The sequence below is a fragment of the Engystomops pustulosus genome, chromosome 2, assembly GCF_040894005.1.
Source record: "Engystomops pustulosus chromosome 2, aEngPut4.maternal, whole genome shotgun sequence".
Classification (NCBI taxonomy): Eukaryota; Metazoa; Chordata; class Amphibia; order Anura; family Leptodactylidae; genus Engystomops; species Engystomops pustulosus.
This window is the reverse complement of record NC_092412.1, coordinates 76811780-76883868: the sequence shown is the minus strand read 5'-3', so window position 1 is coordinate 76883868 and position 72089 is coordinate 76811780. Positions and strand designations below refer to the sequence as shown.

General features: G+C 41.1%; 1 long non-coding RNA gene across 1 annotated transcript; it reads right to left on the bottom strand.

The window, feature by feature from the left end:
- Positions 1–17843: 17843 nt before the first annotated feature.
- Positions 17844–51852, bottom strand: LOC140116538 (uncharacterized). The gene is made up of 2 exons (XR_011852798.1): positions 51766–51852; positions 17844–18283 (listed from the first exon to the last, which is right to left on the bottom strand). It is a non-coding gene; the product is annotated as an uncharacterized lncRNA (long non-coding RNA).
- Between the last annotated feature and the right edge of the window lie 20237 nt (positions 51853–72089).

Sequence of the window (72089 nt, the reverse complement as noted above, 5' to 3'; positions counted from 1 at the left end):
CATAGAGGATAACTTAAGTACTTGGGACAACCACACAGAGCAACTCACTACAGAAAATTAAGTAGGACCTTCAGTTTGGGGCCTACATGTGCCTGAAAGGCTCCCTTTAACTGTGAGGAATTTGTAGAGTTAGTTAGTTAGTTACTGCCACTGTATTCTGCCTTCTGATATTTTACTCTTTGAAAAAAAAACATTTAAAGCCTTATGGAGCCCTTTACGAATATCACAATTAATTTCTTATATTTACTGAACATTATTTCCAGAAACTTTTCATAAACTTGGTGGATTTAAGTGCATTTATTTAAAGGAAACCTACCACTTAGAATGGCAGGGGTAAGCTGTAAGTACCGAGCACCAGCTCAGGGTGAGCTGGTGCCGGTACTTACTTTCGTTAGTGTTATAAACCGCGGTATCGCGGTTTTAACACTTTTAAAACTTTAGAGCAGAAGAGGCTTCGGCGCTGTGTGCGCACGATCGTGCGCCTACATAGGAAATAGCGGAGACGTTGCGCTTGCACGGTCGCGCGCAGCGCCGAAGCCCCTTCTGCTCTAAAGTTTAAAAAATGTTAAAACCGCGATACCGCGGTTTATAACACTAACGAAAGTAAGTTACTGCACCAGCTCACCCTGAGCTGGTGCTCGGTACTTACAGCTTACCCCTGCCATTCTAAATGGTAGGTTTCCTTTAAACAAAGTTGCTACAGGTTGCAAATCTAAATCTAGATTTCAACTGTTTTTGAAAAAAAAAATTAGTTCCATGGCAACAGCAGGAAGACAAGCTATGGATGGCTTAATAGATGCTGAAACTTTAAAACCTTGGGTTCATATGAGAGACAATAACATTATCAATTTTAGATAATATTATTTGATTATGTACTTGATATGACTGTTCTACCTACCTATTATGTTGAAATTCTAAATATGCAGCTAGAAGACATACCTGCTCTCATCCTTTACATATGACATTCAGAAATTTAAACACAACAAAGTTCAATAACAAGTTAAAACATTTTAAGTATTAGTATAAAGTATTCATAAAACAATTCACGTGGAACTTTTAGGTTTGATACACATGTAGAGTAAGGTACTAAGAAATTAAAATCAAGAATCCAAAATTGTGCAGAAACACAAAACTGCCCAAACCATAGTAACCTTAAGACTTTATGATGAGCAGAGCATTGTATGGAACCACAAGCATTGTATAATACAATATTCACATACAGTGTTTGCAGAGATATAAAGCTACATACAAAATATAAAATGCTAAACATGTGTAATAGATATTTCACTATACTACATGTATTTCTCCTCGCCTCACTTTTTAATAAGTGCAATGTTCAGGGTATATGCCCCAGTGCTCTAGACATCCTTATATGGACAGTTACATCAACTGGGACCTCCCCAAGCATATGCACAGTGGAGACTGGGTGAGCTGCAACATGTTCCATCTGCCCCATGTCACGGGTGTCCCCGCGACCCACGTCTCGGTTACACCTGTGTCTCACTCCGGTCCCTGACACCTCTACAGCCCCCATTATCCCCCCATACTGCCTTACTTCTCCATGCTGCCGCACAGGATTCGGCAGCGCGGGGAAGGGGTTGGTGCGTCCCCGCCACTTAGGGTGTGCATGCGGAAATCGCTCAACTATTTAAAGAGCCAGCACACCGCTAATTGGTGCTGGCCACATCCAGGAATTTTAGAAAAGCTGACAACTTTCCCCGCCGGATCTTTGTGCCTCACAGCCTTGGAAAAAGCTTCCTAGCGATTATCCTGCGTTCCTGTCTCTTGTGTACCAGTGCCTCCAGCGGTTCGGTGGCTCCAGCTTTCTTGTGCCTCCAGCATTCCTGTGTGTTCCTGTGTATTCCTGCGTTCCAGTGTGTTCCCGCTCCCGAGTCTTGTGTTGCCGTGCTTCTGATCCTCCGAGTTCCTCTGTTACCAGTGTTCCTCCGAGTTGCTGTGTTCCTGTGTCCGGTGTGCCTTTCCTCCCGTTCCCATCTGCCTGGACCTCCTGTTGCTGACCCCAGATTGGACTTGACCCTGCATCTCTGTTGCCTGCCCTGAGCCTGTACCTGGACCTGACCACAAGACTGTACCTCGACCTCGCCTGCCACCATGGGCTAGTCGCACTTGTGGAACGACCTGGTGGTACCCTACCGCAGCAAGTCCATCCTGCTTTACGGCGGGGTCTGGTGAAGACCAGGTGCCACTTAGACTCCGGTCCAAGGTGTCGGCTAGAACCACCTCCTGCGGTGGTCCAGTGGATCCACACATCCTGAATGCTGACACCCCATAGCCTCTAATGGCCTCTGCTGAGTGAATACGGAGTGATCAGGATGGAAAGATTTAGCTTACTTCCATGCTATTTTTCCCACATTTTGTGACATATGTTGTAAGGACATGTGAGGGGGATTCCCATGCTTGCTTACAACGTATGGCACAAATGTATCCCACTATATGCTTATACAATGCGATGCGTTGCCCCAAGAATGCCTACTCCCCCATGAATGCAGGGAAGAAGTGTACAATGGCCGCAGCTACCGACCGGCTGCTGCCGATGTACGGGGTGTTTCCTCAGTAATGTCACTGTCTTTATATGGGCAGTGAATTCAACAGGACTACCCCTCTCCTGCTGAGTGATGCATTGCTTTTGCTCCCCCATTGCCACCACTGAGCAAATACATCTCTCAGCAGAAGGGGGGCAGTTTGGAAATAGCTTGCTATGTCAGTCCATCCTGGCTTTTTCAGTGGATGCAATGTATACTGGTCAGATGGAGGCAATACCTATGCCTCTGTCTGCCTGTACATGTCAATGTACGCTCAGTATATTTGTATGGAGTTTTCCTGGTATATACACTTAGCATATATTTTTATATATTTTTGGTGGCACATTTTTTTGGTAAGGTTAACAAAAGTTGGAAAGGGTTCTGTAGCTTATTGACTTAGTGTTTATTGTTTGATTTCTATTTATTTTCAAATTGAAACAAACTGTATTTATAGGCTGACAAGTCTCTTTTAAACATCAATTATTCATTTTTCAAATGCAAAGCATATGCAAATCTTAGTATCAGGTTTTTGAAAAAACTACATTATCTATTTGAGCTGGTTTAGTGCTTGTATAGTGTTACTATTTTAAATTGCTAAGTTCTCTTGCTCTTATTCATTTGGATGTAGCTAGATACCTTAATACCTTGTTACAATATTTGCTTATTCATCAACATTTAAAGACCCAACTGATCTGCCAGCTAAATGCAGTTTCCACACACAATAAAGAACCTTCAGTTTGTCTTAGCTCAACCGGCCTTTTTTTGAGGCAACCAATTAACATACACATGTAAATAGTAAAGATAGGAACCTTATTAAAAACAGTGTAGTCCTTTACAATGGTTAGAGAATACAATGCAATGAAGGCAGCCTAAGGCCGGTTCCACACTTGCAAATGTGATGTGATGAACTCGCATCACACTCGCAACGCATGCTGCTCGGATCGCACGGCCCGAACGCTGCACACCGGAACTGAACTGACATCCTGAGCTCACTCCAAGTGTGCAGCGTTCGGGCCGTGCGATCCAAGCAGCATGCATTGTGATTGTGATGCGAGTTCATCACATCACACTTGCAAGTGTGGAACCGGCCTAAGTTGCTAGATTCTGAGATCCCATTACCTTGCCAACAAACTCGGTGAAGCATGTGTTACATAGCCAAACCCATACAACAATATGTTTCAGTAGGCAATCTCTACTCTGAGATAAACCTCCTTTCAAGTCACTTGGTCTTATGGTTCCTGCAACCTTCAACTGAAATCTGCAAAGTGTTCTCCAAGACTCCAACCAAAGAGAACATTATGGCAAAGGGAACAGTTATGCACACATTCAAATATAGACTGGTACTCCAGGAACCCCTTGGAGTTTTCTTCAATAAAGAGTTTTCTTTAGTACAGTTTCATACAGCAGTATTATAGATTCTGGTCAGTATTTGGTAGCCATTATCAGAAACAAATACTAAACACAAATTATGTACATAATTTTCCATGCATAAACACTAGTGTTTGTATTGAACTTTTCGCACTTGGGTCCCTTGGACCAGATATCAGGCATCCTCAGAAGTTTAGAGCCATGGTCAGGTTCTGTGCAACCCATTTGCAGGTTTTAACTCTTTAAATGCTGCTGGCTCATTGGTGGTATTTGAATCGCAGTGGCTGTGTCCGCCAGCGCTGAACTGCTGGTGGAGCAGGGCACCCTTACACAATATGCAGTTTGAGGGTGTTACTGGGTTTTGTACCTAAACATAAAATTCAGGTTCAGCTGAACTTGGCCTAACTTTTTATGGGTTCACTCACCACTACTGAATTTAAATTAGGGAAAGCACACTGGGTAGGTTAATGTCAGATATGCTGAGCTAGATAATGTATTCTTACATACTAAAATTATTATTTTGAATTTTTCATTGATTTCATTTTAATAGTTTTTGAAAATAAATTTCAGAATGGAGAATAAAACATGCTGTATTAGACAAGATCAGTAATCACAACACTGCATCACATGACAAGTTGTTCTAAAGACCACAGCTATGTAACATTACTTTCATTTTAATAAATACTTTTTTGTCACTGCATAAGGATGGATTGTCACTGGGTTGTGATGCGTCCATTGTACATTCTTTACGTTTTGGCTCCGTTTTGTCTTTAAAACCCTTTTTTTTGTTGACCTCTAGACTTCTTTTGCCTTCCATGATCCTCATCCATGAAAAACAACCGACAGGTTCCACCGCCATTTTTTTTCCACGGACAGCCAGTCCGAAAACAGCCATTGAAAACAATGGCTCAGTAAGGCATCCATGAAAATCACTGAACTACGGATGTGAAAAACAACACCAGTGTAAATATAGCCCTGTGTAGGCCTAACAATGGAAATGCTTTTAGCTCTGGTCATTAAAACCCTTGCCAATCTTCATGTTGGTGTGGGGTCTTTGGGATTTTGATAACATGCCATATGTTTCTCAGCTGCAATGTGAGTGGAACTTGTGAATACCACTATGTAGAAACAAGACTGTCAGCTGCTTGCTGCGTAAGTTTAGTTTATTGTGCATTAGGAGCAGCATAAATCAATTATTTGGACTAATAAGAATGAACACTAAAAGTTCAGAGAATGTTCCCATCCATCTTGAGCTTGTTATAATGATAGAATAATTATAGCTTAATGTGATATAATTAATTAGTTTTGCAGGATCTAATGCTGCTAAAAGTGCCTGAGAAAACTAATTTCCTTCCGATTAAAATTAAGACTGTTCACCACTTGGCGAGATCATTGAAGAGCAGTTTGCACTATATTTAGAATTCACAGAATAAATAGTGTGGGTTGGACACAGGTACAGGATAATATATCTTGTTTCAATACAACACAAAGCACATATTATAGACTATTAAAAACAGACAGAATTTCAATATCTTCCCCGAGATACCAAATTGAGTTGTGACCATTCTTTTACACCAAGGCAGTGCTGTTCTGAACATCCAATATTTCCAAACCTTTGACAATCCCTTAATCCAAGCCAATTTTAGACTCGGTTAGGTTGTAGGACAGTTATACAAATTCAAAATTGTCTAGAGAAGTGCAAAACAATAAATCTATATTTACCATACAGGCGGTCCCCTACTTAAGGACACCCGACTTACAGACAACCCATAGTTACAGACGGACCCCTCTGCCCACTGTGACCTCTGGTGAAGCTCTCTGGATGCTTTACTATAGTCCCAGACTGCAATGATCAGCTGTAAGATGTCTGTAATTAAGCTTTATTGATAATTATTGGTCCAATTACACCAAAAATTTTGAAACTCCAATTGTCACTGGGGCAAAAGAAAAAAAATTGTCTAGAACTTCCATTATAAAATATACAGTTTCGACTTACATACAAATTCAACTTAAGAACAAACCTCCAGACCCTATCTTGTATGTAACCCGGGGACTGCCTGTATATACTTGATTATAAGCCTAGCTGAGCGTCAGCCAGGGCACATTATTTTAACCCAATAAACAGGAAGAACATGTAGGGGCACATTTACTAAGGTCCATGCGCCAATTTTCAGGTGGACTTTGCACATTCTTTTAGGTGTAAACTGCTTGCCTGTACCAGGCATCATACAAGCAAATTAGGGGGCATTGCGGTGCTCAGTCGGACCGTGTGCCAAATTTATCATGCAAAGTCTGACACAATTGTGTTGCACATCCTATGTTAAATGTGCACATGAAAAAAGTTGGTGAAATCTGTCAGGACAGTGCAGAGAGCACCAGATTCTTTAAGAATGGGAGCTACAAATCCTGAATCTTGCACATCCTGCACTATACACAAGCAAACTGCATTCAGTATTGACTCCAGTATAGGCCTAAGGTTGGATATGCATTGGTCACAGCCTCCCCTCACTATTAAACAGGCCCAGCATCCTCCCCTCACTAATGCAATGCCCAGCAGCCTCCCCTCACTAATGAAATGGCCAGCAGCCTCACTCTACCTTGAAGCAGTCTCCCACGGAAGGCTTCTATTTATATGATATCTGGAGCTGTATTTTGATACTTATTACCAATACAATATTTTCAAGAAAAAAAAGCATTTTCTGATTTCAAAATGTTTAGGGGGTTGTTATATGGGGAATTTCCATGGGGTTTTGAAATGAAATGCATACATATTTTATATCCTTAATGCATCTCCATATACCAATGCATTGAGGTTCTATAACAGTGTAACTTTATGGAAGCTCTAATAAAGCTTTTAGTTAGATAATACTATTCCATTGACATTATGTAGCTACACAAGCAAGTGGTTAAGATCATTATATTTCTATGGCATGCTAAAGGTTCAAAATCTGTCTGACAAAAAAAAAATAATTGAATAACATTAAATAATTAGACCTTGTGTCAGGGAAAGCCCTCAAGGTTTTTTAAGCACTAAAATCATGTTGAAAAAATTGGCATATATACAGTAGGAGTGAGAGCTTACAATCTATGACAGAACTTACTATCTATGGGGGAGATGTATCATATGATGATAAAGAGACTTAGGCCTCTTGAGGTATCTGTTGGCTGGGAAAATAGGATAAGTTTTCCTGCTGCAGAAAGTGTGTAGTCGAAGGCTAGGAATGCCTAATGCAGGCCAACCCCACCAATGACCACGGCTCATCCATGTCCACTTGATGAGATGACTTGAAAGTGGAAATAGTCACAAATGCTGGGGATTTGCTGGCAATTGCATTTATTTCACGACTGCTGCACCAGTTTACTGCCATTAAAGACCTGATAAATGTCCCACTATGAGAGGTTGTGTCTCAACTCTTATAACACCATTTGGTGCTATACAATGGGGTGGGAGTGACATTTACCTTTCATGTAACGTCTCTTGTTTTATTTCCCAAAGTTGTTTCTGGGAGGGGATATTTTGTGGTTTTTGTTCAGCTCTGTTTGTGAAGTGTTTTGTACTTACCGTATTTTTCGGCCTATAAGGCGCACCAAAAATCCTTTAATTTTCTCAGAAATCAAAGGTGCGCCTTATAGGCCGGTGCGCCTTATATATGAACTTATACAGAAATGTACTACAGACAAGATGCACTGTACATTTGCCAGTGTTCAATAGCTCCATCCCCAGAAATTTCCTGCACCTTCCCACACAGTAAACAGGGTCCCTAGCTCCTGAAGTGCCCTGGCACCACAACGAACATTGTGCCCATCCTGCCCTCCCCTAGCACGGAGAGACCGGAGCCGCCATAGTGCTGACCATGAGGCAATCATCATCATCAGTAAACAATCCCCCATACCTGACAGCCCTGTAACAGGGGAAAGAGAAGGAGCCACAGGGAACCCCACAGGAATAACACCCTGGCTGAGGAGGGAAGGAGAAGGGGCAGAGGGAGACCGCTTAACCCCTGCTGCATCACCCTGCATTAACCCCCAGCAGCCCATACCTCTGAGATCGGAGCTCTGTCACACGCTGAAGACAAGTTTCCCGGGAAGTGTAGCTGGCTTGACCTGTGCACAAGTCTGCCACCTGCTGGTCATTTTTAGGTACTGCATTTGATCCTGCGCCTTATACTCCAGTGCGCCTTATATAAGAACCTAGATGTCTTAGCAGGCATTTATTAGAGGTGCGCCTTATAGTCCGGTGCGCCTTATAGGCCGAAAAATACGGTACTGTTATTGTGGTATATGTTCCTGTACTGTTTGGCATTTCTGAGCTGTATTTTGTGCTGCTCTATTGTTTTTTTTCTTTGATGCTGCTAGGTTACAACAATGCTGTTCTCTGCAACCCTTTTATTACAATATGCTTAACATTTAAGAACATTTTCATAAGTCAGCGGATGAGTAATATTCTTACAGGACTTGTGTCCTAAATTGTCATAAATGTAGAAGGTAAAATATAACTTCATATCAGCATTAAAAAAAACAACATCACTACAATAAGAAATAAAAATCTAAATGTGAACAATTGAAATACTACTGAAATCACTCCAGCAAATGGTACACCCACAACAAAACTTGGCTTGTGACATCTCTGTGGATAAACCACCCCTAAAAGGGCAAACACACTATATGAACCCTTCTAACAGACACAGAGTCATCCTGCCAGAAGGAGTGAATATGCTTTTAGCTGGTTGTTGCTGGAAGATGGAGAGGACAGGTATAAATAGTAACAAAAATCAGATACAATGAGCACTCACAGGGGGAGATGTATCAATCTATCTATGAAAGACAACTGGAATAATTTGCACCTAAAATGTCCTGCACCACATTTACTAAAGGTTTTAGACCATTTTTGTGGCCGGACATAAAATAGGATGTAGGCCAGATTATCCAGCATCAGACTCTGATTAATCTAGCACAGCAGAGAAATGGCTAGTTCTACTCTGCACTGCAATTTTCTCAACATACTAACACATTAATACATCTCCCCCAGTGAGGCCAAAGGTGTGAAAAAAGAAACAAGCGTGACAAAACCATCAGAGCAATCCGAGAACACAGTAAGGAAAATAAGCCATAAGTAAGTTAGCCTTCTATAAAACATCCCTGGAAGTGGATTTCTCTGCCAGAAACTGATAATAATTGAGTGACACCTGAGCAAATCACAGCTCTGATTAGTCACCATACCGTGCACCTGTGTGACGTCACATGACAATAGAGTGGTTAATATCCACAGGAAGAAAACAAGGGAGCCTCCGGTTGAATGTCAGCAAGCAAAGATCTAGAAAACCTTGAGGTCTTGATACAGAAAGTATACCAATACAAACAATATCAATTATTTGCTGAAAATGGACAAACCATTTCCTAAAATATTCTGTAAGAATGTAAGAGTAGATCATAAATCTTCATATCTAACTGAGGTGGACGGAGCTCTGAAGGCTTTGAGATACACTTCTCACTTCAATAGAATGAGAAACCAGGTACAAAAAAGCTTAAGTTTTCCATTATCACCTGCTGTATTCATTTCAGCAATACAATAAAAAAAAATATGCTACCATTTACAATTAAATCTGCCTGAAAGCAGACTGTGTATTTTAATCTGCAGCATAACATTTGTACTGTGGATTTCCAGCAAGATATTGGATCACCACTTTTGTGAATATGTAGCCCTCGGAACATACTTTACATTCTAAACATATGTTTAGAACATAACAATGCTTTTCATTAAGTACTTGTGTTTTATGTATTTTAAGCGGCGGTTTATGATTTTTAAATACATTGTAAAGTAGTGATATTATGTAAATAAATCTAAATAGCTTTGTAGAAAATAATTTCATCTTTAATCATCTGGAAAATGTTAACCAGCAAATTGAAATATGAATAAGCAGATTTAATTTGACAACTTTACAAGCAGATCTTTTATAGCAAATTCATGTCTCTTGTTTCAGAGTAGATAATAAACTAAAATCATTATCAATGGGAAATGCATTCTGGAAACTATCTTATCTGAAATTACTTTGCATTATTAATTGAGCCGACAGCATGCAGCTAAAGACACATCTAGAGGGATCACATTTCCTAATTGAGTTTATTGTTCTGACTCTACAGAAAAGAGACAATTACAAGAAATATAACGAAACAGGTTAAATTACAGAAGAATAAAAACAAGTCCTGACCTGGTTGTTATGCAAACCACTTATGTTTTTATTTAATAAAAAAAATGTTCAACTAATCTGGGACATATGTGTCTATTTCTCCAGTAAATACCCATGCTATCTTACTAATTGCAATGCTAATTCTTTAAACCAACTGCCAAAATTTAAGATTAAAAAACTGAATTCCAGATAAAGTGTATAATCTACTCAGCAAACTAATGAAACCCCCTCAAAGAAAACAAAAAAGAATGGCAATGCTTTGTACTACATCCAATAACAGATTGGTGGGGGAGGGGGGGTGAACCGTCCCAAACTACTCCTTTCCCCTAATTCACTATTTTCAGTGGCCAATAGACAGAGTGGAAAAGAAAATGGTTGTATCTTTTCTAGGTGTTAAGACTAAAACACTTTGTGGTAACAACTTGGAACAGTTGCTTCCTGGAAAATCATGCCTGTGCACAGAAAATGATCTATGTCGGTAAAAAATCTGCTTGGTTGGTATTTAAGATTGCTTGGCGCTACATGCTTGGTATCTAAAAAGGCTTGGTACCACATTGTTACTGTCATTTAAAGGATTTTTCCTGGCTAAAGACAGTGATTATTTATGTTTGCAAAAGATTATCAATGGCTGATTGGTGTGTGTGGAGATGGGAGTGACGATCATCACTTACTACCCCTACCCCATTAGCTGTTTACAGCAGCCAGCACACAGAGAGTAAAACAGGAATTAGCTTTATTAATGGTGTTTGGGCCAAGCCACTTTGTGGAAACAATTAAGAAAGTTGTTCCCAACAAAGGCATGACTGTACCCCTGTGCACAAAACAAAGTCCCTGAAAAGATGATTTATTAGTAGGGGTGAGTGAGCCTGAAATGACAAGTTTGCACCCATGACACTGGAGCTGAACAACAAGCTTGTGGCAAGCTTGCAGCACCTTAGCTACCGCAGCATGTCAACATTTGGTATGGCTGTGATTGGCTAGGTGAGACATGTGACCTATTGTAAAGCAGGTGTTACTACAGACAAGAGACAGAGCTAGGAAGAGGTTTCAGCTCTTTGTAGGGTCAGTCAGACAGACAGGGACTTATCAAAAAGAATGATTGCCCTTTTTAGGGCAGTTAGATAAGAAAGATAAGACTGCTATAATTAGGGACACATGAAAATCTTAAATAATCAAAATGTACAAAGCCTTAAATTTAGTCTTGCTTTAAGGCATTTAAACTGTAACGTTAGTTAAAAACAGCAACCCTCCTTCCTGCATCTTCCTAGTCCTATCGTCCTTCATGGCTGCCATGGCGCCACTGCTGCAAGTGACTTCCTGATCCTCAGCCTATTGCTGCTACTGAGCTCTCAATGTCAGATGGGAACTCCTGCGTTCTCTCATTTTCAGGACCTCCAGTGGAGGAATCACAGATATTATTTTACCTTTATACCACAGATCCAGCAGGGTGGCTATCCAGTAATGGAGATTGGTGGCACTGTAAAAAAATCTGTCCCTCCTTATAACTTCCTTAAAATGTTCAATGCGAAAACCCTGACCCTTCCTCTTACTGCTTTAAAAGTGACAAAGGGAAAAACAAATGGCCCTTGCCTCATGGAGGCTTACTCTTACTGAAGAAGAGATGATGGTAAGTACTTAGACTCGCCAGGGCATTCTTTAACTGGAACTAAACTATTACCTGCTGCTCACACACCCTTTGCAGCATATGCAAAGTGAAATTCCAGCTGGTTGGCACATCACATACTAGGTGGTACACACTTTATGCAGCATGTCCAGCGTGACTGCATAATTGGACTGGAAACCATGCACCAACAAGTCCGTCAAATGCTTCAACCTGGCTACTGGCAGGAAAGCAATGATTATTGTAAATCATTTTTTTTAAACGTTTTCTGTTTTTCCAAAAAGTTTATTTTTCCACAATGTTCCAGTTTTTTCTGAAATGTTTGTGTTTTTCTAAAGTTGGTGTATGTAAACAGTTTCAGTTGATATAAAAAGTTACCCAAGGGGTCTGCAGGGAATTTTTCTCTTCTTTGGGGCGGTGTGAGGTCTTTTGCCCAGACAGATGGGTTACAGTACCGCCTGCTGTTCCCATGACTAACACCAAAAAAGGCACACTTCTATTATGGAGGGTATAAATAAAAATACTATGTACATCATTTGTTGTTCCCACCATGATATAGAACTAAACAATGACTTATCAATACTTTTAACCTATAAAAATACAGACTGTATGTTAAATAAGATAAAAAACTGATCTTTATTTTTAATAATTGTAGTATATAGAGATCAATTGTCTACACATGAAGCAACAAAATACCACACTGCGAGAGCGGGAACACAAACAGGAACATTTATTTCTTGACATGCTGTATGCAAATTAACAAAAATCATGTAGAGATAGTATCCTTCACATGAGTAATGCAATAAACGCATAAAGCAAAGGCTACTCACCCATAGCACAAAGAGCCCACGTCTACCCAAATGACGACACCCCAATCCACCTTTCGCATGCTGCCTTTGTCCTGTCCCATGGCTGTGCTGAAACTGGTGATGCCTGCCTACCCTGCCTTAATGGAGTGGAGTAGGGGAGGAAGCAAATGGAGGAAAAGAGAGATGTCCTGCAATTCTGGATAATGAAAGTATATGAGCCACAGCAAATTTTGCCCTGTGCCAAGCCACCACTATATTAACCCAATGGGCAGTAAAAGAAATATAACGTCCTTGCCCATGCTTACCTATCCATATATCAGTTTTGATGTGCACCTTGCGACTAATAGAATTGCACAGTGCACACTTCAGTGCACACTTTTATTTTCTCTACAAACTTTATTTTCTGTAGGCCTGAGATGGAAAAGTGGTGACTGGGATTGATGTTTTGTGCGACAGCTTCTGCCATAACATTTTTAAAGCTATCAGTGATGGTTGTGTTGGTGTCATGCACTCCATTTATAGGGAGACAGGGGGACTTTACAATCTGCAGGCAATGGAATAGGCTTAGACAACTGAAGAAACAGAGGCTCAGTTGTTTCCATGTTTAATTGGTATATCAACCACTGCAGCTCATATTTTGTTTCCCAGGAGCCTAGTCATACATGTGATGCTCACATGTAGTGCTCACTTCAGGGACTGGCAGCACAGCATACAAATGACACATGTTTTGTCTTCTGAAAAAGTTCCACATCTTTTGCTGACCTAGGGCTTTGTGGCGATCGCTTCTTTCTGCAAACTACCATCGCTTTGATCCATCATCATCACCCCTCAGATCTTCTTACATCAAGACCTCCCTCCCTTCATTGCAGAGAGCCAAAGAATGTCCTGTGATGCCTTGTTCATATCCTCAGCCTCCAACACAAGTTGTGGGGCATCGGAAACTGAAACTGAAGCATATGATTGGCTCACGGAATCCCAGCTTGGAGAGTTATCATATAGCATTAGTGAATGCTCCATGACCTGTGGCTGGAGGTGGAGCAGGTTAAAGACAATCTGATGGAACTTGATCCCTTAACTTTGCCTGACCTCTTCATTCTAAGAATACACATGCAGTACTTTCTACTGCCATGAAAAGGCCAAATATTTAAAATTTCTCGATGTCCCTTAGTGTCATTATAGCTGCTTCCTCTCACAAAAACATTGCTTGTCGGGTCCACTAATCAACACCCATCTTCTATTTTACAATTTGTTTAAATTATATTTTATCTTTGTTTTTTATGTCATGTTATTATTTTAAATACTCTTCCTGGTCCATTTCTCTCAGAGCAATTATCCTGTTATAAGCACCATTTTTCAGCCCTCCACCATACAACTACCTCATTTTTACAGACATTTTTTTGGTGTCCTTGTAGTCATTTTTGTGTGTCAACATGTATGTTTGGTGTCCAGTCCAGGTCCCAAACCCAATTTTTTCACAATGTTCGGAAAAATTCAATGAGCCCAAATTTCAAGTGGCCTGCACAGAGTTCTAGTCCGGCCATCATCAAATACATTCGGAATGTAAAAGTTAATATCTATAAAAAAAAGAATGAACTATTCACAATATACGTCATTGACTACTTCCAATGCTATTCTGCCTATTAGGACCCAACACCAAAGTCTCAACACAATGGGGGAGATTTATCATAGGTCTCTTAGAGCAGAACTGTTCTAGTTGCCTATGGCAACCAATCAGAGCTCAGCTTTCATTTTCCCACAGCTGTTTATAAAATGAAAGCTGAGCTCTGATTGGTTTCCTTGGGCAACTAGACCAGTTTTACCTTAGAAACTTGATGATAAATCTCCCCTAATATATGCTGCACAGACATAAATAGTATACAAAAGAAATCAACTATAGGTGAAGAGCACTGGAATGTATATTGGATATAGGAATAGAAGAAAGGTAAATTCAGTTCACCACTCCCAGCTTGTCCTCCACCTGTCGTACACGGACGATCCCGAGACTCCGGACTTTGTACCAAGGAAGAAAAAATTTTAGTCCAGCATAGGTTCCGGTAGAGTTAAAAACTGATTTTCCTTTATTTAAACAAAGTAAAAAGCTGAATAGGGCATACACAACATGATATCCCAAGTTACACGTGAAAAGAACTACGCGTTTCTGCCTAGACGGCCTTAGACAGACTAAAGTTTTTTCCATATATTGGATATAGGTTTACCCCAAATGGTACCAGACCTAGTGGGACTAACATTATCAAAAACTAGTTACAATAAACACAACAACATATTTACCCCTTCAAAACACTAATAGTCAGAGGCCTAAAACTATCCCAACCAACAGGGATCATGGACCACCAAACACAACACCCCAATGAAAGTTTTGCAATTAGATTCCTCAGTGGGTACTGTGGTAGTCTGGTCAAGTGTGTAATATGTAGGGCCAAGAAAAGACCTTGTACCATTGTACACTCAATAGAAATAAACCAACAAGAATATAACAGATGTTTATTACAGACCATTACCTGATGATCATGTATATAGTGCATGTGAAGTCACTCCGTGTGCGATGTACAGGAGGCTTGAGGCGTCCAGAAGATCTGTGCAGGATTCTTTACAGCTACATCATTCGAAACCTCCGCTGCTTCCTAGTATCACCCACTCATTTGGAATTAAACATTTGGAATGAAATGAAACATGAGTCATGCATGCACGAAATTCCTACTGACACCAAAATCCTGAAAAAATCCTTTCTAGAAGGATCATAGAAGGAGGTCATAACTACAAAAGGCATTCATGCCTTTGGAAGAGGATATACAATTTTATAGGTAGTCGACTTACTAAAGTGAATACTACATCAATAATGTAATATGAAATACTTTATATGTGAAAATACATCTTTCAATAAACTATTGGCAAAAATATACTGTACAATTAAAGGTTTTATCTGGGTGTGGATATTCTCACCTGTTTCAGTGAAGTGAAAGTAGTATCTGTTTATAGACTCATTAAAACAATACACTCATTTAATAATTATATGTGGTTACTTGTGACAGATCTAGCAGGGCCACCAATAATTACTGGATACATACTTATACCTCTACCTATTGCTCACAATTCGCTGCTATAAATAACATTTTAGGTCACATTAAGACATTGCAAAAGTTAGGAACAAGAAATAGAACAGCATGCACACCCTTTTAAAAGAGCGATATAATTAAATGTCAGTGCAGGGTGTCACAATAAATAAGTCATGAAGATGATATTTCTTTTGCAGTTACTATAGAATTAGGCCTTCTTGGATTGTATATAAAATAGACAAATGCCTTGGGGAGGGCAGATTGCAGTAAGATGCAGAAGCTCCAATAATGTATGTCACTGAATGATTTCTATAAAACAAGTTTATCAAGATACCATTTCATGTGCTGATGATCACATGGCAAGTGATTCAAATGTGGCTACTATCCTGGCAATACATTGTGTGTAATCATCCCTAGAGACAAATGAAAATGATCTTAGGCAGGCTATATATGATCCATATTAGATGCTATCAATTTTGTTATAGTGATGCAAACAGGTGGGTAGTGAATCATACAGATGCAGCACGGATAGAAATAGTTGCACAAAACCACTCTACATGTAGTGATCGGCATCAAGGCTTGTCCTGCTGAGAAAGAACCAGGGGCTGCAGCAGAAGGAGGTTCTTTGAGCATAGTAACAGTTTAATACAAATTTGATAGTTTACACTATGAGGCCTCAGCTCCTGTGGCTTACATGTTTGAGCTGAGCATTAAATGCACACACATGATTTTATTGTTTTAAACAAATAGACCCTGATATAGGGTATGAAATGTCCTTTCTAAAATTCCCTTTTTTGAGTTAAATCTTAACTTTTTACCTATAGAAAAATATCCTCCAAAGTTACGTTTAGAGGTTACCGGTGGAGGGTCACTTCAGACCCCCCAGATCTTTGGTTCTATTGTAACTAGAAACCTTTTTAATATCATAATGAAGATAAGAATCTCTTCTTTCAGATCATATCAGACTTGTGGTTCTTGACGCTCATCCCTCCTCCTCTCCAGTGTGCTGATGTGTGCTTGCCCCATCTGTGACCAGGGGGTGAGCACATGTTACTGAGAATGTGGCCTAAGGCCTGGAGACTGGATAGGCTATTTCATGACCTTAAAGTGTCTATTTTTGAGCCACTGTTGCTGGAACACCCAGCCTCTACCCATTTTAAATGTCCTTGGTGGAGGGAAGGAGGTTGTCATTTAGGATTTTATGGTACATGGCTCCATCTTTCCCTCATTGATGTGGTGAAGTAGTCCAGTGTCCTTAGTAGAGAATTGTCCCCAAAACATGTTGGGAGAGAGTTATTAATCTATGATAGAAATCTGTCATAATTTGCACTAAAAAGACTGTTTGCAACACAGCAACACACCTATAAAGGGTTTTAGACAGTTTCCTGGCATTCCTATGACTAGTTTGTCAAAAAAGGGTGTGGCTTATTAAAAGAGGCACCAAAAAAGTTTGTTGTTCAAAAAATGACAGGATACAATTTTGTCCTAGTTTTCTGGCATAAAATAATAGGAGGTGCAAAGTACATGACAACACTTTTCTGCTCCAATGTTCTACCTCCATGCTTGACAGTGGAGATGGTGTTCCTTGAGTCATAGGCAGCATTTCTCTTCCCCTCCAAACAAGGCAAGTTGAGTAAATGCCAAAAAGATAAAATTTTGTCTCAGGAGCAGGGTACTTCTTGAGCAGGTTACCTTGTGTTAGCAATGGTTTTCTTGGTGACTGTGGTACCAGCTGCCTTGAGATCATTAACAAGTTCCCCCATGTAGTTTTAGGCTAATCTTTCACCTTCCTGATGATCAAGGAAAGATTTTGGAGGTTGTGGGCTTGTTTTGTTACATGTGAGTCTAGTTGAATGTTCTGCCAAATTCTCTGCAACTCCTATGGAGACAGCTCATGGTAGAAAAATTTGAACATTCATTTCAAGGGCAACAGCTCTGGTGGACATTTCTGCACCCACTTCATGAGTCCGTTGTTGCACTACAGAGCGCCTTCAGTAAGAAATTTCTCCACCCAAAAGTATGCAGCAAATATTTACAAGAGGTAATTCTTAATGCTTGCCATCAGTATACATAATAGGATTAAGGTCAGTAATGTGTTTGCATTGTATGACAATACATTATGTTTGTCTTATAGTGTTTTTATTTGTATGTTGTTGTTTGTATAAGTTTTTTTTTATGATGCGTTGAGATGTGGTGCAATAAGTTCCCCACAGGGATAAATAAAGATCTTATTATAAAGATTTTATGCACATTTAAGAGTGTCCTTTAATGTTGGCCAGCCTAAGATACATCTAATTAGCATATTGATATGCCACACCTCTGAGGGTGGGTTGATCATTTAGAAAAAGCTCTCACTAACACTAATTTAGGGCCCATGCACATATCAAGGAAATTATGGGGTGTTCTTAATTGCACAAGGCTGTGGATTCCATGGCCCAGAGCATGAGCCGATTGCCCAAATCGCAAAAGATAGAGCAAGTCCTATTCCTGCTCACGTTCGCATCCCCAACAGTCTATTTCGATCGTCACTGGCATATGAGCAGAACCATTTTTTGCATTCTGTGAAACTGTGGCTTCCTGCATCATGTGACTTCCTGCGTCATTAGATAAATTTGTGAACAATCATTGAGAGAAAGAGGCCCTTTGTGCACGTAGAAAAGTCTTTGATCTTTAAGTTCAGCTAGTGAAAAATGAAACAAAAATAATTACTGTTGCATTTTATTGTTACATATAATTTAATTACCTCTAATAATATCCTAAAGGAACAATAAAAGGTCAATACTGGAAAATAAATGCCAAAAGAGAAAACATGTACAAAAGAAAAAGATTATCCTAATTAGTAATGCATAATCACATATTAAAAATGTATTTTCAGCCATGTGTGCTTTACATATGTAGTGTTATTGTCCATTGCTAATAAAATTACTATTTTATGTAGTAAGTAGCAAATGAGCCAGATGTATGTAGGCCTTTAGAGATATCTTAAGTTGTAGTTTGGAAAGTAGTTTCCAGCTAGACTCTAGGAGTCAGTAGTAAGTTAATAATTTATTTATATATTACATCCATTTAAAAACAAGCATAAAGCACAGCATTTGGGAAAAAGAAGGCATAAAGCTAAGCAACCCTCAGCGTTTTGGTTTAGACCTTATTAATGGCTTTTGCGTTTTATCTTGCAAATCAACCTTTTAAACCAATCCACTAGATCACATGATCACTATGGCACATTAACCTAAAATTGTAGGACAAACTTTGGGGATGAGAGTGATCCCTTGCCTTCTGAAAAAAAAGTTAATATTCAAATTGGCTTGATGTCACATTTGATCTGTCTTTAATAATAGCTATAGACAAAATAGCCTATACTGAAAAAAATAAGTAAATTATGTTAAGTTATGTTATGGCAGTTTGAACCATGTAGTTGGGCACCCGGGGTAGTGGACCCACTGGACGGCTTATGCGGATGATGGCGTAAGCCGACACCTGGGAGCAGAGTCTAAGTGCCACCCAGTTTTCTCCAGAACCTGCCAGAAAGCGGGTTGGACTTGGTACCCCCAGGTTGCTCCACAGGCAAACTTTGTCTGTGGTGGCGGCCAAGGCGTATTCGTGCGGCAGAAGCGTGTTCGGGGACAGGCAGAAGGTCAAGACAAGCAGAACAGGATCGGAGTCAGGGATGTAGCTGTAGGTCAGCCAGCACAGGAGCAAAGTCAGGAACGGAATCAAGGTCACAACAGGAAATCAGGATATTCATAAAGGGCAAGGAACAAAGCTTTATCAGGGTAGGCGCTGTCGCTGGGAGAGGTGAGTGATCGTGCAGGCAAGCTCCGGAAGCACAAGAAGGCACACAGTGCACTTCCGACCGGGGATATGGGTTGCAGGGGTACCGGTAATACATGATAAATTATAGTCTATGTTCGGTAGTCTATGCCCTGAAAAGCTGTTTAATCATAATTATATTTATAGAAGCAGCAGAACTGTGATTATTTTTTCTATTTCTAGGATTGTAAATGGACTTTGAAGCCTTTTCATACTGATGTACATTTAGATATCTGTATTAAACTGCTCCACAGCTCCTCCCCATGTGCTGTGAATGACTGTTATAGTATTGATTCAGCCTGTTAAAGTACAGCACTACCCCTGTGCTCCAAGTGCAGCTGTAATCCTGGAATGTAAATCCATTTAAAGTATTGTTGCTAACATTATACACAAAAGTATACACAGCTCTCTAATGCTGTTTGCAGTGTTACTTCTGACAAATTCTCTTTCATCCTGTGGATTATCATTAATTCTTTTATTTGACTAATAATTGCATACATTTTACATTTATTCATCAGGAAAGATGAAGGCATAAAATATAAATAAATGCATAAAAAGTTTGACAAGAACACATAGTTTGATGGCAGCTAATCTACATGATTAAGCAAAATTGAATTAGAACAGGAATTACAGGCTGGCATGCTCGGATTTCCAGCTGAAAAGCTTTGGATTGTTCTTTTTATACTGTGTGACAAATGACCTACCTATCTGTTAGACCATGTAGGCACGAAAAGTGACAGGCATGATACCAGCAATGAGTTGAGAGTTACTAATTTCAGCAAAAGCTATGGAGATGATGCATTCTGTGTCCCATTTTCATGAGTTACTTATCAAAAATATTTTCAGTAGATTTGTTTTAAATTTGGTGTTTTATTTTATTTTTTTAATAAAACTTAAACCATACTGAAGGTACATAAATATATTAAAATGCACATGTAGTAGCATGACCAGCAGTTAAAGGGGTTATCCGGGTATACAAATTTACTTATGGCCGCGCTGGGGTGGGCTATTTAAAAATAACAAACATGTACTTACCTCCTCTGGCGCCGCTAATGTCCTGCGCCGCAGTCTGTTTGATCCATGCCCCTGTTTGTTTACAGGGGCACAGAAGCTGCGCACAGGGAGCTTCCGGTCAGCGATGTGGTCTGCTCCTCCCATTCGTCCCTATCGCTCAGCGTTGTAAGCGCTGGGAGATGGTGTCGGATGGCAGATTCCGGCCGGCCTGAAGCTCCCTGTGCGCCCCTGTAACCAAACAGGTGCACACATAAGACGGACCGCGGCATGGGACATCAACGGGGCCGGAGGAGGTAAGTACACGTTTATTATTTTTAAATAGCCCAGCCCGGCCATAAGTAAATTTGTATACCCTGATAACTAGAGATGAGCGAGCACTAAAATGCTCGGGTACTCGTTATTCAAGACGAACTTTTCCCGATGCTCGAGTGCTCGTTTCGAGTAACGAGCCCCATTGAAGTCAATGGGAGACTCGAGCATTTTTCAAGGGGACCAAGGCTCTGCACAGGGAAGCTTGGCCAAACACCTGGGAACCTCAGAAAAGGATGGAAACACCACGGAAATGGACAGGAAACAGCAGGGGCAGCATGCATGGATGCCTCTGAGGCTGCTTAATCGCACCATTATGCCAAAATTATGGGCAACAGCATGGCCATGACAGAGTGACAGAATGAAGCTAGATAGCATCTAAAACATCCAATAATTGACCCTGACACTATAGGGGACGGCATGCAGAGGCAGCGGCAGCAGCGGAAGGCTAGAGAGTGGCATGGCGACATACCCTAAATGGACTCAGGCTTCAAACCAATGGGTAGCAGAGAGGAACCAAAGAAGGTGAGCAAGAAGCGCTCAAATAATATTGGTACATGATAAAAGTTTGCCAGTATATTTTGTGGATTACACAGCAGGGTGGCGACAAAGTTAACATGGAAGCCATGAAAACAATCCAAAATTCTGCCTGACACAGCTCGTTTGATAAGGTGACGATGTATGGAGGCAGTGAACTAGTAGTAGATTAAAGGTACTGCAGTTAAAACTATGTTAGTTGGTTCTTGGCATGGAGCTGGCGCTCCGCTGCCAGGCGAGCTTTCGCCAATCCAAGCCCCTGTCTCTAGGCTACTCCCCAAACAGCACTTCTAAGAACCTTTCGGATAAGATCAAGTGTAGTAGCGTTCTTATAAGTTTGGGATATGGCGGGTGAGGGGAATGTAAACATCTGCGCAAGAAGCGCTGAAATAATATCCGTAAATGAAAAAAGTTTTCCAGTATATTTTGTGGCTTACACAGCAGGGTGGCGACAAAGTTAACAAGTTTGATGTGGAATGCCCTGCAATAGCTCTTGGGCGGTGTGCCTTTTATCACCTAGGCTCAGCAGTTTGAGCACCGCCTGCTGTCGCTTAGCAACGGCACTGCTGCTGTGCCTAGAGCTACCGACTGATGGCGCCATGCCCACGGATGGTAATTCGGAGGAGGAGGAGGTGGAGGAGGGGTGGGAGGATTTGGAGGTATAGTAGGCCTTTGAGACCTGGACCGAGGTAGGCCCCGCAATCCTCTGCGTCGGCAGTATATGACCAGCCCCAGGGTCAGACTCGGTCCCAGCCTGCACCAAGTTAAGTGTAGTAGCGTTCTTATAAGTTTGGGATATGGCGGATGAGGGGAATGTAAACAGATGCGCAAGAAGCGCATGATGCGCATGGAGCTGGCGCTCCGCTGCTAGGCGAGCTTTCGCCAATCCAAGCCCCTGTCTCTAGGCTACTCCCCAAACAGCACTTCTAAGAACCTTTTGTATAAGATCAAGTGTAGTAGCGTTCTTATAAGTTTAGGATATGGCGGGTGAGGGGAATGTAAACAGATGCGCAAGAAGCGCATGATGCGCATGGAGCTGGCGCTCCGCTGCTAGGCGAGCTTTCGCCAATCCAAGCCCCTGTCTCTAGGCTACTCCCCAAACAGCACTTCTAAGAACCTTTTGTATAAGATCAAGTGTAGTAGCGTTCTTATAAGTTTAGGATATGGCGGGTGAGGGGAATGTAAACAGATGCGCAAGAAGCGCTGAAATAATATCCGTAAATGGTAAAAGTTTGCCAGTGTATTTTGTGGATAACACAGCAGGGTGGCGACAAAGTTAACAACTTTGATGTGGAATCCATGAAAACAACCCAAATTTCGGCCTGACAAACCTCGTTTGATAAAGGGACGATGTATGGAGGCAGCTATATGGACGACTTTTGGAGGTAGCAATGGAGACAACGTGTGGAGGCTGCTATGGAGACAATTCAATTTGGATAGTGCCTGTATGTGGCAGTCCAAAAAATTTTTCAAACCAGAGGAGCAGGTAGGTGGCCCTCCAGAAAAATGGAATAGATTGAGTGCCTGTATGTGGCAGTCCAAAAAATTTTTCAAACCAGAGGAGCAGGTAGGTGGCCCTCCAGAAAAATGGAATAGATTGAGTGCCTGTATGTGGCAGTCCAAAAAAGTTTTTAAACCAGAGGAGCAGGTAGGTGGCCCTCCAGAAAAATGGAATAGATTGAGTGCCTGTATGTGGCAGTCCAATAAATTTTTCAAACCAGAGGAGCAGGTAGGTGGCCCTCCAGAAAAATGGAATAGATTGAGTGCCTGTATGTGGCAGTCCCAAAAAATTGTTTAAAACAGAGGACCGGAAAGGTGGCCCTCCAGAAAAATTGAATAGATTGAGTGCCTGTATGTGGCACTCCCAAAAATTGTTTAAAACAGAGGACCGTGTCGGTGGCCCTCCAGAAAAATTAAATGCATAAAGTACTATACCTAGAGCCAGTGGGCCCTGTCAAAAAACAGCCAGTTTCCTCTGCTTTACTGTAGAAAGAGGAGGAGAAGGAGGAAAATGAGGAGGAGGAGGAGTGGATAAATTATTCAGGTTGAGCTTCCTTCACCTGCTGGAGATTTGAAATTAGGAGAAATCCATGCTTTATTCATCTTGATAAGCGTCAGCCTGTCAGCGCTGTCAGTCGACAGGCGTGTACGCTTATCGGTGATGATGCCACCAGCTGCACTGAAAACCCGCTCTGACAAGACGCTAGCGGCAGGGCAGGCAAGAACCTCCAAGGCGTAGAGCGCCAGTTCGTGCCACATGTCCAGCTTTGAAACCCAGTAGTTGTAGGGAGCTGTGTGATCATTTAGGACGATGGTATGGTCAGCTACGTACTCCCTCACCATCTTTCTGTAAAGATCAGCCCTACTCTGCCGAGACTGGGGACAGGTGACAGTGTCTTGCTGGGGTGACATAAAGCTGGCAAAAGCCTTGTAAAGCGTACCCTTGCCAGTGCTGGACAAGCTGCCTGCTCGCCTACTCTCCCTCGCTACTTGTCCCGCAGAACTACGCACTCTGCCGCTAGCGCTGTCAGAAGGGAAATACTGTTTCAGCTTGTGCACCAGGGCCTGCTGGTATTCATGCATTCTCACACTCCTTTCCTCTCCAGGGATGAGAGTGGAAAGATTTTGCTTGTACCGTGGGTCCAGGAGAGTGAACACCCAGTAATCGGTGCTGGAATAAATTCTTTGAACGCGAGGGTCACGGGATAGGCAGCCTAGCATGAAATCTGCCATATGCGCCAGAGTACCAACGCGTAAGAATTCACTCCCCTCACTGGCCTGACTGTCCATTTCCTCCTCCTCCAACTCCTCCAACTCCTCTTCTTCTGCCCATACACGCTCAACAGTGTAGGACTCAACAATGGTCCCCTCTTGTGTCTCGCCAACATTCTCCTCCTCTTCCTCCTCATCCTCCTCCACCTCCACCTCCTCCGATATGCGCTGAGAAACAGACCTAAGGGTGCTTTGGCTATCAACAAGGGAATCTTCTTCCCCTGTCTCTTGTGAGGAGCGCAAAGCTTCCGACTTCATGCTGACCAGAGAGTTTTTCAACAGGCCAAGCAGCGGGATGGTGAGGCTGATGATGGCGGCATCGCCACTGACCATCTGTGTTGACTCCTCAAAGTTACTCAGCACCTGACAGATATCAGACATCCACGTCCACTCCTCATTGTAGACTTGAGGAAGCTGACTGACCTGACTACCAGTTCTGGTGGAAGTTGACATCTGGCAGTCTACAATCGCTCGGCGCTGCTGGTAAACTCTGGATAACATGGTCAGTGTTGAATTCCACCTCGTGGGCACGTCGCACAACAGTCGGTGAGCGGGCAGTTGGAGGCGGCGCTGCGCTGCCCTGAGAGTGGCAGCATCTGTGCTGGACTTCCTGAAATGCGCACAGATGCGGCGCACCTTCGTGAGCAAATCAGACAGATTGGGGTATGTCTTGAGGAAACGCTGAACTATCAGATTTAACACATGGGCCAGGCATGGCACATGTGTCAGTCTGCCGAGTTGCAGAGCCGCCACCAGGTTACGGCCGTTGTCACACACAACCATGCCTGGCTTCAGGTTCAGCGGTGCCAGCCACAGATCAGTCTGCGCCGTGATGCCCTGTAATAGTTCTTGGGCGGTGTGCCTTTTATCGCCTAGGCTCAGCAGTTTGAGCACCGCCTGCTGTCGCTTAGCGACGGCACTGCTGCTGTGCCTAGAGCTACCGACTGATGGCGCCATGCCCACGGATGGTCGTTCGGAGGAGGAGGTGGAGGAGGGGTGGGAGGAGGAGGAAGCATAGTAGGCCTCAAACACCTGGACCGAGGTAGGCCCCGCAATCCTCGGCGTCGGCAGTATATGACCAGCCGCAGGGTCACACTCGGTCCCAGCCTCCACCAAGTTAACCCAATGTGCCGTCAGAGATATATAGTGGCCCTGCCCGGCAGCACTCGTCCACGTGTCCGTGGTCAGGTGGACCTTGTCAGAAACGGCATTGGTCAGGGCACGGATTATGTTGTCTGACACGTGCTGGTGCAGGGCTGGGACGGTACATCGGGAAAAGTAGTGGCGGCTGGGGACCGAATACCGAGGGGCGGCCGCCGCCATGAGGCTGCGAAAGGCCTCGGTCTCTACTAGCCTATAGGGCAGCATCTCCAGGCTTAGCAATCTGGAGATGTGCACATTAAGGGCTTGGGCGTGCGGGTGGGTTGCACTATATTTGCGTTTCCGCTCCAGCGTCTGGGGTATGGAGAGCTGAACGCTGGTGGATGCTGTGGAGGATCGTGGAGGTGACGATGGGGTTTTTGTGGCAGGGTCCTGGGCAGGGGGCTGACTATCAGCTGACACAGGGGAAGGAGCAGTGGTGTGCACGGCCGGAGGTGAACGCGCTTGTTGCCACTGAGTGGGGTGTTTAGCATTCATATGCCTGCGCATACTGGTGGTAGTTAAGCTAGTAGTGGTGGAACCCCTGCTGATCCTGGTTTGGCAAATGTGGCACACCACAGTCCGTCGGTCATCCGGTGTTTCCTTAAAGAACCTCCAGACTTCTGAAAATCTAGCCCTCGCCGCAGGAGCCCTCGCCACGGGAGCTTCACTAGTTCACACATTTGGCGCTGATGCACCAGCTCTGGCCCTGCCTCTCCGTCTGGCCCCACCACTGCCTCTTCCAACCTGTTCTGGTCGAGGACTCTCCTCCGTCTCAGAAGCACTGTGTTCACCCGGCCTCTCAACCCAGCTTGGGTCTGTCACCTCATCATCCTCCGATCCCTCAGTCTGCTCCCCCCTCGGACTTCCTGCCCTGACAACAACTTCCCCACTGTCTGACAACCGTGTCTCCTCATCGTCGGACACCTCTTTACACACTTCTTCCACTACGTCAACAAGGTCATCATCACCCACAGACTGCGACTGGTGGAAAACCTGGGCATCGGAAAATTGCTCATCAGCAACCGGACAAGTGGTTTGTGACTGTGGGAAGGGTCCAGAAAACAGTTCCTCAGAGTATGCCGGTTCAAATGGCAAATTTTGCTGGGAGGGGGCAGACTGGGGGGGAGGAGGCTGAGGTGCAGGAGCTGGAGGAGTGCCGATTTCGGTGACATGGGTGGACTGCGTGGAAGACTGACTGGTGGACAAATTGCTCGAAGCATTGTCGGCAATCCACGACATCACCTGTTCGCACTGTTCTGGCCTCAACAGTGCTCTACCACGATTCCCAGTAACTTCAGACATGAACCTAGGGAGTGTAGCTCTGCGGCGTTCCCCTGCTCCCTCATAAGCAGGTGGTGTCTCACCCCGCCCAGGACCACGGCCTCTGACCCCTGCAGTAGTTGGATGCCCACGTCCCCGCCCTCGTCCTCTACCCCTAGCCCTCGGGTTAAACATTTTGAAAATGAGAGTTATAACTTGTATTTTTTTTTTAACTTTTTTTTTTTTTTTTGTTTTTTTTTTGTGTTTTTTAGTTTTTAAAACCAAACGATGCTATCCTATTGCTATGGCTATTTTCTAGCCAAGTATTACAGCACACTACTATGCCAGATGAGATGACGCTGAGTTATGAAAAAAATAAACGTAAAATAAAAAAGGAAATGGCAGACTGTGCCTAATTGAAATACAACCCCGGGCCCTAATAAATTTTCCCACTTCGGTCTTTGCGATGGATATGTGCGTCACTAAAACACAGTGGTCGCAAGTCTGACTCCAAATTGCTCCCAATTTGATAGTAGATGCACTGCAGCAAGTACAGCCACCAGCAGATCAACCAGAAATCAAATATATATAACGCTACTGTAGGCGTAATTAAGACGTTTGTATTCTCCTATGGCTATTTTCTAGCCAAGTATTACAGCACACTACTATGCCAGATGAGATGACGCTGAGTTATGAAAAAAATAAACGTAAAATAAAAAGAAACTGGCAGACTGTGCCTAATTGAAATACAACCCCGGGCCCTAATAAATTTTCCCACTTCGGTCTTTGCGATGGATATGTGCGTCACTAAAACACAGTGGTCGCAAGTCTGACTCCAAATTGCTCCCAATTTGATAGTAGATGCACTGCAGCAAGTACAGCCACCAGCAGATCAACCAGAAATCAAATATATATAACGCTACTGTAGGCGTAATTAAGACGTTTGTATTCTCCTATGGCTATTTTCTAGCCAAGTATTACAGCACACTACTATGCCAGATGAGATGACGCTGAGTTATGAAAAAAATAAACGTAAAATAAAAAGAAACTGGCAGACTGTGCCTAATTGAAATACAACCCCGGGCCCTAATAAATTTTCCCACTTCGGTCTTTGCGATGGATATGTGCATCACTAAAACACAGTGGTCGCAAGTCTGACTCCAAATTGCTCCCAATTTGATAGTAGATGCACTGCAGCAAGTACAGCCACCAGCAGATCAACCAGAAATCAAATATATATAACGCTACTGTAGGCGTAATTAAGACGTTTGTATTCTCCTATGGCTATTTTCTAGCCAAGTATTACAGCACACTACTATGCCAGATGAGATGACGCTGAGTTATGAAAAAAATAAACGTAAAATAAAAAGAAACTGGCAGACTGTGCCTAATTGAAATACAACCCCGGGCCCTAATAAATTTTCCCACTTCGGTCTTTGCGATGGATATGTGCGTCACTAAAACACAGTGGTCGCAAGTCTGACTCCAAATTGCTCCCAATTTGATAGTAGATGCACTGCAGCAAGTACAGCCACCAGCAGATCAACCAGAAATCAAATATATATAACGCTACTGTAGGCGTAATTAAGACGTTTGTATTCTCCTATGGCTATTTTCTAGCCAAGTATTACAGCACACTACTATGCCAGATGAGATGACGCTGAGTTATGAAAAAAATAAACGTAAAATAAAAAGAAACTGGCAGACTGTGCCTAATTGAAATACAACCCCGGGCCCTAATAAATTTTCCCACTTCGGTCTTTGCGATGGATATGTGCGTCACTAAAACACAGTGGTCGCAAGTCTGACTCCAAATTGCTCCCAATTTGATAGTAGATGCACTGCAGCAAGTACAGCCACCAGCAGATCAACCAGAAATCAAATATATATAACGCTACTGTAGGCGTAATTAAGACGTTTGTATTTTCCTATGGCTATTTTCTAGCCAAGTATTACAGCACACTACTATGCCAGATGAGATGACGCTGAGTTATGAAAAAAATAAACGTAAAATAAAAAGAAACTGGCAGACTGTGCCTAATTGAAATACAACCCCGGGCCCTAATAAATTTTCCCACTTCGGTCTTTGCGATGGATATGTGCGTCACTAAAACACAGTGGTCGCAAGTCTGACTCCAAATTGCTCCCAATTTGATAGTAGATGCACTGCAGCAAGTACAGCCACCAGCAGATCAACCAGAAATCAAATATATATAACGCTACTGTAGGCGTAATTAAGACGTTTGTATTCTCCTATGGCTATTTTCTAGCCAAGTATTACAGCACACTACTATGCCAGATGAGATGACGCTGAGTTATGAAAAAAATAAACGTAAAATAAAAAGAAACTGGCAGACTGTGCCTAATTCTACTCAAACCCCTAATAAATTTTCCCACTTTGGTGTTTGAGGTGGATATGTGTGTCACTAAGAGCTAAACACAACGGTAGCAAGTCCCCCTGCTAATTCCTCACAATATGGTACTAGCTGCAAATAAAAAAAAAAAAATATATAACGTTATTGTAGCCCTAAGAAGGGCTGTTGGGTTCTTTTAGAATCACTCCTGCCTAACAGTAAGCTAATAGAACACCCTAACGCTTTCCCTGAGCAGCAGCAGCTCTCTCCCTAGCGGCATCCAGACAGAGAATGATCCGAGCAGCGCGGGCAGCGGCTAGTCTATCCCAGGGTCACCTGATCTGGCCAGCCAACCACTGCTATCTACGTGTAAGGGTACCACGTCATGCTGGGTGGAGTGCAGAGTCTCCTGGCTTGTGATTGGCTCTGTTTCTGGCCGCCAAAAAGCAAAACGGCGGGAGCTGCCATTTTCTCGAGCGGGCGAAATACTCGTCCGAGCAACGAGCAGTTACGAGTACGCTAATGCTCGATCGAGCATCAAGCTCGGACGAGTATGTTCGCTCATCTCTACTGATAACCCTTTTAAGCAGATGTGATAACTCAGTCTTTAGGCAATACAAATAACTGCCCCTATGGTCAGTTAACTTAATTTAAATTAATGTACTACAGGTCATGTTAACCAGTGTTACATCTGTATGAGAAAGGCATTTAACTTGTTGACTACCTAGGCTGCAGCAACTAAACAATAGTAGCCAATGGCTCCCAGGCTGGTCACTCAGTAATCTCTGTCATGTTATGCTTAGTTGCAGCCTATAAGAGAAGTAACTTCTTTACTCCAACATGGTAGTATAGCAGTATGTTGTATGATTGATTAGACAGCCGACAGTAGAGTTCAAGCACCCCCAGAAAAAAGGTAAAAAACATATTAAAACAAGACACAACAATTCAAAATCAAAATATGGATAAAAAGTGATAGATATTGTAGAAACTGTATCAATGAAAACTTGAAGTTTACCTCTTATATAGCTTTATATGATGAAATATTAGGTAACATGTTTCAGAATATGGCTTCTTACACTATTCAGATTGAAAAAACTTTACTTTAACAAGTAGCAATAAGAGGCAGTCACAGCATTATCAAATGAAACATGAGGCGTGAGGGCCCTGCTCACAGGAACTTACAGCCTATGAGGATGAAGAGGTGAAGCAGGAGGTTTCAGTGCTTGTATAATGCCCCAGCAATTCTTTGTCAAGGTTGAAATAATTAACTAAATAAATAAATGATGCTGAAAGAGTCGTTCACCATCCTCAATCATTATTTACAGAAATCAGGGTGCGTCAGTCTGCAGAGTAACCAGTTTATAGAGAACCCGTCAGGCAAATTAACCCCCTAAACAAAATATATTTTCATAAACTGCCACTAGAAAGCATTGCCTCTATCCCTTCACTGTCCCTCTACATGCCTGTAAACTTAAGCAATGAGGTCCTAAAGCTGTATGCAAATGACCTGTGAAATGTCTAATGAGTCATTATCATGTTCAAGCTGTCCAGCTTATTCATGAGAGGGAGGTACAGCCACACCCCCAGTGCTTGACTGACAGCCTGTATAATGATGTGAGGTATAATGGAGTAATGGCTCCTCCATGTGCTTCCTGGGGCTGGGGCCCCCTGCAGCTTGTGTATGAGATACTCCTATACACATGACTGACAGCCTGTATAATGATGGGAGGTATAATGGTGTAATGGCTCCTCCATGCGCTTCCTAGGGCTGGGGCCCCCTGCAGCTTGTGTATGAGATACTCTTATACACATGACTGACAGCCTGTATAATGATGGGAGGTATAATGGTGTAATGGCTCCTCCATGTACTTCCTAGGGCTGGGGCCCCCTGCAGCTTGTGTATGAGATACTCCTATACATATGACTGACATCCTGTATAATGATGTGATGTATAATGGTGTAATATCTCCTCCATGTACTTCCTGGTGCTGGCGCCCCCTGCAGCCTGTGTGTATAGGAGATATACAACAGCTCCAGGCACCCATGTTATAGCAAAACATGTCAGGTACTTGTGTAGCTGATGTCTGTGTCTCTTACATGTGTATTAGGAGATAGAGCATGTCAGAAGATACAGCACACACACTAGCAATGCTTTACTATACATTACACACAGACATGAGCAGGGGAAGGAAATGGGAGGGGAAAAACTGCCTCTGACCATGTGACCAGCCTCATTTACATAATAAAGAAAATATGATTTTAGAATGATTAATGTATGAATTGACTAGATAAAGGCTGGGGTGGGATCCCTGTGAGCTGGTCCCACAGGTAGAGGTGACAGAAATAGTGACAGAGACCTGATGACAGGTGTCCTTAATGATATCAAGTGTAAAGGGATTACATGGTGGAAAAATTATTAAGGATTAGTGTGGCACACTGCAGCACAGTGAAGAGCTTTGTGGATAGTTTGAATTTAGCTTCTGATATATGTGTCTGGCTTTATTATATTCACTACTGCCCACTAAAAACAATTGCAAGGAGCATGTGTGTATGAAGGGATGGGAGATATAGGGGCACATTTACTTACCCGGTCCAGTCCCGATCCTGCGGCGCGTTGTCCGACACTGATTCAGGTCTGCCGGGATTCACTAAGGTTGTGCACCCGATATTCAGCAGGTGTCTCTCCTGCGCTGAGGTCCGCCGGAGTTCACCTTCTTCGTCCTGGTGCATGTAAGTGCTGATCTTGCAACACAAATTCTTTTTTGAACTCTGCGTTTTTTCTGAATCCGTCGGGTTGTCCGACGGTCATGCCCCCCCATTTCTGCCGCGTGAAAGCTGGCGCCGATGCGAAACAATCCCATCGCGTGCGCCAAAATACCGGGGCAATTTGGCACAAATCGGAAATATTCGGGAAACCCGATGAAAGTGCAGTGTTCGGACCCATAGTAAATGAGCCCCATAATGTTTGGGCATCAGCTTTGGATGGTCTCTGGCATATGTAGTCAGATGTATAACATCACATTTGACTAATTGGTTTTATTTGTTATGCAGATGCATAAAGCCTCAGTTTGCATTAGTGGCCTTGTGATATCCAAATAACGTTCATAGTTGAGATATACAGTTATAACTTGGGGATATCTGCAATATTAATAGTCACAGGACTAAATCTCAAGATATAGCACTAAAATATAAAAATGAAGAAATATTGGCTCCAACTCTCTACATACAATTATTAAACCAGTTTCAATAAGCGAGCACTAATACATTATTTACCTTAGACCAAGACATTACATAATATATCTAACACATTCAAATAGACCATATATTATGTCTTTTATAAACAACATGGACATTTTATCCTGGTGTTAAAATAGAGTGTGAAAGGCTGAATTTTATAAGCTATTTTTAAATGTAGCGAATCCATGGAACATGTTCTTATTATAGTATGCATCAATGTTAACATTTAGATAAGGTGGATCATAAATAATATGCTATTATGGCTTCATTACCCATTACTGTAGATGGAAACTTCATTGCACAGCACTTTATGATCTAAGCCTAGAATTATGGAATTGAAGACATCATAGTTCCACTTAAAGGAAATATACCATCAAAATCAAGCATAATAATCCAGGGACTCTTTCTCATAGATAAAGACAATACATAGTACTGTGACAGTAAAAATATCACTGGAAAGAGTAGAAAAACTTGAAAAAAAAGTGAGAAAGACTTTTTCTAAGAAAGGTATGTTATAATATTTCTTAAAGGGAACCTGTCACCCCATGTTCCCAAATACAGCTAGTGATAGGAGCTAGAGCCCTATTACTTTCCCTTACATCCCAATAAATCAACTTTATCTTACATTACCTGGCTGCTTGGCCAGCATATATGCAGGACTCATTTAGTGTCATTGGAATCAGGTAAGTTGCAAATAGGTTTATAAACTGATTCTTTAACATAGCAGCCATGGAAAGGAACAATTTAGGGATAAGGACAATACTGTTTAATCATAGTACAGGCAGTCCCCGGGTTACGTACAAGATAGGGTCTGAAGGTTTGTTCTTAAGTTGAATTTGTATGTAAGTCGAAACTGTATATTTTATCATTGTAGATCCGGACAAAAAATTTTTTGGCCCCAGTGACAATTGGAGTTTAAACAATTTTTGCTGCAATGGGACCAAGAATTATCAATATAGCTTCATTACAGACACCTTACAGCTGATTATTTCAATCTGGGACTATAGTAAAGCATTCAGAAAGCTTCACCAGAAGTCAGAGGGGTCTGTCTGTAACTATGGGTTGTCTGTAAGTCGGGTGTCCTTAAGTAGGGGACCGCCTGTATTTAATTAAATATTTATTTTGGGTAGGTTAATTTGTATGGGGTTTGCTTTAATTCATCCAATAATCACATAATATTATTCATCCATGAAACATTTGCTGAAAAGTTGTTTGTATTTTTAAAACATATAACATTCATGAAATGCAGTAGGCTAAAGTAATGTTTTCTCAAATGCCATCCCATATCCTGACATAGCTTTGAAAAATGTTTGTTTTTAAACAGTCGTTATTAGTGGACTTTTACTCGCTTAGATTTTTAACTCATTAGTGTTTTTGATTCTGAAGTGGTAAGGTGTATTCATATCAGATTCCCAAGGATATTTGAAGCAGTTAGTTTTGCTTACAGAATACTTGGATGGTGATTTAATAGATATTACATTTGCAAAACTATATAATTTATTGTCTCTATGGTTACCTAGTTACTGTGCCCGGAATTAATCTACGTTCCATTCAGCAAAAGAAATGGCTATGAAATTGACAAAAATGAATGCAAAGAAAGATTAGACCAGGAAAGGAAAAGCAATCTGATCCCTTCTGTTGTGTATCTACATGGACCCTATCCTTTAATGGGTTCAGGTCAAGGGTAATTTGCCATTTCAGGACCAGACACAATTTTCTGGGTTTTTTTTAATCTTTGTTAGTGTTTTTTAATGGCTTTTTTTGGCTAGTGACAAGTCTTTTTTGCTTAAAGCTAATAAAATAATTTAAAAATATTTTGTAAATCTACAGTAATCAACTCGGAACCAGTTGGGATCCTTTTCCATGAAAGTATATGCTGTAACACACTGTAGTTCTGCTTTGATTTATATATTAATTATATACATATTAACATAACTTCCTTTTTGTCAGACGTAAAAAATTTGCCTTTCAAAAGAACTGTCTAAAAATCTGGTAGTGAATAAGGGCCAATTCACATCTCATTTATCATATGTTGTGTGTGTTGCATGATCTCACTGCAATTTTCCTCTTTCATGTTCCCTTCAGATGGATCAACATATACATATCTCCCATGACAGGCCTTTTTGTGGCAATTAACTTGTTAGCAGAAATGCAGTCTTTCTACCATACCAACCCAAACAAACCATATTTTTAAGCATATGGGGTTCTTGAGAATACTCAAAGCTTTTTGATTCCATAAAACTGTTATACAGGGTTTAATGAGTGTTTTTTAGTTTATGTAAATAGCAATATTTAGTTTAGAGTGTTTGCATTTTACATCTTATCTGTCTCTCCCAGCGCTCACGACAGTTTATCATGAAAATAAAGTAATGTGTGGAGTATTATGTAAGTTATAATATTTTAAATAAATTAAAACATTAGTTGACCAGTGATATTTAACCCCTTAACAGCTGGGACATTTTGCACCTTCCTGACAAGGCCATTTTTTAACATTGTCACTAACATTTGCAGGTGTTTTTCCCTTGACATTTGGATTAGATTTATCTTTTATCTTCCTAGATGTCCTGTTAGTTGAAAAATTTGGGTGATATTTTTTATGTTATTTATGGGGAAAAATTGTAAAAATTTAGAATTTTTACAATGAATTCTACATTTTCTGCTTTTCAGAGACATATGGAGATATTTATCTTTCCTCTTCATAGTTTTCCTATCAGTCAAGATCCTTTTTTGTCTTGTTTTTTAGCCTCATTTGTACTTTCCTCGTGTTAAATTGCACCTGTGCCTATTAGTGTAACATCGCTGCTAGTGCGGAGGATGTGACAAATGTCTATGTAAAATAAAGTTGCAAAGTTAGTTGCCCTGCCCCTTCCTACCAAGTTTGCCACATGAGACCAGTCGAGCTTTTGCACATTTTTTTTTTGTGACAAATGTCTATATTGGAATGTTTTCTTATAAATCCTCTCGTTTTTGTAGGATGTTCTGAGGCTTATAATTTTAGATGCAAAATACTTTTTAGGGACCTGCTCAGCTTTCAAGTGACTTTAAGAGGCCTAGGTAATAGTAAAACCCCAAAAATTACCCCAATATTTAAACTACTCTCCTCAAGTTATGTAAACCCAGTGGTTAAAAAAAAATTGAAGGTAATTTCTTTGGCTAAATTAATGTAATTTTTTAAAATGTACACATCCAAAATGACAAAATTAACAACAAAGATTGATACCCAATTTCTCCAGAGTGTGCCAATACTTCATATTTGGTGGTTAACCACTGTATGGGCACAGAGACAGGCATTGAAGGGAAGGAGCCACATTCAGAGCAGATTATCATTGTTGCTTATTTTTTGTGGGATGAGATGCACTTTATAAATACTTTCTTTTGGGGCATTATTAACTTGTTGACTAGATCATATGTTTTTCTTTTTTAACACACATTTTTATTGGGGTTTTAAACAGAATTATACAGTAGAGGGAGTTAATAATCCTGGTGATCCCCGGGGTAACCGGATTGCACTGCTGCAAATAACAATGCAGTAATACAAATCTCAAGTGGAACGGAGGAAAAGAAAAGTTGGGGGGAAAAGGGGGACAGAAAGAGGAGAGGGATGGGAATGGGAAGGGAAGGAGAAGAGTGTACATATCAGATAAGGGGGTAACAGTATCAATAACCATAATATTAACAGTCAACAATAACCGTAACATAAGACACAAACAGAGCAGGCTTTTCTGAAAAAGTATATAAGCAACACGTCCACGCATCCCTGTATGTAGCATAATACAGAACAGAAGAAAAAAGGTGGAATGAGAACACAGGACTAGACAATAAAACATTGTTTATTAGTACATATTCACAACAAATGACCACAGGACAACAAGAAAAGAATTATAAAAGCACTTAAAAATACACCCGAAAGGTTGTATATAAGGGTGTATATAGCTGCCAAGGGCGAATAAGCCCTACACTCCCTCACACAATCTGACAATGGAACAAATGACCTAATGAATTTATGAGCAATAAGAAAAGCAGGTATTAAATGACTGACTCCATATAGTATATATACATGTGCAAGCTCAGTGCAAAAACCTGATTCACAAGATGCCTGCTTGCTGGATAATACAATACCCAAAACATAAGGTGTAACAATGTCGATGGTCCAAATGTAAGTGGACACAAATAAGGCAGCAGGCAACTTCAGACGGAGAGGGAAATGGAGCAGACCCCACGTGTATCGTCACCAATCCGGTGACTTCCTCAGGGTAAAGAGACCCCTAACAGTAACACGTTCCCTGTATGCTTCCACATATTATCTATGCCGCTGTTGTACTCGTTGATGAGTCTGTCCTAGGGTATGATTCAATAGATAATCTAGCGCACAAAGTACATAAGAAAGTGAGGGTTGTGAAGTTTAAGGTCTGATCTACCTAGGACATGTCCTATCTTTTCCCGTATTACGGCGCCGTGAGCTGTATCTTCCTATGAAGAGGGGCAGGGGTGAGCAGCGGTACGGCGGGCATACATCGTGTGAATGTAGCCTAAGTCAGACTAGGTTTTTAAAATGAATAAATACCTTGTAGAACCACCTTTAGCATCAATAACTTTTTCCTATTGTGCTGCTGTGAGGCCTGATGTACCTGATGTAGCTGTTTGGAATTTGCTTTTTGATATAGTTTTAACACAATCCTGCATGCTCCAGATTAGCTAAATGCCAAACTTCAGCTTTTATAGAGGGTCCCACACTTTCTTATGCCGTTTATTTATTGATCAACAGCTCCTAGCTACTACTTACCATCCTAATTTCAATGAAAGTTGCAAGAGAGTTTTGGGTAAATGTATATTTAATTCATGTGAGTTTGTAATTTTAATACTCTGATATTCAAAACCATATACCTTATATACCCAAGTATAAGCTGACCCGAGTATAAGCCAAGGTACCCAATTTTATAAAACTGTATAAACCTATTGATTCAAGTATAAGCCGAGGGTGGGAAAGCACTAGTCACAGCTTCCAACCAGTATACATATAGCCAGCCTGCCCATCCATGCCCCCAGTATATAGCCATCAAGCCCATGCTCCCTAGTATATAGCTACCCCTCTGACTCCCAGTATATAGACCGCTAGCACATACCCCTGGTATGTAACCAGCCAGCTCATGCCCTCTAGTATATAACCAGTACATAGCCCCCAATATATATAAATATATATATATATATATATATATATATATATTTATTTATATATATATATATATATATATATATATATATATATATATATATATATATATAACCAGCTCAAGATCAAAGCATATAGCCAGCCTGCCCATGATCCACAGTATATAGCTAACAAGTCCCCTGCCCCTGGGATATTCTGATATTTAAAACCAAATAATTCACAAAAAAGGTACTTTCTTTTTCTCATCGCTGTAGTTTACTACAGTTGCTTCAGAAGCAATTATGTGAAAGCAATGTAATTTGAATGCAACTTATTATAAACATCAGACTTATTATTAAGATAAAAAATGTATGTAGAACATGATCTTTGATTAATGATAGTATATTACATGAACTAATGCTTATAATCATACATTTGACTCAATTTAAGAAAATTAGGCATGAATAAAACTGATTACATAACAGTTACTGTATCTAAAAGCCAATTCCATTGTAAAAAAAGAACTTGATGCAGTTGCATAAGACACTTTTTTAATAAAGAAAACTCAACTGTTACTAGTACTGTTATTAGAAATAAGCCATGTATAAGCTTACAATCACTCTTATAAATAAAAAAAAAATTAAAACTTAACATTTACTAGGCGTATCTAAAAAGAGGAAGGTCTTGTATAAGTGACTGTCACCATTAGTGAAAAAGTACACCACCCAATGGGGCTAAGTATGCGCTCTTTTGTCGAACTGTACACCGTTTTTGGGGCTTAAACGGCTTGCACAGGTAATTTATACATGTGCTGGGATTATGGCACCAGCTACCCTTTTTTGGCGCAGCTGCACTGGCTTCCATGCGACACAAATTAGGGCGTGTTCACTAGTCCTAGCACCACTAAAAAGATGGGGAACTCTGTCGGACCTTAGCTGGGAAGCGACACATTCATGATATCGGGCACACAATCTTAGTGAATCGTAGCACAGTACATTAAAGTTAGGCAATGCACTTTATATGAACTCCAGTGACCGGCTAAGTAAATGTGCCTCAATGACCCAATGAGCCAGTTCACATTTTTTATACACATTCCTGACACATCTGAACAAAGGTGTCATACAAAGAAGTATCCTGCAGGTGGAGCACTGGAGTATATCTGGCAACTGGTGAGATTCAGCTGTATCTTCGTTTATTGGGTAATAGCCAGAGTCTCTTTCCTGCAGTCTAAGATATCAAAAACACATAGATGCATCAGCTGTTATTTGCATTGCATCACACGTTCTCCTGTTATAAGTCTTTCAATGTGTTTCTCTTAACAGAGTAGGGATCATCAGGAGAGTTCACATTTGTTCTATTTGGAGAAAACAATAAATAATAATAATAGTTGTGCCGCCATCCTGAGAGTGGGCGCCGTCAGCCTGATATTAGCCGCTGATCGCGGCGAAAAGATGCCGGGTATAAAAGGATTATACTCCACCCATCTCCTCCCATGGCATAACATCAGCCGACTCCAATTGGTTCAGGATGGGCAGCCAATCATGTACAGATGGGGGAGGGGCCAGTACAAAGAACTCATCCTCCAAAATCATATCTACAATGACAGGGTCCAGATGACGCTTAGGCAAGTGTTACTACTACTAATACAGATCTACCATTTCTGGGAGGTTAAATGACCTTAGTATATCAGGCAAATGTATGTAGATTTTGGACCACTGATTGTCTATGTCCATAATTTGCACTGGGGAGTAAGATCAATAAGGTTCTTATATGAGAAGATAGGTTATTACCTTTTTTTTGCATGATAAATAAATCTATTCCTCACCCAGCCTGGAGATTTATATGTTCATAACTCGGAAATGTAAATGACACTAGAAGATATTAGGTAGATATTCTCTATATAGCATATGGTTTTCTCTAATGCCCAATATCACTTAGTGTCATGGTGATAGTACATTGCCTTATATATTTAGCAATAGAGACACTATGTAAATGTTATGGTGCTGGTAAACGACCATAGGGCTAGTAAACCACCACTAAAAGGAATATGAGTGATTTCCCATTATGGTGCTAATAGACTACCACTATCTGGGACATAAACCTGGTCTTACGTTTTAACAGGCTAGAATCCATATATGTAAGCATTAGTATACTGTTAGGTACTGCTAAATCACACTTATCGGAGTAAAAAAATATATCCTATCCACCTTATATGCAAGCATTCCTATATACAGATGTCGCGCTAATAAATCCCCACTATCAGGGACAGGGATAATCTTGATAGTTTGCGCATACAGGAACACCCCTCCTATCACATCCAACAATACATGAATACAGTAGGTAAGTGTGGTCACTGTTGTTGTAGAAAATTCTGAATTTGACAATAGTTCAATCCATAAACGGAACGAAGAAGAGAACAAAAATACTCTTTGTGTTTTTTTTTTTATTATATTCCTTTTGTGGTTTTATGTGTTCAAAAATATATAGGTGACACAATCTTTTAATGTAATTTTCTAAACTCTTGCTTACCACTGACTGCCACAGTCACATAACTGGTGTAAGTCAGACTTGGTTTTTAAAATGAATAAATACCTTGTAGAACCACCTTTAGCATCAATAACTTTTTCCTATTGTGCTGCTGTGAGGCCTGATGTACCTGATGTAGCTGTTTGGAATTTGCTTTTTGATATATTGTTAACACAATCCTGCATGCTCCAGATTAGATAAATGCCAAACTTCAGCTTTTATAGAGGATCCCACACTTTCTTATGCTGTTTATTTATTGATCAACAGCTGTAAGGGAGTTTTGGGTAAATGTAAATTTAATTCATGTGAGTTTGTAATTTTAATACTCTGATGTTCAAAATCAAATACCTTATATACCTAATTATAAGCTGACCCGAGTATAAGCCGAGGTACCCAATTTAAAAAAACTGTATAAACCTATTGATTCAAGTATAAGCCGAGGGTGGGAAAGCACTAGTCACAGCTTCCAACCAGTATACATATAGCCAGCATGCCCATCCATGCCCCCCCATGCTCGAAAACTTTTGTCCCCATAATGCAATGGGCATGAACAGATGAGCAAGTGAACTACACCTGCCATTTGACACTTTAAAAATTCACTTTTCTCATAGGATATCCCTGTGGATACATTGCAGAAAGTTTTACTTTGACTAATGTATTTGCACCCCTTACATTTACCACATGTGTAGGTGCCCTTCAAATGGCATATATCGAGCATGTGTTCTCCATGATAACAGGAGACAGATGGCTACGGACCAATCGGTCCCTCAAGTTATGTCCTCTTCTGTATGTTAACAATGGACATGTTTGGAGTCAACTTTTAATATCCCCATCCTACAATAGTATATACCAAAACTTCTCTAGGACTTTTCTAATGGCTGGGGCTTGATGTCAAAGGTAGCAATTAAGCATATGGTGCCATCCATTAATGCTTGTTGTCTAGGTAGTAACAGATCAAGTCTGTCAGTCATTTTTTTAGCGTTTTAGCTGACTCAATACTCTCAATACCTCCTTACTCTGAGGAACTGTCCCTTTGGTATACCTTGTTTTAAAGATGGAGGATGGTGCCTTTGCCATGCCACTAAACTGATCGATGCTGTCGATCTGCCTGAATTGAGATATCCAAATCCAGGAAGGTTATCCTGTCCACTATGGTCATATAGCACCATACCATTTACATAGTGTCTCTATTACTAAATATGTAAGGCAATGTACTATCAGCGTGACACTAAGTGGTATTGGGCACTAGAAAAAACCATATTCTATATGGAGAATGCATATTGTGTACCCATTGTGTTCTAGTGTCATTCACATTTCAAAGTTATGAAAATATAAATCTCTAGGCTGGGTGAGGAATAGATTTATTTCTCAATCAAGAGAAATGTAATAACCTATCTTCTCATATAATAACCTATATGTAATCTGTGTGCACTATATAAAATAAGGAATTATTATTACGATTATTATTATTATATGTATGGTAACCTTATTAATCTTACCCACCAGTGCAAATTATGGACACAGACAATCAGTGGTCCGAACTCTTCATACATTTGCCTGATATACTAAGGGTGAGAGCTCTGTTCTGCCCCCCCCCCCCCCATCTGTATGTGATTGGCTGCCCATCGTAAACCAATAGGAGTGGGCTGATGTCACACCATGGAAGCAGATGGGTGGAGAATAATCCTTTTATACCCTGCATTTTTTCACCACGAACAGCAGCGATTATCGGGCTGCCAGAGGCCACCATCAGTAGGCTGGCACAACTTTATTATTTTCTTCAAATACAGCTAATAGTGATCTCCTGATGATCCCTACTCTGTTGGAGGGAACACATTGAGAGACTTAGAACAGCAGAAAGTGTGATGCAATGCAAATAACAGCTGATGCATCTATGCGTTTTTGAGATCTTTGAGACTGCAGGAAAGACGCTGGCTATTACCAAATGAACGAATTTGTCTCACCAGTTGTCAGATATACTCCAGTGCTCCACTTGCAATCTTCTTCCTCATATGACACCTTTGTTCAGATGTGTCAGGAATGCATACCTCCCAACTGTCCCGCTTTCGGCGGGACTGTCACGATTTTAACCGGGAGGTTAAGAGATTCTCACGCTTTGTTCTGCATTGTCCCGGTCCAAGAGACTGAGTCCCGTCTCCTGGTCCCGGGACACACTGACTGCAGAGACACAGGGGCAGCGCGGAGGCTGTGAAGTCTGAGCTCACAGCACAGCACGGCCCCTCTCCTCCTCCCTGTGTGAGCTGCCGCGGGATGTGTGAGGAGGAAACATCAGGGGGGGAAGTGTCACCTGGAGATCCTGAGCTCCCAGCACCGAAAAGCACAGCACAGCCCCTCCTCCTCCCCCCTGTGTGAGCTGCCGTGATGTGTGAGGAGGAATCATCAGGGGGGGGTCACCAGGAGAGCGGCTGCTGTGTGCCCCGGCCATAGACCCTGCAGACTCCTCTGCTCCTTCTCCTGAAGCTGTAGAGCAGGGGGGCAGCACAGAGAGAAGAGCACCTTGTGTGATGTGCTTACCCCCCTCAGGAGCTGCAGACGTCCAGTAGAAGCATCTCCCCAGCAGGGATGAGGTAGGACACAGCCTGACCCTCACATCATGCACAGGTACAGGTCAGTGTGTGACAGGACACATCTATCAGGACTTGTATGTCAGCATTGTGACGTACAAGCCCTGCAATAATCGCAATGTCACCGCGCTCTAACACCCACGATCGGAGCCGACTCCGATCGCGGGTGTTAACCCCTTACACGTCGCGGTCAAGCATGACCGCGGCGTGTGAGGGGGTTCCCGCTATGGATCGGATCCCCCGCGCCGCTTACCGGGGGATTCGATCCTCTTCTGGGCAGCTCCGAGGACTGGCATGTGCCTCGGAGCTGCCCGATATCCCTGCCAGTCTGCATGCTCAGACAGTTTACACTGCTCTACAATGAAAAAGTATTGTAGAGCAGTGTATCAGAGCATCGCTGGTTCAAGTTCAAGTATGGAAAAGTAAAAACATGTAAAAACACTAAACACTACACATTAGAATAAATAAAAAATAAATACATAAAAATATAAGCCCCTAAAATGTCACTTTCCTATAAAAACACTTATTTGGTATTGCCGCGTCCATAACAATCTGTATAATAAAACAGAATCATTACTGAACCCGCACGGTAAACGCCAGGGAAAAAAAAGGAAAAAACTTTCTGAAAAAAGATCATTTTTAATAAATACCTTTAAAAAAAAATTTCCTAAAGAGTGATAAAAAAAAAGTTCTGCACTCTAAAATAAGACACTAAAAAGAACAACTCTTCTCGCAAAAAATATAAAACATGTAAAAAAATTGTTTAAAAGACCATAGTGTCCTAAAAATGGTAACATTGAAAAGAATTATTGTGTTTTAGATTTTTTAAAAAATTTTAATCTTTTGTAGAAAAAAAATTCTTCATTTTGCCATACTTTGAGGCCAATAATTTTTCTATACTTTGGTGTGCGGAGCTGTGGAAAGAGGACCTGTCACCCTGAAAAACAGCACTAGGAGGGCGCGTTCACACGGTGAGTTATGTCCTGCGTTTTCATTGCGTTTGAAACGCATTACATCAGCTGAGGAGGCGATATGCCTAATTACAATACTGTTAACGTTTCCGTTTACAGAACGCACTCTAAACGCAATGTCAACGCATGCGTTAACAAGAGTAATTTAATTAGGCAAATCGCCTCTCAGCTGTTGTAATGCATTTCAAACGCAATGAAAACGCAGGCAATACGCACCATGTGAACGCGCCCAGCGATGTTACTAAAGTAAGCTACTCCTAGTGCTAAGACAGACGCAGCGGTGCTACACTGATAGCACTACCGGAAACCTCCAATAACACTAACAAACACCGCTGCGCTGTACCCTAGAAACGCCAGACCGCTCTCGAAGGGGTCCGACGTATTCATGAGGGGGCGGTCCCTCTTCCCCTGACCTCCCCGCTCGTTCCATAGGCCGGCAGTGACTGCCGCATGTCATGCCCACAATCCCATCCCCTCATGAATACGCCACTTTGAGAGCGGTCCAGCGTTTGTAGTGTACAGCGCGGCAGTGTTAATTAGCGTTATCAGAGGTTTCTGTGTAACACCGCTGCATTTGGTTTAGCACTAGGAGCTGATTACTTTAGTAACATCTAGTGCCGAATTTCTGGGTGACAGGCCCTCTTTAAGGTGTCATTTATGCGGTATGAGATGACATTTAAATTAATACCATTTTGGGGACATCTTATTGAGCAGGTGGGTGCATGTCTCAATAATTCAGTGCATCCGCCACAGTGTGTGTTATTTGTGTCTTCCAGGACCGTGCATGCTGTGGACTACTTCGGATTCGAAGGATTACGTCGATGACTGGCATTTCTAACAAATAAAATGGTCAACGAGGGTGTGTCTGCGTTCTTTGTTCAATTAAATTTATATTTGTTAAAAACGGTGTGATTTCTTTTTTTGCGACAAACTCATAGTTTGCCGTAGTAGTGGTGCCGGCTAGATGACGGTGCTCATTACTAAGGGCTGGCCTTAGTGTTTGCCTTAATTTTTTTGGCAAATTCACACTAACGCCCATACCATTACCCCGATACCCACCGCCACCAGGGGTGCCGGGAAGAGCCGGGTACAAACCAGTACCTGACCGTCTATAGATGGTCAGGTAGTGGGGCGGCTGCAGGCTGTTATTGTTGCGCTGGAATAGCCCCCTAACAGAGGCCTATCCCAGCTCAGTAATGGCAGGCTGCTGCTGCTTTTTTGTATCTGGCTGATTTGAAAAATAGGGGGCACCCCATGCCGTTTTTTCCCCCCATTTTTTTGAAAAAATTAGGGAAATAGCCTGGGAGCCCCCTTGTAATTTGAAGAGAAAACAGCGTGGGGTGCCCCCTATTTTTCAAATCAGCCAGATACAAAAAAAGCAGCAGCAGCCTGCCATTACTGAGCTGGGATAGCCCACTGTTAGGGGGCTATTCCAGCACAACAATAACAGCCTGCGGCCGCCCCACTGCCTGACTGTCTATAGACGGTCAGGTACTGGTTTGTACCCGGCTCTTCCCGGCACCCCTGGTGGCGGTGGGTACCGGGGTAATGGTATGGGCGTTAGTGTGAATTTGCCAAAAAAATTAAGGCAAACACTAAGGCCAGCCCTTAGTAATGAGCACCGTCACCTAGCAGGCACCACTACTATGGCAAACTATGAAGAGTGTCGCAAAAAAAGAAATCACACCGTTTTTAACAAATATAAGTTTAATTGAACAAAGAACGCAGACACACCCTCGTTGACCATTTTATTTGTTAGAAATGTCGGTCATCGACGTAATCCTTCGAATCTGAAGCAGTCCACAGCTGGCACGGTCCTGGAAGACAAAAATAACACAAACACACAAAAAAGGGCACGCAGCCATGGGGGGGGGGGCATGCTCGTTGTCTAGGTGGGGGGACATGCTCGTTGTCTGGGGGGGGCATGCTCTTTGTCTAGGGGGGGATATGCTCATTGTCTAGGGGAGGACATGCTCGTTGTCTAGGGGGGGACATGCTCGTCTAGGGGGGGCATGCTCATCTAGTGGGGGGCATGCTCGTTGTCTAGGGGGGACATGCTCATTGTCTAGGGGGGGGGCATGCTCGTCTAGGGGGGGGGCATGCTCGTCTAGTGGGGGGCATGCTCGTTGTCTAGGGGGGGCATGCTCGTTGTCTAAGGGGGGGCATGCTCGTTGTCTGGGGGGGACATGCTCGTTGTCTAGGGGGGGGATATGCTCGTTGTCTAGGGGGGACACGCTGTAGGGCCCTAACTCTGATTTCTAGAGGAACAACAGAAAACTATTAAAATTGTCATAAGAAGGTCGAGGAGATGACGATAAAAGAAAGAACTTTATGTTTTTGTGTTGCTAAATTTTCAGAGCTGGTTTGTGGCTAGTTTAAGTTGACATATTGGGGCAGATTTACTTACCCAGTCCGTTCGCGATCCAGCGGCGCGTTCTCTGCGGTGGATTCGGGTCCGGCCGGGATTCACTAAGGCAGTTCCCCCGCAGGTATAGGCTCCGCAGCGCTGCTGCGCTGAAGTTCCCCGGAGGTATAGGCCCTGAAATTCACCGGCCTATACCTGGTGAAGGTAAGTGTAATTTTCCGTCGGGTTTTCGTTCGGCCACACCCCCGTTGCGTGCATGCCAGCGCCGATGCACCACAATCCGATCGCGTGCGCCAAAATCCCGGGGCAATTCAGGGAAAATCGGCGCAAATCGGAAATACGCCGGGAAAACGCGAATCGGGCCCTTAGTAAATGACCCCCATTGTACTGCTTCATAATAGGATTCTAATAGGATTTCAACTTGAAGTCACAAACAAATGGCCTGACATTCTCCTTAGGATTTCCAGGTCATGAAGCAGCAAAACCCAGCCCAGACCATCACACCACCACTACCATGTTTTACTGTATGATGTTCCTTTTCTAAAATTCTTTGTTGCTTCTTCACCAGGCCAAAAATCACATGTAATCACATGTAACATTATGGCAGGATCATCCTGAGTTTTTTTTTTTTTGAATCAACGATAAAGCATTACCCTTTATATTTGATTTTGATTTACTCCTGACTTTGGAATACACATACTCACACAAAATGCTTGCCAAATAGGGTACATAAAAACAATTAAAACTGTCCTTGTTGCCCATTCCCAGCACAGATTCCATTATACAACAGCTGAATACAATGTATGAAGTAGGTTGCACTGTGATGGTTTGACTGGACATAAAGTTGTTATTTGAGACAGTTTTCAAAAATCTCCTTCTAACCTAAAATAGTTACAAAAAGCATTGTGTTAATCTTGAGCTCTGTCAAAAGTCCTAAGAGCAGGGGAGGTACCTTCCCTGGAACTTTTAATGCACAAAGTGTTTAACCTGCTTTTACTCAGCTACTCTATATTTAGTTTTTGGCTTTGTCAGACATAAAATGTGTTTTGCACCCACACAAAGCTTTTCCTTTCGTCCTATGCCAAGTTGAAATCAGGCAGTGTGTTGTTCCTTGGCTGCGTGCCTGCTCTAGGGATCAGCTGTACAATGATTGCCTTGTAAAATATTTTTAAAATTATAATTCATTCAGTTATAAAACTAAAAAAATGTGAAAATAAATTCGGTCCATTCAGCAGTAATTTTTGTTATTTTTATTTCTTCACAAGGCACATTAAAGGGGTATTCCCACAAAGACAAGATTCTTAAATATACTCAGGATGACAAAGTAATACGTTCTCTAATTCCATGTTATAAACAAAAATACGGCATTGCTCAGATGTAATTCCAACCTATCTCTATCAGTCCTGGTGTACACAATTTTAGTTGCCACTGGATGCGAATGTTAATCTTTTGACTTTTGGGTCGGGAAGACCTATTGTTCTCCTGTCTGAGCTGCACTGAGCTGCTCTTTGCATTACAGCCTTTGCATTATCAACCTTGCATTCCAAGGTGACCTCGCACACACACTTCTTGCCAAAAAGCAATAGTGGGAGGAGAGTAAAGCTTAAAGCTACAGGCAGATAAGATCGTTATCCAGGGGAAGGGGAGGGTGGCTGAGATGTAGCATAGCTGAGAATGTCATATGTCATATGCATCTCATGGATCTCATCATCTCTAATCTCTGATCTGTCTCATCTCTCTTTTTCTATGTGTCAGTTACTAGGGAATGTTGAGAAGCTGAATGAAAGTGTATATAAACCTTGACTCTGATAATCTAACCACATTGTCAGCACACAGCTATAAGCACAGAGGAATCATGAAGAGTCTGGTTGGAGAGTCCTCGTCTACACTCTGGAATCTTACACTGATCATCACTGCCTGATAGGAGCTAAAACAGCAATAAAACTTTGTAAAATTGTAAGGGGTTAAAAATATCTTTATTGTGTAAACAACACTAGGGAATTGAAATTTAACAAATGTCTTTCATGGGCAAACACCTTTAATTGTCTCAAAAGGATGGATGATATGTACTGTGGTAATTCTGAAAGCTGGTATGAAGTACAGACTAAGGCTAAATTCACACTGCCGTGAGCCCGCCGCACCTTAGTACGGCGGGCACACGGCAGCGCGGGGAGAGGAGGAGGAGGTGAGCGCAGCTCACCCCCGCCCCTCTCCATAGAAACTAATGGCGCACGGCGCCGTAATACGGGGAAAGATAGGACATGTCCTATCTTTCCCCGGGCTACGGAGCGGTACGGTGCCGCACGTGTGCTGCACCGTACCGCTCCCGTACAGGGCCGTGAGCCCATAGGAGTGTATGGGGGACGTATATCGGCCGTATATACGTCGGCCGTATATACGTCCCCCATACTGTAGTGTGAATGTAGCCTAACTGGTCACTCAGCGATACATACATACATGTATGGATCTGATACATAAGCATAACAAAGGTTCATCTGATGATACATTTTCACAATATACTGAGGGACAGATATCCAAGAATATCCAAGGCACTTGTTTGTGAATGCTAGAGAAATAAACTTTATTGTTTCTGTTTATAATAATTGTGACATTTGACTGGCAACATAGTAAAAGAGCTATGAGTTAATTAATCATACTGTATACAAGCATCTATGACATAATGATATCACACAATAATGGATCAGTTAGGTCTATGATTACCCAGGTACAACAAAATGAAGTAGTAGAGTCAAGTGATTGTTGTTGCAAAGATGTATTTGTTCCATACTGTTATTGAGTAAACTGCCTAACAGTATATAATGGAACTTGTAGCAGGTGAAATATAGACCTTTGGAACAACAGCTACTTGACTTTGTTGTACCTGAACAAATCATTGACCTTAATGATCTGTTAATCCGATCCATTATGTCATGGAAGATTGTATGTGATTAATGTACTTATAACTCTTTCTTTATATGTTTTGATATGAGTGTTTGAGAAATGACTGAAAGCTGGTCAAAACGTCACGCTTTTTATACACAGCCGCAATAAAGTTTTATTTCACTTTTGGATTCACAAGCGAGTGCCTGTATTTATTATTCTAGTTATGGTTTAACTACATTACTGCTCTCCATTTTGGCCATGACCACTACTACTTGAAACACTTCTGTCACTGTCCGACTGCTGTTGACTACTGGGCCACCTTATCATTCTCTGATGTCAATATTCCATACACTATTCTATGGGGCACATGTATCAAACTTTTTGCACGCCTTTACTTTTATCGTTTGAGACTTTTCATGGTGCATGTGCTCATTTGCATTTGCGTCTCCCTTCAAAGTTTGTCATTGTTTAGTTTTCTGCAGTGTTCCCTGAATCCAGATATGAAAGTTGTGACTTTTTTTTACAAAAGTTGCAAAAAAGTTGCAAATTTTGGTGCAAATCTGAGGCTGCCCCTGACCAGGCCTGGAAATTAGCTTTGAGCTGATTGCAACATTTGCTAATTTCGAGAAATCTGACCAGGGCCCCTATATATCTTTCCAGAAAATTAAAGAAGGATTTCAGTATGAACACAACTTTCCACACTGCACCCCCATCCTGACTGTATATAATATCTGCACTACATGTTACACTTGCTTATACACTGCATACTCTTATGCGGGTCCATCTTGATCTTTAGATTAATACTACTTTATCTACTCATTAGCTTTGCTACAGCAGTCACAGTTTGACCATTAGACAGGCTAGTGGAATTATCATCTACATCTAATTGTACTTCGTAGTGTGACTTAGTAATATTCCATGCTTCCATGAAATGAGAAGCTGGAAAAAAAATTCTAAATGAAGTAAAATTGACAAAAAAAATTATTTGTTGGCATTTCTTGTGGGCACTGTTTATACGGCTTTCACTGTGCATCCCATATAAAACTTCCTCTTTATTCTTTGGGCCAGTATGATCACGGAGAAGCCAAATTTATAAATAGCTTTTATTATGTTATAATACATTTTTAAAAATATCTTTTGAAAAAAATGTTTCACTATATTCTGCCACCAGTAAAGTTTCCATACTTCATACTTAGATGTATGGACCTCTATAAGGTGTAATTTTTTGCAGGTTGAGCTGATATTTGAATTTATATAAATTTGACCACTTTATATGCGTCACAAAATCTTGATACTTGCAAATGCACTTCTGGTCTGTGGTGTAACAAGACGCTAGTGGGCCCGATGCAAACTTATAATTGGTGCCCCATATATCTAAGCCCCCGCTGCTGCTCCCCAACCCACAAATTGGTCTTCAGAATGCAAAAATACCAAATATATGCTCTACAGATATGTGCACACACACACATTTATAACACAGCACCATATATATGCTCTACAAAAACCCACCAAATACAGGCAGTCCCCGGGTTACATACAAGATAGGGTCTGGAGGTTTGTTCTTAAGTTGAATTTGTATGTAAGTCGAAACTATATTTTATAATGGAAGTTCTAGACAATTTTTTTTCTTTTGCCCCAGTGACAATTGGAGTTTCAAAATTTTTGGTGTAATTGGACCAAGGATTATCAATAAAGCTTCATTACAGGCATCATACAGCTGATCATTGCAGTCTGGGACTATAGTAAAGCATCCAGAGAGCTTCACCAGAGGTCACAGTGGGCAGAGGGGTCCGTCTGTAACTATGGGTTGTCTGTAAGTCGGGTGTCCTTAAGTAGGGGACCGCCTGTATATGAAACACTCAACTATAGGATATATATATGTATATATATATACATACACTGACCGGCCACTTTATTAGGTACACCTGTCCAACTGCTCGTTAAAACTTAATTCCTAATCAGCCAATCACATGGCGGCAACTCAGTGCATTTAGGCATGTAGACATGGTCAAGACAATCTCCTGCAGTTCAAACCGAGCATCAGTATGGGGAAGAAAGGTGATTTGAGTGCCTTTGAACGTGGCATGGTTGTTGGTGCCCGAAGGGCTGGTCTGAGTATTTCAGAAACTGCTGATCTACTGGGATTTTCACGCACAACCATCTCTAGGGTTTACAGAGAATGGTCCGAAAAAGAAAAAACATCCAGTGAGCGGCAGTTCTGTGGCCTTGTTGATGCCAGAGGAGAATGGGCAGACTGGTTCGAGCTGATAGAAAGGCAACAGTGACTCAAATCACCACCCGTTACAGCCAAGGTAGGCAGAAGAGCATCTCTGAATGCACAGTACATCAAACTTTGAGGCAGATGTGCAACAGCAGCAGAAGACCACACCGGGTGCCACTCCTTTCTGGTAAGAACAGGAAACTGAGGCTACAATTTGCACAAGCTCATCGAAATTGGACAGTAGAAGATTGGAAAAACGTTGCCTGGTCTGATGAGTCTCGATTTCTGCTGCAACATTCTGATGGTCAGGTCAGAATTTGGCGTCAACAACATGAAAGCATGGATCCATCCTGCCTTGTATCAACGGTTCAGGCTGGTGGTGGTGTCATGGTGTGGGGAATATTTTCTTGGCACTCTTTGGGCCCCTTGGTACCAATTAAGCATTGTTGCAACGCCACAGCCTACCTGAGTATTGTTGCTGACCATGTCCATCCCTTTATGACCACAATGTACCCAACATCTGATGGCTACTTTCAGAAGGATAATGCGCCATGTCATAAAGCTGGAATCATCTCAAACTGGTTTCTTGAACATGACAATGAGTTCACTGTACTCAAATGGCATCCACAGTCACCAGATCTCAATCCAATAGAGCATCTTTGGGATGTGGTGGAACGGGAGATTCGCATAATGGATGTGCCGCCGACAAATCTGCTCAACTGTGTGTTGCCATCATGTCAATATAGACCAAAATCTCTGAGGAATGCTTCCAGCACCTTGTTGAATCTATGCCACGAAAAATTGAGGCAGTTCTGAAGGCAAAAGGGGGTCCAACCCGTTACTAGCATGGTGTACCTAATAAAGTGGCCGGTGAGTGTATATATATATATATATATATATACATATATATATATATATATATATATATATATACATATATATATATATATATATATATATATATATATATATATATATATATACAGGATCTAGATGTATTTTGTTAGCTTACTATTGATCTCTTACAGTCAGCCTTTGGTCTCTCTGTGGCTCCGGGCTGTCATGTAAACTGATCAGCACCCTTCCATGCTTTCACAGGAAATGCCAATTGGCATTACAAGACCGTTAGTTAACACAGTTGAGCTTCACTTCAACACTTAACTGGTTAACTGTCTTTGAAAGTGCCAGCACTGATACCGGTTAAAGGCACGAGTCAGCTGTGTAAGCCCACCATGAGTTTTCTCATAGGCCTCTACCGCCCCAAAACTACTAATATACCGTTATGGATTCCATTTTTGTAAAATAAGGTTTTGAAATCATCTAATTTCTTTTTGGGTGATTATGACTAAATGGTTGAACACCAGTATACTATTTTATATGCTACTTACGATATAATTTTGTGAACCTCATTAGCATTTTCTTTGGAGAAATTATTCAGTTATTACATATATCATACCATATAACCCTGCTGTGATAAATGAAATACAGAAGTTGCAATCAGAGAATATTGACATATTGTGGACAATTATGAATTCACTGGAAAGATGTAATACAGATTTTCTATTATCTAAAATATTCTGCCTCCAGCAACAAAAATTCATAGATATGTGTTTGAAAGAACATTTGTTCTGTACAATGAAAAGCTGCACTGGTTCAAGCTGTTGAAGATAATTATTCCTAGTCGCAAGGCTGAACATGTAAACAGAAAATATTCAAAACTACATATATTATTTTACAAGAGTTTTAAGAATCAACATGATACCAAGAACATTTTGTATAATGAAATGCAAAATATAACTGTTGTTTTAACTCATTTTCAAAGCTTTTACTCCTGGAATTTTAAATTCTAACCTGTGGCAATTCAAGCTCCTTAAAGCTGACTTTGTCGATTTACTTTTCTAAGTCTAGTCATCTGGAGAAGTGCTTTTAAGTGAAGGTTTTAGAAATGTTAATGGTATAAAGCAGCATTGGTGCTCAAAATGGCACTGACAGGACTTGCTGCCGGATAGTTCTGAGACTGCTAGTGTTCCAGTACTGTCCTGCCAGTGCCTTCCTGTTCTGTAATTCACATTTATCAAGGGGTATATAAAGATTACTGAAACCCCTTTACAGAACTTGATGGGTTAATCAGTATGTTACTGAAGCCACATGACATGGAAAGGTACATTTTGCACCTTAAAAATTCCTACAATTTGGAGATCCAGCCACTTTCCTACAACCTTTAAAGATAAATGATCAGATTTAATGCATAGTTGATGACTCCCAGGTAGCAGCAAGTATCTTAGATCATCACTCTTAACATATCCACATGCTCTTCCATATGAAAGAGGACTAGGAAACCTAGAAACTCTAGGATTATGTATGTTTACCTCTTTACTGGATCTAGTTGTTGTCAGAAGATCCCCAATTGGCCAGTATTGTTTGCTGGTTACGTGATTTATGCTATCCTAGCTCGTAAAGGACGCTGCGTCCCTTTCGACAAATCTTCGGAAAATGTAGAACAAGCTATTGTATATTACGGTGGTTATGGCCTGCTGAGCTGTCCTTGCAACCTGATCTATTTCTCTGGAGGAATTGCTGTTCAGTACCCTTTATTTGTTTTCTACTCCCCTATGTTTGAGGGTTAGGTTGATAGGTGTTTGGTTTATTTTAAGTGTGCGCATTGGAGCTAATGCAGGAACACTGCATGAGATTTTTTGAAAGTGCCCTTTTGGGGACTCACTTGGGAGAATTTATCAATTTGGGAGGAGGAGGGTGGAGCTGGAAACATGCTATATTGTGCGGCAAAAACTGTACCACAAAAATTGTTTCAGAAAGTGAGTGTATGTCGGAAAACCACCAAAATTGTGGTGCTGACACTTCATAAATAAGGCGCAAGAGGCACAGCAAGGGAAAAAAAACTTTTGCCAGTTTTTCATTTGAAACGTGATAACAAATGCCCCCACTGTCTAGAACCCAGTGTATAGTTTCTATCACCTCCCATTAGATTTTATGGAGCATGTTACATAACACCCGTTGTACTTGAGATTTTGCCATTTCTTATAACACTTCTCTTTTCTGTCTCCTTTCTTGTGGGTTAAGTGTATTTGTATTCTGTTGTGCCTTCCTTTACTCTCCCTTCCTCCTGGAACTACTCCATGTACCTGTTCTGACCACTCTGTAGACAAGAACCCAAAGGAAGGTATGTATCTTTAAGCCTCCTGCGGGAGTACATGTACAGTCATTGGAAAATGGCTCTTATGTCGACCTGGACCCACACACTGCACACTATACAGAGGACGGAGGTTACAGCGCCTGGCAGACGAGAAGTCTTTGCATGACAATTTCTGTCCTCTGCATAGTGGGCCAGCATACGGGCCATTTTCCAAGGACTGCACACTAACGTTTGCAGGAGGCTTTAATGCATGGTGTCTTAAATTTTACGATTCCAAGAGATTCATTTTATATTTGGCAGTGCAATTTACAAGCAAAATACAAAAGTGTTAGTATTAGCTTGAAAATAAATATCTGCCCGAGTAGGTGATAAAGGTATTAAGGAGGAGATTCCATTCAGAAGTTTATTGGTATGCTGACAACCAGCGGGATCTCTCTTCTTGAGTCTCACCTGGCCGGATCGGCTGTTGCATTGTTGAGATGCATGTAAACGTAGTGTGGAGGTTTATCATTTTCTGATTACCAAGCACCTGCTCACATGGTTCCCCTTCCTCACAAGTGGGCCCTAATGTTTGATCTAATCATGCTCCTATGTTTGTGAGCACTTTTTCTAGTTTTGTAAAGAAAGACTTTCAGGATAGAAGATAAACTAATCCAGGTTGCTGTATGCTAGTCAACCAGATTATAGACTTAGAGACAAGTCATAAACTATCTATAGTATATCTACACAAGCTCTTGCTAAGCTCATGGCCACCAGAGAAGTTATCTACTTGATGGGGGATAAAGTTTGGTGGCCAAGATCGAAAGAAGGTTGCCTCATAGCCAGGGGCATCACTTAGAGAGACTGGTCCCCAAAGCAGATTTCTGAATGCGTCCTGGCTTCCTCTTAAAAAAAATATACATTGTATAAACATTGTATAATTGTATGCAAGTTTATGATACAATCACAAACATTTATGCACACATATTATAAAATTGCACACCTATACACACCTATACATCCAGTACACATCAAATGCACACACAAACACATCAAGTACACACATACAGTATATATAAATAATAATAATACACCATATACATACCATATTTACAGTATTAACACACCATATACACACATACAGCATATACACATATACATACAGTACCATATACAGTGATACAGTAAATAAACACACACCTTACAGGTTTGTAAACACATACAGTATATACACACATACATACATTACCATATACACACATGCAACATATAAACACACACATACAGTATATACAATCCATACATACATTCAAATATACATACATACAGCTTACGCACATCACATATACACACTTTTTTCACTCCCCACCTTCAAAAATCCATAACTTTTTAATTTTTCTGTGTACAGAGCTGTGTGAGGGCTTCTTTTTTACTTCAATTTTTACTTCTTAGTGATGCTATATATTATTCTATACCGTGTAGTGGGAGGCTGGAAAAAATTCCAAATGTGGTGAAATTAGCAAAAAAAAGCATTTGCGTCATTTTCTTGTGGGCTTAGTTTTTACAACTTTCACTGTGCGCTCCAAATGATACATCAACTTTATTTTTTGTTCAGTATGATCAAGTAATACCAAACGTATATAGGTTTTATTGTGTTTTAATATATTTTCGAAAATTCACTAAATGAATGGAAAAAAAAATTCTTTTGCCATCGTGATCACTTTTTATTAAATTTTTTAAGTGATGTAAAATGGTGTAAAAGAAGTGTTTCAGATATTTGGGTGCTATTTTCCGTTATGGGGTTCACCACTAGGATTTACCATTTTTATATTTTAAAAGATTGGGCATTTTGAGACGCGGCGATACCTAACATGCTTGTGATTTTTACAGTTTATTACCGTATGTTTTAGATCAGTTTTAGGGAAAGGGGGTGATTTTAATTTTTATTTATTTTTTATTATTTTTTAAAACTTTTTTTTACTATTCTTTAGACCCTCTAGCATACTTTAACCCTAGATGGTCTGATCATTCCTCCATATACTACAATACTACTGTATTGCAGTATATGGCATTTTTACATAGTAGTCATTATAATGTGCCACTGGCTCATTGCAACGAATCTTCAGAAGCCATGCAACTCTGTCTTGTAAATGCTGCCAGCGGCTTCACTTGTGGCATCGATCGCTGGGATAAGCAGTGGGTGTTTGTTTCCCTTTCGTCTTATTTCAATACAATGCGATGTTTGCTCAACGTATCCCAGCCAAACAGGCAATTCAACATATATACCATATTCTGGCTGTGGCATGTAAAAAATCCTCTAATGTCTATGCGATGACACTCTCTAGGGTGGTTAAACCTCCACCTTTACTATAGCTGAGTACCGTTGCAGACATCCATTGTTTTTCAGTACACAAAAATGCTGCTTTTCTTGAATATCCGATGTGATAAAATCATTGGCAATTGATCTGCCATTTTTTTTATAGACAAATATAGGTTTTTTTCTTTAAATGTCCTACCAGTAGCTGCTGAGCCCGTGGGGAAGTAGACGGCAGGAAGTAGAGATTCCAAGTACTGCCTTTCTGCTGTCTCCTACCCTGACATTTCTTATCTGAGAATCCCAGTGGCGATTTAAAATGGTACCAGGTAGGTATGTCTGAATTTACCTTTGTTATACTTTTTCACTATGGGAGATACTAATGTGGACTATTGGGAGTGAAATGCAGGGCATTTGCACAGGTTGATATTCTATGCTGACTACATCCTTCTTTACCATTCCCTGACATGGTTTCCAACTTAATGCCCAAATTCAACTGTTAAGGCCAGCTTTGCCATTTCAAGCTAAAAAGCTAAACTATATGAAGTCAGAGGCCTCTAGTGTCTCCTTAGATGGCCTGTCGGTGCACTATTTAACTCAAATATCCTCATAATGTGGCAACCCACCTTCTTGAAATATGAATGCACATACTTAAACACCTACTTATTTTTTTTTAATTAAAGAGAACCTGTAAGGCAAATTAACCACCCAAAACTAAATATTTTTAGAAAGCATTGCCCCCATCCCTACATTGTCCCTCTACATGCCTGTCAACTTAAACAATCAAGTCCTAAATCTGTATGCAAATGACCTGAGATGGGAAAAATTAGTCATTCATTATCATATTTAGCAATCCAGCTTATTTATGAGTGTGTGTACTATCTGGTTCTGGCTGCCATGTCCCCTGCAGCCTGTGTGTGTATGAGATGATCCTTAACACATGACTGACACCCTGAATAATGATGTAACACTCCTGGTGCTGGCTCCTCTTTGTGCTTTCTGTGCTAATGGCCACACCCCCTGCAGCCTGTGTGTGTATGAGATACTCCTATACACATGACTGACGACCTGTATAATGATTTGACACTCCTGGTGCTGGCTTCTCTATGTGTTCCTGGTTCTAGCAGCCATGACCCCTGCAGCCTGTGTGTGTATGAGATACTCCTATACACATGACTGACAACCTGTATAATGATTTGACACTCCTGGTGCTGGCTCCTCTATGTATTCCTGGTTCTAGCAGCCATGACCCCTGCAGCCTGTGTGTTTGTATGAGATTCTCCTATACACATGACTGACAGCCTGTATAATGATGTGACACCCCTGGTGCTGGCTCCTCTTTGTGGTTTCTGGTGCTGACACCCCCTGCAGCCTGTGTGTGAATGAGAAACTCCTATACACATGACTGCATCCTCCATAACTGCTGAACCGCCCTGATGATTTATCGTATAGAAGCCGACCTGTGTATCTTTTTTTTTGTTTGGTGAAATGTCTTTATTGCTTTGGCGAGATATTCTTAATTAATTTGCTATACATTGGGGTACTAGATAGTGCGGACACTTTTTGCACTTTATCTACTTAACACCAGGGGCAGCTCAGCTTTAGCATTGTTGGAGGAGGTGTTTGTTTGGTGATCCGTGCTTGGTGATGCCAAACACTTGATAATTATATGTATTTTTAATTGTTTTTAACTTGTATTACATGTCCTTGTCGGAGTATTTATTGAAATAAAGTTTTATTGTATTTCATTGATTGTTGTCTTATGGCACACTCTTTTGCTCATTATAGTATTTGAATCCTGTATAATGATATGACATTCCTGGTCCTGACTGTCTCTATGTGCTTCCTTGTTCAGGTGGCAATGTCTCCTGCAGTCTGTGTGTATATGAGATACTCCTATACACATGGATGTAACCTGTAGCAGGTGTAACAGCCTGACACTGTTACTCCTATACACTACTTGTGTAGCTAATGTCTGTGCCATTACACCTTCTATCTTCTCAATCATCTGCCTATCATCTGTCTATTTACCTAGTGATTACTGGGAAGCTGTATATAGTTATTGCTGGGGGCTGTATACAGTGATTGCATGGAGCTGTATATAGTCATTACTGGGGAGCTGCTGTTTGTGTGTTTTGGTATGTATGTGTGAGTGTTTGATTGTCTGACGTCGCACCTCATGATTGTTCTATCAATTGGACTGGCTACAACACCTTACCTCTTTGAAGATTTACAATATACCACGCACAATGTATGGCAAATGTACCCTGAATGTTACCTTCTCATGTTACTTACTACTCCTGTAATGTGGTGATAAATACGCAATAGCAGTACACGTCATATTTAAATGTCGTTTATTGTATTTGTTAAATAGTGATTACTGGGAGGCTGTATACAGTTATTGCTGGGAAGCTGTATACAGTGGTTGCTGGGGGAGCTGTATATAGTGCTTACTGGGAGCTGTATATAGTGATTACTGGGTCCTGTATATAGTGATTACTGAGGAGGCTGTATACAGTTATTGCTTGGGAGCAGTATATAATCATTGCTGTTCTATGTCTGGACTACATTCAATGGGGGCCCCCAAAAGTTGTTGCACCAGGGGCCCCCACCAACTTTAATCCTGCCCTTATTTCAACCATAAGCAAGATGTGACAAGAGCAAAAGGATGCCACTGGTGAATGAGATGCTTTCTTTTCTCTTAAAAACCCCATAGATCATACTGTCATCATTGGCAATGGCATCTAAGTGGTTAAAGTCTGCTTTCAGTGTTCTTACTGAGTGCAGCCATAGCGGCTTTTGTGGCATGAGGTCACCTAGATGTAACAAAACATCTAAGGGCAGGTAACTGATACACACCTGGTTGTTGGATATACCGTTATTTCAGGGTGCAGACAGGGCATAAATGGTCAAAAATGTGAACAAACTTTACATAAATCAATTCAAGTATAGTATAAGTGTGTGTGTTTTATCCCAGAAAAATGCTTCCTTCTTTCCCTTCCTCTAAACTGATTGATTTACTCTGAAATCTATGCTAAATCCACCAGAGAGAATGAATGGAGAAACGTCAAAATTATAACAAGGGCAAGGGAAGACTAAGCATAATCAAAAGATGCATAGACAGCCAAATAGAAGGTTTCTATCTCAAACTAAGTGCTTTATTCACTGTAATACCACTCAGTACTTCACTATTATGTCTTAAATGACTGCTGATCTTCAGTAATTTGGATGAGATGATTGTCAACTTTCTATGAGTGCAGTGTATGAGAAACATCCTTGCAGCTAGTTTTCCATCATCAGTTTTGAGAAAAAATAGAATTAAAGATAGAACATGCAGAGGAGGAAACTGTGACACATACAAATCATTGTCAGGAACTTGTCCAGAGAAACCACAACCAGTCTTAGCACATCTGTCAGAATGGGTAAGCAGAGGAAAACTTTCGCTACAGGATACCAACTGCCTGTTGCAGATAAGCCGCCCTGATAAGGGCAAACCTACTATGTGGAACCAAACTGACAGACCCTGAGAAACCCTGCAAGTTGACTGGGAAAAATTACTTTGCCTTGCAGCTGCTGGATGGATGCGGGACAAAATACAGATACAGACAAACAAGCAGAGTCAGACAGAACCAAGTTAAAACCAAGATGGGGGAGAAGGCACAAAATCGCATAACTAGAGAGATGTTGAGTCAATGTAGCAGAGGTGGGATACACTGAATAGCAAGCAATAACATGAGATAACAGGGAAGAGGTATAAGGAGACTAGTAGAACCAACAAGGTGTAATGGGAGTGTGCAGACATAAAAAGGAGCTCATGGATGCCACTCCCTAGAAACTGAGTGGACCAGCCATCCATCACTCTAGTAACATTTGCTGAACAGAGCTGAGCTGCAGAGTACTGGGTGTGACTTAATTAATCCCAAACACAGTCGCAGCCTAAGCCACAGTTCACTCACACAAAGAAATAAACACAACTAATCTGCACCCTGCAGACAGAGGAAGACTTTGGTATGGATGTTAGTCATATAATGATTAGGAAAAGTGTACTGTACACTTAAGAAAACAATATACGTGCACACATCTCAAAATGTCCTGTCACAAGTTACATGCTAATCAGTCTCTCAGTGGTTGTCCAAACAGAAAAGCTAAGGTTTAGAAAAGAAAAGAGAACCAAGAAATTAGCATGTGTTTGGAAAATGCATGCTGCTGCCAATAGAACTTAAGATACTTCCCTCTTAGTAGTACAAAAAATAATAGAATGCAGTATAACATTCAGAAAGAAATATATAAAGAAAGAAATAAAATTAAAAATTAAAAAAAAAAGTTTAAACTTTTGTTACTTTTTTAACTATCTCCATGTGTCCTGAAAAAAACAGCACAAAGAAATTTAAGGTAGCATCCAAAAAAAAAGTTATGGCCCTTAAACCAGCGCAAACGAAAATTTGGCAAAAAGGCCCGGTCACTGGACCCTTTAAGGCCACGTCACTAAGGAGTTAAAAAAAATGAATTACAGTTGAAAGTATATCAGTGGAGACCTACTGATAGCCAAGAAATAAATACTTCATGTAGGTCATTGGCAGGGACACAGGTTTTGTCATTTTGATGTACTTAATTAGACATATTAACCGGTTAAGGACCGGGCCCTTTCCCGTTTTTTCATTTCCATTTTTCACTCCCCACCTTCAAAAATCTATAACTTTTTTATTTTTACACGTAAAAAGCTATGTGACGGCTCATTTTTTGCGTAACAAATTGCACTTCATAGTGATTGCATTGAATATTCCATGCCATGTAGTGGGAAGTGGAAAAAAATTCCAAATGCAGTGAAAATGGTGAAAAAACGCATTTGTGTCGTATTCTTGTGGGCTTGGATGTTACAGCTTTCACTCCACGCCACAAATTACGCATCTAATTTATTCTTTGGGTCAGTACGATTACAGGTATACCAAATTTGTATAGGTTTTATAATGTTTTCATACATTTACAAAAATTAAAACCTCATGAACAAAAAATGTTTTTTTATTTTTACATCTTCTTGTGCTTCTAACTTTTCCATACTTCGTTGTATGGAGTTGAGGGTAGTGTCATCTTTTGCAAATTTTGATGATGTTTTCAATGATATTATTTTTAGGACGGTATGACCTTTTGATCACTTTTTATAAAATTTTTAATTTTTTTTTAAATAGCAAAAAAGTGCCAGTTTTGACTTTGGACGCGATTTTCCGTTACGGGGTTAAACGCAGTGAAAAACCGTTATTATATTTTGATAGATCAGGCATTTTTGGACACGGCGATACCTAATGTGTTTATGATTTTTACTGTTTATTTATATTTATATCAGTTCTAGGGAAAGGGGGGTGATTTGAATTTTTAGGTTTTTTTAATATAATTTTTTTTTTTACTTTTTTATTTTTATTTTTACTATTTTTCAGACTCCCTAGGGTACTTTAACCCTAGATTGTCTGATTGATCCTACCATATACTGCCATACTACAGTATGGTAGTATATGGGGATTTTAATCCTCATACATTACAATGTGCTGATAGCACATTGTAATGAATGGGTTAACCCGAAGTAGCTTCGGGTCTTCGTGAGACCCGAAGCTACCATGGAGACGGATCGCTGCTCCCCGATGACGTCACGGGGAGCGGCGATCCCCGGAAAGATGGCGGCGCCCATGCGCCGCCATCTGTTTGAAGCCGCCGGCGGCGAACAGCAAGAAAACACCCGCGATCGGTGCCGGCACTGATCGCGGGTGTTACCGGTAAGCCTTTGCTGCAATATGCAGCAGAGACTTACCGGCTATGGAGAGGGCTCGGCCCGCGAGCCCTCTCCATGCATCGGAACGCGATCGCCGCCGTGAATACACGGCGGGCGGTCGCGAACCGGTTAAGAAACCTGACTATACCTAGCATCTACACAAAATATCTTCTAAACTTTTAAAAATCAATTATTTAGAAATGATATGATAAAATTTATGGCTGTACATAGATAAATACCTTTTTTAAATCTAATATTTCTGTATTTTTGTAAATAAGAGTGTTTAAGATTAGTCTAGGTTTTCATATATTTGATTTAGACACAGAGAAGCATATTTATCATAAGTCTTGCTTTCTGTGCCTGTTTTTTTCAGTTTTGATTTACTGCTGGTCAGATGTATCTTAATGTTTTTTCTTTATTGATAAATTTGGCATATGAGGAGTCTAAGGTCTTTAGGGAATTTGCGACTTTTTAAATCAAAAGTTACAGAAAGGGGGATATTTATCATACGCTGGCGTATGATCGCCCCACCGCTGCAAATTCGCAGCCCGATACATCAAGAGGCCGATACATCACGTATGAAAAGTCACCGGCAGCAGCGAGAGCACAGACGCGGGGACAGTAACGTCCCGCGCCGGCCCACTCCTGTCCGGCCGCGCCCCCCGCTCGGCCGGCCACGCCCCCCCCCTTCATGCCTCACTGGCGTGAAGGTGGCGGATTGGGGAAAATAATCGCAAAAGCTACCAATAAGCTAGCATTTGCGATTATTTCAGGGCCTCTGCGCCACTGCCGGTGCGCAGAGGTCCTGATAAATATGCCCCAAAGTCTCTGACAGTTGCCAAAAACAGAAAGAAAAACAGAAAGAAAAAGCCTAGCCAAAATGAGATACATGTGCCCCATAGTTATGAAACACAAATTTATTTTTGTCTGTAAATATTCACACAAATTAATATTTTAAATAAAAATTTAATATAATAATATGCTCAAGTGTAAGACCAAATGTGAAACGTAATGCTACAGAAAAAACACTCTACACATGTATAAAAAATGTCAACCACAGCCCCTATGCACACATCAGCGAGTCACGCCTTCATTTGGGGATGCCAATTCTATAGCTTTATCCAATAGTATGGTTTCAAGCAGTTTCTGATACTCGCATACTATCAAATAGAGCTGCAAGTATGCGCCTCCTGACCCTCCACCAATTATTAAGAACAGAACTCTGGATAGCTCGGGGTCCCATTTTTTTGTACAGTGGGGATCCCAGCAGATAAACCCTCACAGATTAACATTTTATTCCCTATTCCCTGAGCATAGGGGTTCATTTGCAGAGTATGTATAGCTTTTGGGGGGATTTTATTTGATTACTTTATTTACTGTAATTTAAACTACCTTTAGTAGTTTTGTACTTTTGGATAAAATTAAGTGGAATGTATGTTTTCATGATGTCTTGACCTGTCTGCTCTCCAAGTTTGACCTTTGTATCGATATAAAAATATATGAATAAATCAAATCTCATCCTTAGGCTACATGAAGATTTTTATGTGTCCTAAACAAAAAGGCCACTTTATAACTTGCTGTAGAATTTAGGGTTGAGGTTAAAGGTTTCTACTTAGCATTCTTTTGGTCTTTCATGAGTAATCCTTTACTTTTTGTTCAACTGCTTCATTAACATTTTACAACATGAACAATTTTAGCTTGATGGTTTCTCTGTTAGACAAAAGTTTTTTGACTTTGTAAACAGGTTAGAGGCGCCATATACTCTCCTTGGAGTTCAAAATATTGCACCACATTGGAAATTTTAATATAAATTCATCTAGGACAAGGACACAGCAGGAAAAATCATTTTAGTAAGCCACTGAAAATGTATTGGTGGCTATTTTATAAAGCAATTTTCAGTTTTCAGTATAGTTTAGAATTTCCACTAACCCACCAAACTGTTGCATAAAAATTATGACAGCAAAGGGTTTTTCACGTACCGCATCTAAGTTTGACCTGGGAATGGTACTTGCAAATTTAAACCTTTGAATTACAACATTTGCATTTAGACCACTAAAAATTCTGCAAAAAAATTGAACACCCATTCTATTGCATTCATATCATGAAAGTTATTATTTTTATCACTACAGGAACACATTTGAAAACACATCTGGTTTCAAAAATAAGTTTGTTACCGAATGCATTGAACCAAGCCTATTTTTCACCACCTCAGAATAAATCATGACCTTTCACCATGAGCAAGGGTTCAATATTTAGTGTTCCCAGGTAACTACTCTTTGTAAACCAGCTCAGTCTGGGGACAAACAATAATATAGAGCAATATTACTTTTATTTGGTACAGAACTAGAATATCACAATGTTCTAGCATGAAGCCAAACCTCTTCTATCATAAAAAGCACAGCTCCAAATGAACAATGTAACTCCAACTCAATTGACAAGAAGTAGACATGTCCCTCCTTTTTGCAAGTAGGGGCAGACGGTGCAGTGCCAGAGCCTTGCAAAATGACCTCAAGTAGTTCACTAATATCCATGTGTCCACATATCTTCTCCTTGATTGCATCTACTGCCACTTAATTACCCATAACCACCTGTGGAGGTGTCTGAACATTTTTTAGAAGCATTTTCTTTTATATCAAATTATTACTAAAAGTATATAGCAGCATAGCAGATTTGACAGTCTGAAGACTAATGTACAGTATTTTTTACACTATATAAAGTACATTCTAAACCTTACAAAGTATTACAGTTCAAAAAGCTAAAATACCTCCCGTACTAATTAGTTGATTTCCATGTAATTAAGAGATGAATAATTGTTGTGTATGAAGTAGTTGAATACCTATGCACACCGCTGAGCATACGCCTTTTATATATTACACTCATCTCCAGTTTGCCACACATGTGCAAATCAATTTATATTCATTAAGGTGTTATTCTACAACATGATGTTCAGAAGATATAAATAGAGTATGAAAGTTGATAATAAAAGGCCATTAGGTCAGTGAAATTGCATTCCTTCCATATCAACTTTTTATAAAAGGCATCAATTCAGTAAAAATCAAAGCTGATTGAGTCACCTGTAGTTTTGCATTCGATAAAGCTGTTCCATAATCCAGAATGATTTCTAATTTAGAGCTTTTGTGAGACATCAGCAGGAGATTAGTCATTGAATGCGCTACTACTGTTGCTGAAAAAAGGTCAAGAATAACTTTGACATGGTCAAAACAACAGGTTCACCTTTGCAAAACTTATAAAGGCCATTTTATTTTTGTCTTCATCCTATCATTTATTGTTCAACAGATCAATCAATGCTCCCACTTACATGGCAATCTCTTATAATGCACAAGTTGCATTTATAATATAATATTAATATAAATTTAATATAAATAAGGTGTTTACTGAACATGCACTTATTTTCTACTTATTTGTTAATAGAAAATAATTGTACACAATGTCTAATGTCTATAAAATGTAAACAAATACAAGTATATTCAGATTATGATTACTTAAACAATTTATTATTCTTTTAAAATAACTTTAAAATCTTTTGGCAACATTTTGTCAATACATTTCAAAGGCATAACATTAGGTTAATGGACTCAAACCCCAAATTTGAAATTTTATTTATCATATTATTGTCCTCTTTTGTGGAACACAGCTCTTTGGAATGTTCTGGCTAGAGTTTGTATGGCATTGCTAACAAACTGTTATTTATGAAAAAACTAATTAAAGCGGTTACCTTGTATCAGCACCTGATATAGCGCTGGTGCAAGTGATAGGTGTTCGTGCCAGATGGGCAAAAGATGTTGTGTGGGCCTCCTTTTCTCCCAGAGTACCACTTCTTGGATTTTTCCGGTAATCCTTTCATGACTAACCAGTAATGCAGTTGTGTATGGAGAGGGCTGAAAGACTAAAGAAGTTATGGGTGTTAGCATATAGTGATGCAAGGTGTTTTTTTGTAATGCAAGGTTTTTACATTTTTTTAAGCTACAGAGACATAACTATATACATGTCTGTGTTCATACTAATCCAAAAAATAAAGAAGTGCCTTCATCTTGCACATTGAAAGACATATAAATAGTGCCCATCAGAATATGACGCAATTGTTTTTTTTTTTGCCCATTCCACCACATTTGGAAACTTTGTTCAACTTTCCAGTACATGGCATAGAATATTAAATGGTACTACCAGAAACTGCAATTTGTCTAGTAGATTACAAGACTTCATACAGTTTTGTAAACAAAACATTCAAAAATGTAGGGCTTGTGAACGGGGCAAGTAAAAAAAAAAGAGTCTTGAAAAGGTCTTCTTTTGTCACGGATGCACCCGCGATCCTCGTCGCGGATCGAGGGCACACCTGTGCCCCACAGCATGGCGCTGCACTCCCTGGCCCGGACTTACCTCTCTATGAGTCTGCTTCCTGACTAGGCCACATCTGCCGAAGCTGCGAGCTCCCGCTGCTAGGGCACATTCTCTCCCAGCTTTAAAGGGCCAGTGTCCTCCTGATTGGCGCTGGCTAATCCGGCTCAGACTTTATAATATGGCACCTCCCTTCCTTTCTGGCCTGATCTTCAGCATTCTATCGGAACTTCCAAGGTTTCCACACCTCGCTTCTCACAGCGGTTCCTGTTGAAGCAATCAGCCCATCAGCATTTCCAGACGCCTCCATGTTCCTCCAGCGTTTCCAGACACTTCCGTGTTCCTCCAGCGTTCCCAGACGCCTCCATGTCTCCTGCCTCCAGCGTTCCCAGATGCTCCTGGTGGCTCTTGTGTTCCAGCATTCCCAGACGTCTTCAAGCCAGCAACTCTCCTCTAAGGACTTCTCCGTTCTTGCCCACCTGGGTCCTAGGCCAGCTACTGCCTGCTTGCCTGCCATGAATTCCAGCTCATCCTTCCAAGCCACACTCCTGCTGTCATTCCAGGCTCGGACTGTGTGATACATCCCTGTCATCCCTGTCTGCCACTTCAGGCCGCACACCATCTCCTGCAGTGGTCCACAGGGTTCACTGGTCCACAGACTCTTCCCTCTGGACTCTTCCCATAAAGACTTTCCTCCCGAGTACTCCCAGGTACTTTCCAGTTGTCTGTGTGACCATAACAGCAAGATCTGGCCATGGACTCCACCAAGATCAGGGACTCTGTCAAGGATTCTAATCAGTTGCTGGCAGATCTTTCCGGATTAATTGCTCTTTTTTCGGGAGAAACAGTGAAGCAAAGTTGTTTCCATGCTTCATCAACTGCTTGACTCCCAGCAACTTCAAGGTCAACTTCCACATTTGTCTCGCTTGGCTCCGGCTTTCAAGAGGCTGCTCCAGTCTCCAACTTTCCCAGAAGCCTCTCCAGAGTTTCTGGCTTTCCCAGAAGCCACTCCAGCCTTCGGCTTTCCAAAACCGCTTCAGCCCCCGGCTTTCTCAAAAGCTTCTACAGAGTTTCCGGCTTTCCCAGAAGCCACTCCAGAGTCTCCGGCTTTCCCATAAGCCTTTCCAGAGTCTCCAGCTTTCCAAGAAGCTGCTGCAGAGCCTCCAGCTTTCCAAGCGCCGCTCCAGCCTCCGCAGCTTCCAAAAGCTGTTTCAGCTATCCAAGAGCCATTTCATTCTCCGTAGCTTCCCAGAAGCCTCTCCAGAGTCTACGGCTTTCCCAAAAGCCTTTCCAGTCTCTGGCTTCTACGAGCCATTCCAGTCTCCGGCCTTGCAAGTGCCATTCCAGGTTCCACGGCTGTCGGTCCCTGTTCTCCTCCTTAGTTGTTCCATCAACATGAAGAATTGGAGGAGACGTAAGAAGAGGCGGAAAAAGAAGAGGGACCCTAAAGGGGGTAGGTACTGTAATTGATGCACCTGCGATCCTTGTTGCAGATCGCGGGCACACCCGTGCCCCCTAGCGTGCGCTGCGCTCCCCAGCCCAGACTTACTGATTCACGAGCCTGCTTCCCGACTAGGCCGCATCTGCCGAGGCCATGCGCTCCCGCTGCTAGGGCGCACGAGCCCTCTCACAGTTTTAAAGGCCCAGTGTCCTCCCTATTGGCGCTGGCTAATCCGGCTCAGCCAATTAAACCACCACCTCCCTTCCTTCCCCTGCCGGATCTTCAGCATTCTAACGGAACTCCCAAGGTTTCCACACCTCGCTTCCCATAGTGGTTCCTGTTGAAGTGATTGCCCATCAGCGTTTCCAGACGCCTCTGTGTTCCTCCAGCATTTACAGACACCTTCGTGTTCCTCCAATGTTTCCAGATGCCTCCGTGTCTCCTGCCTCCAGCGTTCCCAGATGCTCCTGGTGGCTCCCGTGTTCCAGCGTTCCCAGACGCCTTCAAACCACCAACTCTCCTCTAAGGACCTCTCCGTTCCTGCCCGCCTGGGTCCTGTGCCAGCTACTGCCTGCTTGCCTGCCGTGAGTTCCAGCTCATCCTTCCAAGTCGCACTCCTGCTGTCATCCCAGGCTCGGACTGTGTCCTACATCCCTGTCATCCCTGGCTGCCACCGTGGGCTGCATAGCATCTCCCGTGACGGTCCAGAGGGTCCACTGGTCCACAATCTCTGCCCTCCGACTCTTCCCATAAAGACTTTCCTCCCGGGTACTCCCAGGTACCTTCCAGTTGTCTGTGTGACCATTACAGTTTAATTACTCTTTAAACTGTAATATATTAGCCATATTCTGATGCACGGATATTTGCACATTTCATTTTAAATATTATATTTTTTATTTTACTTCTACAATTAACATACAATCTGCTTTTATAGCAACCAGTACCAGATGGCATTGTAATGGAAATCCATGATAAAAAAAACAAGCTGATCTAAAAAGCTGAAACTAGTGGTACTCTCAAAGCATGATTTAAGTTTATTAAAAGCAAAAGAGCATTTTTATAAAAAAATATCTCACTCATAGGTCAGTGTCTTAGTTTTTTGGGAAAACACCTCTTTTGCTATTCTATTGTATCAAAACAGAATCAGCATTATTAATATTATCTGTGAGACCAGTACATGATTGTTTACATATTTTTCTAGTGTAAAGTATATACATCCCACACAAGACATCCCCTGACCTTCAAACTAATACAGCAAGTATAAAGAATACAAGTGTCACAGATCTAGTGAATATACTTGTAGTTATTCTGGCAGTGTATACTGACAAAAATAATTTAGTTTTGAATTTTGAAATCATCATCTATCTGCATGGGCAGAGTGGTAAATAAATATGTTTGGCTCCAAGCAAGACCACGGGTGGCAGCAAAGATTTTGTACCACCCACAACAGGAGGGTGGATGAGCTTACCATACCTATCTGCCTATTATGAGGCAGCAATATTAGAACAAGCTTGGCAATGGCTGTTGCAGGCTACCCCAAATATTGGGTACAAATAGAAAACGAGGCATCAAGAAATGGATCAATGGCAGTGCACATATAGGCAGTAGCTATAGGTAGGGCATTACCGACCCCACAGTTATTAACAGCATCAGCGCGGTTAAGAAAATAGCGTAGTTATGCCCTAGATCACCCAATCCTCTGCTTGAAAATAAGAGACTTTCTATGTAAATGGATAGGTCATTTTGTGGAAGATCTAGACTTGAGAAATTTGTTAGGCATGGGAATTTCCTCTATAGGGGATATATGGGGAAATTAGTATTAACTAGCATTATCAGATACCAAAACATGATTTCTAGAAATACCTAAGAATTTGACACTTTATCTCAGATATCCCACGGAAGTCGGGCGACACTAGTTGTTCTTTATTCAGTAAGGGCCTTTTTCACTTCGCGCTAGGCTATGCAAAGGTCTTAATCTGGCATATAAAGCCATAATTCCAGCAAAGGTAAACCCCATTAACAGACAACTCATCAAATGGGAGATATTCCTAGGAATATCAATCTGCACAGATGAATGAGAAGTAACATTCATGTAGAATGCACATCTTGTGGGCAAGTCCTATCATCGCCAGATTCTAGAACCAAATACAATCATTACTAATTGACTCCCTGGGTGTGACTTCCAATCTATCGCCAGAATTGGTGCTCCTGGGAACTGGGTGGTCAGAATATCTACCTAAAGAAAGAACAGTGATCTTCCATGTAACCACAACGGCTCTAACGCTGATAGCATCCCTATGGAAGTCTGCGCATATTCCTGCATTCGTGGAACTAACAAGGAGGGTAAATTCTAATTGCATTATGGAAAAAATGGTGGCGGAAGGTGGGGGTAAAGTTGGTCTATTTCATTAAAACTAGGGACTATGGCTGAATTCCATGTATTATAAATCATCCATGCAATTCCAACTGGATAAACACTGAGATTGGAAGGCCCCTCCCCTTTATGAAGGACCTATGAGAAATCTACACCTAAGGCGTTCTTTAAAGGTGAAGTAATATCATGCCTGACAAAATGTTTGTTTTGTTTTTTAAGATATGTCATGTTGCATTTTGTCCTAATGCTATGCTCAGTTAGAACATTCTTTTTTTAATATTGGAAAATGTAAAGCCACAAAACAGACTTAGGGTACATGTGATGTAATATGTACAAATACATAATTATGTATTGTAATGGCTTCAATAAAGTTTGAAGTTTAAAGAAGAAGTTGGCACTTGCCGCCAACATCTTTTCCTATATTTCACATTGTCTAAAAACACATACATGTTTCACAGGGAGAGATTTGACAGCTGGAGACAAAAAAGTGAGAGGGACGGGTTGTTTTGCGTTGTCTTAGATATTCATCATGCCTGTTTTGCTTGGCATCCTCACCTGTTTTAAATGGGCCACCATGAAATCTCACTACATCCCAGTGAACACACGTGCAACTTAAAAGCAAAATTATTGGTTAAAAACGATTGTACAGGGTGGAACCATACTTAATTCCGCCCTTATATGTGCAAGGTGTCATGCAGGACCTGAAAGGAGACTGTGCTACAATACTCCTTCACAGCACAGGTAGGCGGGGCTAGACAACAAGACTGAGTCGGACCTTAGTGAGAACTTGAGTGTAACAGGCATCGACAGACCAGGATTCACCTCAGCCAATCGCAACGTGTGGGGGTGTGGTCATGAACTGCAATATCCCACACCAGGTGGGACAGGACTTTCAATACGTACAATTATATATAAGGAATACACATTTGATTAAATTATTAACCAAAGGGCTTGATAGTATAGGATGAGGGGACTTTTAGCAGACAGGTAAATAGGGGACAAATTATAGAAAGACTCCCATGCCGTTTTTATTGTTAAGCCCTAAGGCTCTGAGAGCTTCAATTCTCATTATCCACCAGGCCTCTCTCCTTAATAACTTTCTTTTTATGTTTTCTCCATTAACCGGTGCTAAGACAGTCAGAACGACTCGTTCCTCTCACTTTTTTGTCTCCTTCTGTCAAATCTCTCCCTGTGAAACACATGTTTTTTTAAACAACATGAAGTAAAGGAAAAGATGTTTTAAGAAATCAATGGTGAGTGCCAAATTCTTTATGATTCAAATGCATATAGTGCAGTTTGCACTGGTGTTCTTAAATGTGCCCCAATGTGTTTTGAGAATTTCAATGACATGTTTCAAAACTTTTATAAGGAAAAATAAAAAAATAAAATAGAAAATAAAAGGTAGACATTTAACTCAATGATTTCTACTGTCAGTAGCGCTAAGGTTTTATAACAGAAGGCCAAACAGAATAAGCTAATTGTATTTTGCTGGTATAATTTATGTTGTGAAGCAATTTGCTAGTGTATTCATCTTTCCTGGAGATCTTTCACACTTGAAGGATAATAAAATATGCACTGTTCTTTGGCAGACAAATGCCTGCAGACTATGTACAATAGTCTGATGTTCTGATTTCAGACTACATGAGTTGTAGAGGCTCAGATTTGCATTTGGAAGGAATGTGAGCTTTCATCTAGGAGATGCAGGAAATTAGTTTTAAGATGTGGAGTAGAAAAAAAAAATCTGTAATGATTTATTGGATCGGAAGCTTTATTTTGACAATCATGGATTAGCAAATCTTACAAACCAAAAGCAAAGTAAGATAAGGAAAGAGTGCATTCATTTTTAATGTCTGCATTACCTTCATTGACAGTGAATTAAAAAAGGTTTCAAACTAAACCCATGCTAGATAACCACCATGTATCAACACAGCATAAACTACCTTAAAGTTAATGGAAATCTACCATCAGGAT